Below are 70,903 nucleotides of genomic sequence, written 5' to 3' on the forward strand. Positions count from 1 at the left end.
GTTTATTCTCTGTATCTTTGTCTACTTTCATTTTGTCTTGGTTTTTAGATTCCACATGTAAGTGAGATCATTCAGTATGTCTTTCTCTAACTTATTTCACTTAGCATAATACCCTCTAGATCCATCCATGTTGTCACCAATGGTAAGAATTCATTTTTTTGAATGGCTGAGTAATCTTTCATTATATGTATATACCCCATCTTATTTGATCCATTCATCCATCAGTGGACACTTCACTTACTTCCATATCTTAGCTATTGTAAATAGCATGGCAGTGAACATAGGGGTGTATATATCTTTTCCAATTAGGGCTTTTATTTACATTGGATAAATATCCACCTGTGAAATTCCTGGATCATATGGTAGTTCTGTTTTTAATTTTTGGGGGGATCTTTATACTGGTTTCCATAGTGGCTGTGCCAGTTATAACCTTAACCAGTGGTACGGGAGGATTCCCTTTTCTCTGTATCCTCACCAGCACTTGTTGTTTGTTGTCTTTTTGATGATAGTCATTCTGACAGGTGTGAGGTGATATCTCATTGTGGTTTTGATTACATTTCCCTGATGATTAGTGATGTTGAGCATCTTTTCATATGCCTGTTGGCCATCTGTATGTCTTCTTTGGAAAGATGTCCCTTCAGGTCCTCTGCCCCTTTTTTTTTAATGGGGTTATTTTTGTTTTCAATGTTGAGTTGTATGAGTTCTTTGCATATTTTAGATTGACTCCTTGTTGGTTATATCATATGCAAATCATTTACATATTCCTATTCAGTAATCTGCCTTTCGTTTTGTTGATGGATTCTTTCACTGTGAAAAAGCCTTTTAGTTTGATGTAGTCCCTTTTGTTTATTTTTTCTTTTGTTTCCCTTGCCTGAGGAGACAGATCCAAAAAAGTATTGCTAAGACTGATAGCAGAGTGTACTGCCTATGTTTTCTTCTAGGAGTTTTATGGTTTCAGATCTTAGGTTTGTAAGACCCACTCCAGTATTCTTGCCTGGAGAATCCCATGGATGGAGGAGCCTGGTAGGCTACAGTCCACAGGGTCGCAAAGAGTTGGACACGACTGAGCGACTTCACTTTCACTAATCCATTTTGAGTTTGTTTTTGTATATGGTGTGAGAAAGTGGTCCAGTTTGATTCTTTTGCCTGTAGCTTTCTAGAGTTTTCCCAGCACCATTTATTGAAGAGGCTGTCTTTCCCCTGTTGTATATTCCTCCTTTGTCATAGATTAATGCACCATATAAGCATGGGTTTATTTCTGAGTTCTCTATTCTGTTTTTGTGCCAGTATCATACTCTTTTGATATAGGTACTGGCATCTGTGTGTCTGTTTTTGTACCAGTACCATACTGTTTTGATGACTGTAACTTTGCAATATAAATTGTTTGAAATCAGGGTGTGTGATACCTGGAGCTTTGCTTTCTCTCTTAAAACTGCTTTGACTATTTGGAGTCTTTTGTGTTTTCATATAAATTTTAGAATTTTTTTGTTCTGATTCTTTGATCTCTCTCCTTTTCTTATAAGGCCACTAATTCCATCATGGAGACACCACCCTCATGACCTAGTCTCACCCTTAGTACCTCCCACAGGCCCTCCAAATACCATCATCTTGGGGCTTATGGCTTCAACATATTATTTTGGGGGGAACACAGATATTCAGTCCGTAATAGAAGTGTTTGAAGGAAAGAGAAAAACACAAGCAGTATGTATCAAACCAGTGGGTGACTTGTAAACACCTGGGGTCATGTGGTTAGCCCCTTGGTTAGGGCAGTGATACCAGTGCAAGTAAATCATGGCTTAGCTCTTTCTGTGGACCTTCAGTTTTGTATGTCATGAGCTGCGCTTCCAGATTACAGCTGAGTGATTATAGGGACAAGTTAGCACAGATTCGTTACCACTGGTAAGAAAGTAGCTTTGTGCATTACACAAGCTGGTAGGAAAGTTTGCAACTTCTGTATTGACCAAGATCTGATTTAGGAAGTCTGTGCGGCCCTTGCCCATGCTGCCTTGGGCTCTCACAGATCTAAACACTCTGACATCAACTGTCTTCAGATAAGCTCTTTGTGGGTTGTGTTGCCCAACCCAGGTGCCTTGTAGGCTCTCTCTTACTGGGAAAAAGTAAGCTGACACTGGGTTTTTACTATAGAACTCCTGGTTCCTTGGTTCAGTCACTTACTGTCATATTGAATTCAGAATGCAAGCTGATTAAGACTCTTTGCACCTCTTTAGGCTAAGTGGAATGACTAGATTTTTCTTTAGGGGAGGACCTTAACTACCTCCTAAAAAAATCACTGGTAAGATAAGGCACAGATTGAATTTACACCAAAACCATTTAATTGTTTTTTTCTTTTTTAACTTTGTGTTGTGGACATTATGAGAGAATAATATAATTACTTCCTACCTTTGGTAGCTATTAACATTTTACCAATTTTGTTTCACTTATTTCTCTTTTCCCCCCTTTTCTTTTGTGGGGGACTGGTGTATTTTAAAACAAAATCCTAAATATTATGTCATCTCACTCATTAGTGTTTCAGTTTACATCTCTGATAAGGACTTTGTTCCTTAAAAAAAAAAGTTGTGTGCCTTTCTTGCCTAAAATTTTTAATAATAATTCCTTAACATAATTCCCATATTTAATTTTTCTCAGAGATGTCTTTTCACTTATAATTGGTTGCAACCAGGAATTAAGGTCCACACATTGTGTTTGGTTGTTAGGTTTTCAAATCTATTTTATAACAACCCTCTTCCCCTGCGTTCTTTTTTCATGCCTTTGATGTGATGGAGATAGCTGGTCATTTGTCAGGTAGAAAGTCCACTTCTGGGGCCACTTCTTATTGTGATGTTGTCTGATTTGTTCATTTATTTTCCATGTTTCCTGTAACCTGGCAGTGAGATGTAGTGGCTTGATTAGATTCAGACTTAAGAGCAAGCATTCTTGGTAGGTATTACTGTGTATAATCTGTTGCATCTCATCCCTAGAGACGCAGTCCCTTAATGTGTCCCTCTTTGAGATACCAAGAGTGATGAGTGGATTCAGGTGGGGTCAACTTACCTTTCTACCTTTCACCTAATGATTGTAGCATCCTTGATAGCTGTAACCTAGATCCATTTCATTAGAGGTCTCAAAATGATGATCTAGATCTATCACTCCTCTTGCATGTATCAGTTGGAATTCTGTCCATAAAGAATTTACTCTCAAAAATAAAAAAGTTACCCTCATGAACTACTTGGGTCTTCTGAAGAAAAGATTGTATAGGAAGGACAGGGGAAAGGCTTGATTTTTTTCCCTTTTATCAATTTTCTGAGTTATAATTTAATGCCTTAACAACCAGTGAGTTTTTTTCTTTTTCAAGTATCAGTAAGATCTTGTAGATCTTAATGTATTTGTTTCAATCCATTGAAGGCAGTATTCTTTTGGATGCTCAGTTTATATTTATCTCCTGCGTACTTCTTACAAGGCCCTAGTAGTCTCTGATACCTTTCTTGCTTTCCAGCACAAATTGTTCAAGCGTTATCTTATTCTGTTTCCTGGTCCAGACTCCAAATTAGCCATTTTCCCAAGGAGTACTGATTTTTCTGAAAACCAGCCATGTCCCCAAACTTTTGCCTCTCTTAGTTGTTGAATTTTTTTAACCTTCTTTCATCTTAAGTTTTTGTTTCGTTAAAAATTCTTCTCATCAGGCTGTTTCTAAGACTGTCATTTTCTCCCTCTAATGAAATAACTGGTAGCTACATTCCCTCTTTCTATATATACTGTTGGAGTGCTGGGGCTGCCTTATTTTGGGCTTTGGCTGCTGGGATATTTTCTGCAGTGTTCCACCACTTTCTTCATCTCCTTGAAATCTGTTTCATTTACTGCAGTCAGAATGATTCACTGGTTGTGCCAGTTTGACTGTTCACCCAAGTCTTCCTGTGATCCTCAGCCTTTGGATCAGTCTTCTCTGCCTTGACCTCTTCCCTTCAGCCACCTTCACTCAGGCAGGGTCTCAGTGGCTCTTCAGACTTGAGAAACTGGAAGTTCTTTCTTTTTCATTTACAGCCTGTACCCTCATGCATGCGTGTGTGATCAGTCATGTCCCTGACTCTTTGCGACCCCATGGACTATAGCCCGCCAGGCTTCTCTGTCCATGGGATTTCCCAGGCAGGAATACCAGAGTGGATATTTGCCATTTCCTTCTCCAGGGGATCGTCCCAACCCAGGGATGGAATCCCACCCTGGTGACTTGTCTCATAGAAGAACAAAGCTGCCCATTTCCTGTGTCGAAGCTGGAATGCTTCAGGCCTGGCTTAACACCCTCCTCTGCTGGAAATAAGACTTTGTTGATTGAGAAACACGTTCTGCTCCAAGTTATACCAGTATGGCCAACTTATAGTCATTTTATACACATATCTCATAGGCAAAGCATGTAATTTGTTCCTTGTATTTAAATTAAAATCAGTGATAACACTTCATAGCTTAATTATGTGCCTTGCAGATTCTGGTATAAACTTTAACCCTCACTACAAGCCTCTGTGTTAGATGCTATTATTTGCATTGTACAGATGAGGAAGGGGCTTCCCAGGTGGTGGTGCAGTGTGATGAATCCACATGCAATGCAGGAGATATGGGTTCAATCCCTGGGTTGGGAAGATCCCCTGGAGGAGGACATAGCAACCCACTCCTGTATTCTTGCCTGGAAAATCCCACGGACAGAGGGGCCTGGCAGGCAACAGTCCATGGGGTCGAAAAGAGTCAGACACAACTGAGCACACATGTGTGTGTGTGCCCATGTGTGCACCCACAAACGTGTACACACACACAGATGAGGAAACTGAACCTAGAGGTGACTTGCCCAAGATCACTGGGTGGGTGGGAGGAGGGAGGTTTGAATCCCGCCAGTCTGGTTCCATAGTCCATGTTCTGAATTGACTCTCAAATGCACTGAGGACCAAGGGTCTATTTTTTTCCCCTAAATGTCCATTGTTGTTGTTGTTCAGTCACTCAGTCATGTCCAACTCTTTGTGACCCCATGAACTGCAGCATGCCAGGCTTCCCTGTCCTTTACTATCTCCAGTTTGCTCAAACTCATGTCCATTGAGTTCAGTGATGCCATCCAACCATCTCATCCTCTGTTGTCCCCTTCTCCTGACTTCAATCTTTCCCAGAATCAGGGTCTTTTCCAATGAATGCCCATAGCCTTTATAGTACCTGCTGGTATGACCTTACCCCTCTTGAGAGTGGTCAGTACATGCTGTTGATAATGCCACATTAACTTTTCTTTCATTGGGGCGCACAGGGGCTTGTGATCCTCCTTCTGGGACTGAGGTGGAGAGGTCGGGGTCTAGGTGGGAGGGGAAATGCTGTGGTTATAGGTGTTTATGATAACTAATAGTTACTAAGAGTAAAGGTTGCATTCATTGTGTCCTAAGCAAAAAACACCCAGGTCCATCTTCAATCAATCCAAAAAGTCTGTGAATTTATCCTCCTTATTCTTTTCTTATCTGCTTATGGTAGCCTGTCAGGAGATAAAGGTCATTAAGGGAGGCATGCATCTTCCAGGAAAGGTGAGTCAGATCAGATAAGACAGCCCCTGTTGGTCTTATTTAAGAAACACTGACTTGTCCAGCTCGAAGTTTGAGTTGCAGGGCCACTACACTCTATCCTCGCATGTTATTCTCTGAGCTCTTGAAGCCTCATTTTCTTCCGCTGTTGTGAGATACACTGTGGGTCAGGTTTTTCTGAGAATAGAGACAATGTCTGGGAAGTACCTTGGAGCTTAAATGTTTCCTTCCCCAGCTGGATGCTTATTCTAAGCAAATGGACTTTCATAGACATATTTATGGAAATCTAGGCATAAAAAATTTTGCTGTTGTATGCAATGTCAGTTTCCAAGTTTTTAAAGATTGTGGTGTCCTAACATAGAGTGAATATTTTAGGTAGTGTCTAAATACTGGTACCATAACGAAACAGTCTGAGGTTCACACTTGCACTGTCTAAAATGGACTTGGCAGTAATTGGTAACTTGTGCAGCTAAAAATAGATGGAAAGGTGGGAGAAAAGTCACTAGAGATGACTCTTAGTGCTTGTGACTTTTATTTTTTTCCTCAATGTTGCATAACAACCCTGGTTAGGAATACTGATCATTCTAGTAACAATATGTTATCAAGGAGTAATTTGTGAGAGGTTATAAGATTTTATGGGAAGGCAAAGTAGTTAAAATCAGTGGCTTTTCCCTCCCCCATGGTTAATTATTGGTATGATAAATCACTTATAAGTGGGTATGGAAAAGGGAACAGAGAAGGAAATGGCAACCCACTCTGGCATTCTTGCCTGGGAAATCCCATGGACAGAGGGGCCTGGTGGGCTATGGTCCATGGGGTTCCAAAGAGTTAGACATGACTTAGCGATTAAATAAGAGAAGGAAATGGCAACCCACTCCAGTATTCTTGCCTGGAGAATCCCATGGGCAGAGGAGCTTGGAAAAGGGAAAGTTCAGAGACAACATTGTGGATTCTGGCACGTCTTTATCAGATTGAAATTTCAGTAGTCCTCTAAAAGGAGAAGGTATTTTCAACTGTGAGAAAATTACCATCTAGAGAGGTTTAATAGCCTTCCATGATCACCCAGCTAAGAAATAGTACAGGCAGAGTAGGGCCCAGGACTATCTGATTCCAATCTCTGTGGCCTTTGCACAAAACCATATTGTCTAAGTGTGTGTGTGTGTGTGTGTGTGTGTGTGTGCGCGCGCACTCAGTCACTGGGTCATGTCCAACTTTTTGTGACCTCATGAACTCTAGCATTGGCAGGCTCCTCTGTCCATGGGATTTCCCAGGCAAGGATACTGGAGTTGGTTGCCATTTCCTCCTCCAGGGAATTTCCCAACCCAGGGATCAAACCTGTGTCTCCTACATTGGCAGGCGGATTCTTTACCACTGAGCCACTGTATCCTGTTGTCTAAGACATGGACGTAATTATAACGTGTGGAGCACTGAAACAATGGGTGCCCCAAGGAACTCCAGTGGTACAATCCCTTAGTTTGTGGTATTTATATAAAACAAGGGGTACCCTAAACATTTCAAGTTTAGTGCAAAACACAGTTTATTTTCTTTCCAATGTCATAAGTAAATGGCTTCCAGGATCAGTCTTAATCCACTCCCAAGGTTTGGTGATGGCTTGAGCAGCAGCTGTCCGTCATCACCCTGCAATGCCAGCCATTGTTCAAGAAACAGGAAAGTTTAGGATGACTCATTCCGGAAGCCATTGCTCTGGAGATTTGGAAACTGACTGCTGCGTATTGCAAATGAACTTGGAGATTTATATAAATGAAAGTAGCTACCTTTTCTGGAAGACTGGAAGAAGAGGTAGAATGAGTTTCTGATAACCCAGGATTTACATTTCTGATGGAGACTTGTTTGACATTTAAGAAACTTCTGATTAGGAAGGGGGAACTGTGCATACCTATCAAAGTAAAAGAATCCACTTAAAATTGAATCAAGTCATTGAGAATACTCAAGTGTCTTTTACTAAAATTAAGCTTTGGCATATTTATCTTTTAATGGGTCTGATTACCTGAAACAAATAGCTCTCACCTTTTCTTTCCCCCCTCATCCCAGGCTTTTTCTTGAATCTGGGATGGGACCCTAGAAAAATGCATGTGCAGGCATAATTTTGCACCTCATTTCAGAGGGCTTGTGGATGTTCTGAAGCCTGGATCACCACACACCCCTAGTTAAAAGGCCCTTCTTCTAGAAGCAGCACCATGGTTCTATAATTATTTTACTTTGTATCTTTCCTTCCTCTAAAAATCTGGCATCGTGTCAGGTGCTCAGTGGGTAAATATTTCCCCAAATTAAAGCATTTTATTGGCTTGTTGAATTGGAAATTGTTCACCTCAATGCAGCAAAAGCTTCAGTGAGTCCTGGGAGGTGGTGGCCGTGGTGGTGATAACTGTTATTTAACAAATTCTCATGTAACATTCATCATCTCGGGGTTGTTTGAGGTACTTTCTTGGTGTTGTTTGAGGTACTCTAAGAACATTAATCACTGAATCCTCATAACAGCCTTGTATGACTGATGCTCTCTTTGTCTTCTTGTCTGAAGTGAAGAATGAGGTTCACGGAGGCTGGTTAGATTGCCTGAGATCACCTAGTAAGTGGAGGAGCCAGGATTTGAACCCATGAAATCTGGCTCTGTATTACAAGGTTTACCTATTCTGCTGTATCCTTTCTCCAAATAAAAGAATGTATTTCCTTGATTACAATCTCTTTCTCTGTTTCATTTTATTACTTTTGAAAGAGGGGTGTGTGTTAAATGAATATGATCATTTAATGGGATATAACTTTATTAATTTCAAAACTTGTATTAAATTGGTAGTATATCTTAAAATTTGCTTTCCAGGTGGTGCTAGTGGTAAAGAACTGCCTGTCAATGCAGGAGACATAAGAGACGCAGGTTTGATCCTTGGGTCAGGAAGATCCCCTGGAGGAGGGCATGGCAACCCACTCCAGTATTCTCGCCTGGAGAATCCCATGGACAGAGGAGCCTGGTGGGCTACAGTCCATAGGGTTGCACAGAGTTGGACATGACTGAAGAGACTTAGCATGCACTCCACCTTGAAATCTTGATGTCTTAAATTAAACAGCTACAATAAGGCACGTTTTACTTTTTAAATGTAGCTGCATAGTTTATCTGTCGAAATATCAAAGCAAATCACAGCTTTAAGATGGTGCATGCAGGTCACTCACATCTGGATCTCTCCCATGTATAAAGGAAAAAGAAAGAAAGTGAAGTTGCTCAGTCGTGTCCGACTCTGCGACCCCATGGACTGTAGCCTACCAGGCTCCTCTGTCCATGGGATTTTCCAGACAAGAATACTGGAGTGGGTTGCCATTTCCTTCTCCAGGGGATCTTCCCTACCCAGGGATCGAACCCGGGTCTCCTGCATTGTAGGCAGACGCTTTACCGTCTGAGCTACCAGGGAAGCCCCCCATTTACTAAACTTTTGTTTGATTATCTCCTGTTAAAAAAAATAAAGTAAAATGATGCCTACAAACAATGTGTGAGTTACTCAGTTGTGTCTGACTCTTGGTGACATCACAGACTGTTGCCTTCCAGGCTCCTCTGTCTGTGGATTTTTTCAGGCGAGAATATGGGAATGGGTAGCCATTCCCTCGAACCTGGGTCTCCCATATTACAGTCAGATTCTTTACCATCTGAGCCACCAAGGAATCCCAATACAAACAAAATCCATATCTATTTGTGAAGTGTGAAAAATTTAATGAAGAGTATATTAACAATTTATCTGAGCACTGATAATTGCTTATGTAATGATTTAAATGACAGAGGAGAATGCATATAAATTTTTTCCTGCAAAAAGCATGATTATCTTTAAAATAATGTTGAAGGTGAAATTACATATACATAGAAAGTTTATTATTGGTTCCCTCCAGTTTTTTTTTTTTACATAAAATTTAAAAGGTAAACTTCCATATGAACTTCTTATTTTTTTGAAACTAATAGCCATGAATATACACCAGTAGATGTAGACTTTGCCTTTGAATCACTGTACATTGTGTGGGAAGTTGGCAGATCTTACCTTCTGGGATTCAGTTAGTCTTTTTTATGTTTTATTGGCTTTTTTCATGAGGCTTTGGCCTCTCCCTTGTAGAGTGCTTTTCTTTGCTTTTTGTACCATTTGTGTTATCTGTAGAAAAAACACAATTCAGGATTTCTAATAAAGGCAAAACAAACCTTTCTAAAGTTAGAGTCCAGAAAACCAGGGCTTCTGCAATCTAGCTGGTTGTCTTCTGTATTTTTTTCTTTTTTTTTTTTTCCTAACTGGTCTAGCAACTCACTCCAGCCCCATTGGTGGTTTTGCTGTTCAGTTGCATTTGACCTTGTCAAATCATTTACCTGCAGCTGTTATGAGGTGTACATGCAAATACTTGTGATTGCCTAACACTTTTGCCTTTGGTGAAGACTGTAAATTTGTTTTACTCTCTCCTGCTACTATTGAGGGAACTGAACAGCTTATCACTTCTGCTTGGTCTAACACTCTAAATGTTGACTGTAAAGAACAAACACTACAAATGGTACACTCCATCATCCTGTGTTGTGAATTTAGGTATGAAATCTTTTGTAGGAAAATAAAGAAATTGTGTGATGTTGCTTTTAGAGAGCAGGGGAAGTATGATGCCTGTTTCAATCCATTGAAATAGAGTTTGGCTTTGTTATAGTAGAAAAGAATTTTTTTTTTCTATGTTTTGTCATTTACCGGCTATGTGAATAAGTCAGACAACCTTTCTGAGTCTTTGTTTCTAAAATGGAATACTAGTATTTTATCATGCAGTGGATGGTGGGAGAGGGGACCAGTTTTAATTTCTTGACCCTTGTCTGTCCAGCCAAGGTCTTTCTCCATTGAGATGCCAGCTCAACCCCCAGGACACTTTGGGGGCATATTTTAGACAGAGGGAAAGATGGGTCTTAATATTAACCTCATCTCTGGAGTTAGAGAGGGGAAGATAATGCTTTAATAGAAAGAGCATTTGAAGGAGGAGGAAGATTCTGATTAAATCGAGAATCCGTCATATCAAAAGAGTAAAAATGATGTTACCTATGAATCTGTTTCTAGAAGATTAAATCATTTGTTTGGCCATAAACAGAATTCTGGGAGAGGTGTCAGAAGACAACTTGTGTCAGCAGCCCTTTGCATCTGGGGAGAGCTTACCAGGTGGTTTTATCTTCTTCTAGATAAGAGGTTTGTTGCTATTTCTTGTCATCAAGGAAAGCTATTTTTTCAGATTCAGATTAGCAGCAATATTTGTTTTCCTCTACTGTTTCAGATTTATGAAAAATCTTCAAATAGCACCTGTTGAAACACTGACATTTCTACTCTTCTTGGCACATGACTTATTAAAAAAAAGAAGCCTGCTAGTCATAGGCTAATCTGCCTTGAATATCCCATGAAGTTAGAGCTTAATGAAACTGCACAGGGTCAGTTCATCAGTAGCTGGCTGTTCACACTGCTGTCATTTATATAAGGCTTTATATTTGTGGAATGCTTTCTCATACTGTTCTGTAGCTCTGAAGTAGGTATTCCTTTCTTATACAGACAAAACCAGTTACTGAGTTTTTCCATAGGCCACAACCTCACCATCTGTGAAGCAAAGATAGTGCCCACCTCACAGGGTAGGAGAGGAAGTAGGTTAAAATGCACAGCAATTTTCAGACGAAACTGGCTGTATGGAGAATGCTTAGTATGAGCTGCTGCTGTTGTCATTGCTGCCATCATCATTGTCTCCTGAAATGACAAATCTGAGGAATTTCAAGATCAAGCTCTTTGAAAAGCTGAAATAGATTTTCTTGGCTATAGTGACAGCAACTAAGTAAGAAAACAGAAGCTCAGACATTGGTATCTTGCTAAAGGTCATAGCGAGTATGTTCAGGGTCAAGGGCTCCTTACACTGGAAGGGTCTCTGACAGGATATTCATGGTCTGTCCTCCCTAAAACTTCAAAGATGGGGTCTAAAGGAGGACTTCTCAAGCTGTAGCATATACATACATGAGAATCCCTGAGAGCTTTTTAAAACACAGATTCCTGGGCCCCAGTCTTAGAGACTTTGATTCCATAGGTCATGGATGGGGCCCAAGAATCTGCATTTCTGTGCAGTTATAGGTGATGCTGATGGTACTGGAACATGGACCACACTTACTCACACCAGTCTAAAGGGCCTTAAAAGTTTTATTCCCTTCGATGTCAGAAAATTACTGAGGCCAGGAGTCTACCTGGTGTTCCGTTTGCCACCTCCATGAGGGAAGGACAAACCAAGATGGAAGACCATGACTATAAGAACTTTATTAGAATTAATAATACTGGCAACTCCCCTTGATTGGTTTCCACAAAGTAACTGGCAATTGAAAAAGTCATGAGCACTTGAAACCAAAAGGTCCATGGCAGCTGACCTACTGAGTCTCTGTCCATCCCCTGTCCTCTCTATTTTGTTCCAGTCTACCCCTTGGAGCCTGCCCTCTGGATGCTCATCACTAGGGCTCCCGCCATGTGGCTTTGGTTTGGGTTCAGTCAGTGGAAGGCCCGGGGAGGAGCAAAGTCAAGGGTGGGTGTCTGTCCCTTCTTCTGCTTCTCCTTTCCGTGTAGTGCCGGCAGTGTCTGTGACCGTCTATTACCAGTGTCAACAGGGCAGCCTCTCCTCCATCACTTCAGCTCTCTCCAGTCTCCAGTAGAGCCGTGTCTTCCCTTGTCCCTCGTGCCTGTGGCTGTTAAAGTCTTGTCATTCCTAACTCCTGTGTTCTGCAGCCTCTCCTGCTGGGTCTCAGAACCTCGCCCACACAGCTTTGATAGGCTGTCTTTTGAGAGGACCCTTGATTGATACCGGAGCATAAGAAGAGCTCCCAAAAGATGGGAAGAGTGATGGTAGAAGGTGTAGCCTTGGATGAAAAGAACATCATGAGTGGAGTGGGCAATTGGCGGTGAGGCTTATGTCACGGGGCTCCAAAATCACTGCCTATGGTGACTGCAGCCATGAAATGAAAAGACACTTGCTCCTTGGAAGGAAAGCAATGACAAACCTAGACAGTGTATTAGAACATTAATATTAGTGACATTAGTATTAGTGACATTAATTTGTCAACAAAGGTCCACCTAGTCAAAGCTATGATTTTTCCAGTAGTCATGTACAGATGTGAGAGTTGGACCATAAAGAAGGCTGAGCACTGAAGAATTGATGCTTTTGAATTGTGCTGGAGAAGACTTTTGAGTCCCTTGGACTGCAGGAAGATCAAACCAGTTAATCGTAAAAGAAATCAACCCCAATATTCATTAGAAAGACTGATGCTGAAGCTCCAATACTTTGGCCACCTGATGTGAAGAGCTGACTCACTGGAGAAACCGCTGATGCTGGAAAATATTGGGGGCAAGAGGAGAAGGGGATGTCAGAGGATGAGATCATTGAATGGCATCACTGACTCAATGAACATAAATTTTTGTAAACTTGGGAGATAGTGAAGGACAGGGAACCCTGGCATGCTGCAGTCCATGGGGTTGCAAAGAGTTGGACATGAGTTTGTGACTGAATAAGACCATAAGAGGTGAGGAGTGCAGGAAAGGGGTCTGGCCTTTAAATTGATTCTGGATTAATCACAGAAGGTCCTGAGAGGTCCCTGGGTGAGAAGCTACAACTGCTAGAATGTGACCCAAGTGTCATCCCTAAGCGTAAACTTGCACGACGAGGGTTCAGAGTCAAAGGAGCTTTTTTATGAAGAATTTACATTCCTCTCCGACAATTGCCTAAAAGTTTGTTTTTTTCTTTCCTGCCCCTGCCGTTTCCCCAGACACCCCTTAGTGCTGTCAGTCTCTACACAGGAGTCATAAGGTCTTTTTGCGGCACTTTGATCTTGCTCAATTTTGTCACAGTATATTGAATATATTCTGAAGTGCCTGCCAGAACTACATTCACAAAGTAACAACTAGTTGAACAGAATAATCACGCCTTCAGTTCCTTTGCCCATGAGTTCCAGTGATGGGCATGTCAATAAGAGGAAAAATGCTGTTTATGGTTTTGGTACTCAGCTACATCACCGTGTACAGTACCTTTGCCATGAAGCAGGACCATAGCACAGACTTGTACCGACTCTCTGTGTTTACTGGTTCTTTTCTATTGAAATGGTATGCCCAGGTTGAAACTGTTCAGCAGCTTTTAGAGATTTTTTTGGGTGGGGTGGGGGTGGATAGTAAAGATTGTCTTATTACTTTGTCTTAAATGTTTTAAGGATAAAACAGGTCCTTGATCTCAAATTTTCCGTTATTACAATTCTTTAGGGAGCAGAAAAGTTCTTGAGGAGGATAAATGAATTCTGGAATTTTTTCCTCCCTTTCTGTGTTTTCATATCCCTCTGTGTCAGAAAACATGACTTTGTGAGGGAATTGGGGTGTGACCTTATACAACTGAGGCAAACCATGGTGAATCACGTTATGTTACAGTGGCACAGATTTCAGGCACATGAGCTCTTTGTTTCTGCTGAATTTTCCCTCCTTTCTGGTTATTTATCCTGAGGGCGTGGTGGCTAGACACCCTGAGAAGACAAGCCACAGTGGAGAGGATCCGAGTCTGCCAAGAAGGCCACGGTGTCTTCCTAGATGAAGGCTGCCTTGACGTGGTGATGTGTGAGCGTCAACTCTTAGTGGAAATTGGCCTAAGAGAATAAGGGGGTCCCTAGTGCAGATGATCCTCAGAGAGGCCATATCCTGTCCGGGGAACAAGGAGGAGTCCGGCGTGGAGGACTGGGGCCCCCCATCATAGGCTTCTTTTCCAGTCTTGGATCCTGCGGTGAGGATGGTTCTTGCTGATCTGCTTTGTTTCCACCTCCTAGAGTAGGGGTCCTCCCTATCCCCCTCCCTGGGGAAAGAGCCTTTCTCTTGCTGGTATCTCCATCTCTGGTTTGGCCCCAGGAAGTCTCTGGGAGCCTGCTGGTATTTTGAGGACTCATCTCCTTACTCACTTCCCTTAGGATGAGTTATCCATCTTCATTATTGGTTTGGTTTCCTTTGGCTCCACAGTGCCTGTTTTTTTTCTCTCCTCCTCCCCCAGCTTTGTTCCCTAGGCTATTATGGTGGGCTGTTTTCCCAGCTCATCTTCTGTGAATAAGCTCTCCCTGTTGTCTGCTCTCCTTGTTTCCCTGCACAGCCCTCCTGTTTCTTATCCTTTTACCATTTACCTGGCCCCAGCTGAGGGCTGTTTCATATAAACAGGGATGCTACAAGCCCCTTTTAGAAATCTGGTAACTCAAACCCACTTTTACGTGTTAAAGGTCCCCTCTTTTTTAGGTGATTTAAGCTCTTACAGCAGTTATATTTACCTTTCTTCCTTAACTTCCCAGGAGAAGAACTTTTGCATGGGCTTGGATAACCACTGTCTCACTGGTCTGCACTGGGGGATGCAGAGTTTACAAACATTGATTTCTAATTAGTTTTACATTTTCAAAACTACCTCCTTTAAATAGAGACTTCTATCTTGGTCTGAACACATGGTTGAACACACGGTTGTAATTGGTTCAGAGGCTGTTCTTTAAGCTGAGTTAGGAGCTGGGGAGGCTCTGGTTTGCACAGTCAGACAGGGACCTGTTTGTGTGTACAAGCTGACTTTCACACATATTCTGGTCAATATGCCACAGGCTTTCCATAGACCCCATCTATGGGCACAAATAACTTCACCAAGTGAGACCAAAGCCAGTGGCCTCTGCAGAAACCGAAGCTACAAGTGAAGCCTCGAGAGACATAACTAGGCTATTGCTCTCTGAGCTCTTTCTCTGAGCCAGGCCCTTGGTTAGACACATTGGGCAGTAGGATGAGAGGAAGGAAAATCAAAGAGGCAATGTTATCAGGAGCCAGGAGCACAGGCCTAGGGAACCTCTTTCCCCAGAGCCACTGACATGTGAATGACGTCACTGGCCTCTTACCCGGCCAGAACTGGATCAGCTTTGTGTCTCCTGTCCTTTTCCCACCCACACTAGTACCTGAGGCTCCACACTCATCCAGCCACCAAGCTCCACCAGTTCTAAGTCAGAGATGTCTCGACCCCGCTTTCTCCCATGGCCACGGACTGAATTCAGGGCCTCATTCTTTCTGGTCTTCTAACTGCTCTCTACTCCCAGGACCTCAAATCTGTCCTCCACACTGCTGATGAGGGAGGAACTATCTAGAAGCACTGGCAGGACCACTGAGATAGGTTCTGGGCTTTCTGTAGGTAAGGGGAGGAAGTCTCCAGTTCAAAAGCAACCCACATCAGCAGTGTTGGACAGCCAATCTGGCATTCCACCCTGCAGCCTAAGGGGCAGAACAAGAGGCACGGAGCTGGCTGGCACTCCCAGGGGAAGTGGGCAGTCAAGAAGTAGGAGGGGGAGGTGGGAGGGGGGATTGGGATGGGGAATACGTGTAAATCCATGGCTGATTCATGTCAATGTATGACAAAAACCACTACAATATTGTAAAGTAATTAGCCTCCAACTAATAAAAAAAAAAAAAGAAGTAGGCCACCCAGAAATATGGACCTTGCACCTCCTCTGCCCTCTATGCAAATGCCCAGTGCTTCCCACCTGACTCTTAAAAATAGTCTTTGTACTTCATGTAGCACCTTTCTTCAGAGGATTTCACAAAAGAAGCTCAAAGCAATCTACTCATAGACCTGGTTCGCAGGCGTCCCTTCCCCAGCAGTGTCTGAGGGCAGGGGGAGAGGACAGGGGAGCAGGGCCCTGGCACTTACTTGGGAGAGTTTCTTCTGCTTGGGAATTCCTTTCTGGTCCTCTGAAATCTAAAGTAGATCCCATTTAATTTGAAGAATATAAACAAATACCACTGTGTGTGTTTGAGTGAGAGACAGAGAAGGCGGGGAGCAAAGAAAGGCAGGAAACATAATAACTGCATGGTTAACAGGGTTACCTCCTCTGGGGAGGAGGATGGGGGCAGTCTGTATGGAATGATTGCTCCTTTCACTTGTGGGCTGTATGATTTTGTTTTTTTTGTTTTTTGTTTGTTTTTTTTTTTTGCAAGAAATTATATTTATTGCTCAGGTAATATAAAAAAAAATCTCTTTGTAACTTAAAGTATCATGAATTTTGGTGAAAAAAGTAATGATGCACATTGGTGTGGTAGTAAACCAGTACCATGCACATCTCAAACCACTAAAATACTAAACAAGTAATGAACATTTATATTGAGCATAAATATAAATGAATATTTTCCTTGTTTCTTCAAAACAAGCTTGAGATCCTGGTTTTCTTGAACTTAAAGACATGGAAAGGAAAATATTTTTAGTATTAGGTTATCAATAGAAGGTACTCATATCTTGCTTGTAGTGGCAGCTACAGAGCTTAATGTGTTTGTCAAAACTTAGCAGTGTACACAGAATATAGTGAATTTTACTCCATGTAACTTATACCCCCCAAATAAGTAAAAGAATAGGTTATCATTAGAGAATGGTTGGCTGTCCACAAGTAACTACCACTGATAACTGCAGATTTTCTGCATGTAAGACTGTTATTCAGCTTAAATACAGTACTTCACATAATCCCCTCAATAAGCCTGACACCGTCATTAATTCCCACTTACAGATAAAATAATAGACGCTTGGAGATGTAATGTGCACAGTGGTACAGCTGGTAATCAGATGGTCTGGATTGGGAATCCAGCTGTAACACCATGTAACTGCACTGTCCTACACATGTCTGTCCAGATTGCCCATTGGAGATGCAGTACTCCTTCCTGCTGGACACCCTTGGCCTCTGCAGGGAGAATCTGGGGTGAACTCCCTTCAAGTCGCTGTTCAACCATGTCTTTGGGTCCGCCTTCATGTCTGAGTGATGCCAAGGCCACCAAAGGCAGCAGCCTTGCACTCCCTGCCCACATTCCCACCTACTTCTCCCAGAGCATCCTCAGTGGATGATGCCCCAGTGTCCACGTGGTCAAGTTCCGGCTAACCACCTGCTTACAGATGGACCCACCCCATCGGAAGAGCAAAACTAGAAGTGGTTGATCCAAGTATCATGGACCAGCCTCTATTACTCCATGTCCACCAAAGAATTCATCCCTGGTGCACCCTTTAATCTCTAGGGTCGAGCTCAGCCCCAGTGTCAGGAACCTCTTTGTGGGACTGAACCTCATGTGAGGCAACTCAGGACACAGGAGTGATGTGTCAAATCACGATTTGCTTGCTGGTGTATAGGCTCAAGCAACCCCGGAGTTCTACTTGTGGGAGAGAGGAAAGCACATCCATGCCAGGAACAAGCAAGGGCAGTGTGGAAAGCCTACTGGGTGCAGACAGGAGGCCCCTGGCACCAGAAGTCCCCCCACTGGCCTTCAGTCACCTGCTGCTCAGACACAAAACCCAACAGCAGAGTGGGAGGGGGCAGTGAAGTGAGCCCGTGCACCTGGCAGGAGCTGGAAAAGGGGATCAGGTACTGGGGGTGGGCACAGGGGTCAGTGGGGGCAGAATCTGGAGAAGGGCAAAGGACCCCGAGAAGGGAACAAGCTTGGGAGAAGGCCCAGGCGTCCTGGGGAGGTCATGAGAGAGGGGGACTCTGGGCCTAGGGTGGGATGAGGGGTGCTGGCCGGTGGGCTATGGGTTTCTGAAGAAAGACACTGGGTTTCTCCAGGGTCTGGAGAAAGCTGCAGAGTGTGGGGTCAGAAGAGGATGCAGGGCTGTGGTGGGGAGTAGGGGCAATAAGCAGATTTCAGAGATGGGGAGAGGGCCTCGAGGCTTGGGGGAGGGGAGAGTGCTCCAAGGAAGAGGGGGGTCAGGGGAGAGGGCTCAGGATCACAGATCAGGATGGAGCCACAGGGTCTTGGGAAGAACATGGAGTCCTTGGGATTTCCCAGAGGACCCTGGTTGGGGGTGGGGGTGGGAAGGGCAACAGGGTAAGAGAGGGCACTAGGGTCCTGGGGAGGAGCGCATGGGGTGAGAGGTGGGGCTTGGGATTGGGTCGCAGGCACGGAATCTAGGGAGGGGCGCCCAGTCCAGGGAAGGAATTCAGAGTCCAAGGGAAGGGCAGGTGGTCTCTGGAAGAAGTGCAGGGTCAAGATGGGAGCACCCAGAGTATGGGGAGGGATGCGGGACTGGGAGAGGGCTTTGGGTCCCGGGGAGCAACACAGAATCCATAGGAAGAGCACGGGGTCCTGGGAAGAGACGTGGATTCTGGGACGAACTCGGGGTCGCGGGGCTGGGGCCTCAGAGGGCTGAGGCAGTGCTTTAACTGCTTCAGATGGAGTCATTGTCCAGGTCCCAGGAAATGTACCACAGGATCACGCACAGGATAAGCAAGATAGCAAAGAGGAATAGAGCCACGAAGATGGCCTTGGTCACCGGAGCAACCAGGGCCTGCATGGTCTCACCGAGGGGGCGCCGCTGGCTCCTGAAGGAGGGACATTGACGAGAGCGGTGCAGGCTGCTACCTGCACCCGTGGAGAGACACCCTGAAGGGAGGACACTTCTGTGGGCCAGCATCCCTGGGGCAACTGCTGCGCTTGGGGCCAAGGGCTTGCCTGGTCTGGTGGAGACACCAGGTCCCCTGGACCCCCAGCCCATGACTCCTTCACCATTGTGCAGCTGGGAGGCTCTGCCCTTGGACGGTGGGAATAAAAGAATCTTAAGGCTGAGGGAGAACTGTCAGGCACTGCGGGGCACCTCCAGAGTGGACCCAGGGTCTCCTTGAGGAGAGAGACTGGGGAGACGTGTGAGGGTCTCCCCTATGTTCCCCAGGGCATCCCTAAAAGACCACCCCACTCATCTCTGGCACTTCAGGGAAGGTCATGTGCTAGTCCCATCCCATCCCATGCCCAACATTACACACTGACATTTTCCTGCACACAGTGACTGGCTCCAGGGCCGTCACCATCCTTTGGTGGATCTTTAGATCCGCATATTAACGAGATCCCCAGGAGGGGGAGGGGCTTCCCTGGTGGCTCAGATGGTAAAGAATCTGCCTGCAGTGCGAGAGACCCTGGTTCGATCCCTGGGTCGTGGAAGATGCCCTGGGGAAGGGAATGGCAACCCCAGAATTTCATGGACAGAGGAGACTGGTGGCTTCCATGAGGTCGCAAAGAATCTGACACGACTGAGAGACTCACACTTTCACTTTCAGGAGGGGGAGGGGGCAAGTCACCACGTGTTCACTGCCCCTTGTGCTGTGGTCCTCTGCCTTGTATATCTGTGAATGCAGGGTCATTGTGTCTTCCATAGTCAGGAGTGGCTTCCCCAGTGGCTCCTGCGTGTGCCTGCTAAGTCGCTTCAGTCCTGTCCTGCGTTGGCAAGCGGTTCTTTAACCCCTACCGCCACCCAGTGGTAAATAATTCGCCTGCAATGCAGGAGCTGCAGGAGACGCGGGGGATCCCTGGGTTGGGAAAATTCCTTGGGGGAGGAAATGGCAACCCACTCCAGCATTCCTGCCTGGGAAATTCCATGGACAGAGGAGCCTGGTGGGCTACAGTCCATGAACGACTTAGCACGCACGCATAGTCAGAAGTAATTGAGCCTGATTTCTTCAGTGGAGACTCTGGAAGCTCCAGTTAGTTACTCACCTAGCAAGAGTTGTTCTCAGTTCCTTAGGAGCGTGATTTCATTCATTCTGGAGAAGAAATTTTTTCATGACTGAAGAGCAAGGACCACAGAGAAAAAAATTGATCTTAATGGTTTAAAGGAAAACAGAAGTTAGGACTTCTCTTCCCAGCCCCCACCCCACCTCCAAACCTCTGTTCTTGGCTTTCTCCTACTCTCCAGGTGGTTTCTCAGGTGGAGACAGGCAATAAATAGTGATTTCTGTGCTCTGCACATCAACCCTGCAGTCTAGCCTGTTCTAGTGGGAGGGAGAAGTAGCACTTTGCCCATGGGGTTGTCAGAAAAGGTGACTGTCAGACTTGCAAGCACTGGCTGCACAGGCCAGACCACCCATCACGACCCCAGCTGCCAACATGCCACTTACCAGCCACTGTCAGGAGAGCATTGCTGTTGGAAGGAAGGAGGACACTTGCAGTTTGAGTGAGATCTTGCATGCTCAGTCGCTCAGTTGTGTCCTACTCTTTGTGACCCCATGGACTGCAGCCTGCCAGGCTGTTCTGTCCATGGGATTTCCCAGGCAAGAATACTAGAATGGGTTGTCATTTCCTCCTCCAGGGGCTCTTCCTGACCCAGGGATCGAACCCTCATCTCCTGCATTGCAGGCAGATTCTTTACTGTGGAGCCACGTTGTGAAATATCTCTGAACTGGAATATCTCTTAACAGACTTAGGTCAGTTCAAGCTAGGAGTGTTTCCACATAGTCTTTGCTGCTAAATTCCTTCACTTGTCACTGCTACTCTGAGTTAGTGTACCGTGATTTTCTGTGCTGAATCTTTTCCTATGGTGATAGCAACTTTCCTTCCTCAGCATCAGGCCAGGCCAGTGGGACCATCCAGTCTGTAAAATATCAGGCACCTACTGTGTACAGAGTATCTAGGGGGGTACAGCAGTCAAGGTGGCAATCAGTAAGACAGAAACAAGGATGAGAGTCTAGTGGAGGCCCTAGAACAGCATGCAAATACCTAGGGCAGAGGCAGGTGTCGGGTTTGCCTACTCAGATCTGAGCAAGGTTCAGAAGAGAGACCGAAGAGTGAAGTCAGATATGAATGGCAGAACAGGAGAAGGCTTCGTGGAAGAGCTAACAATAGGAGAGAGAGGGGAAGGTCACTGCATGCATCGCTAACCCAGAAGTGTGAAGTGCAGTCCTATGTGAGAAGTCCCAATAGGGTCATTCTGTGGCCAGAACAGAAGGTTGTGGTGCAGGGCAAGACAAAAGGAACACACAAATGCAGATGCTGGTGGGGGCTCAATGGCTGATAAAAATGAATGAAGCTGCCCAGCTGCAGGAGAAACACTGGCCCAGCACAGGGGCCAAGTATTGTCAGTGCTCCCCCCGAACCTTTTTTTTTTCTAATTGAGCTGTAAATCCAGATTTTGATGTGGCCTCTCCCAATTTTAAATGGTTGGCAACCATTGTGGAAATGCTAAAAGCATCCTTTCTCTCATACTGACATGTCTCCCAGTCCTGTTCCCCCACATATGACTCCCTTTGCTTTTCTCTTCTCTCCTTTCCCAGGGTCACACAGCGCCCAGCCAAGATGGTACCTGTGGGTAACAGGTGGTGGGTGGGAAAGGGTGAAGGGAAGAGAAAGTGCCATGGTGATGGAAACTACCAAGTTCAGTTACTCTCCAGAGAGGCAAGCCATAAGTTCCTGGTAGTTGCTCTTTCTCTCTACCAATCAGAAGTAGCACCCACGAGACCAAGACAAACAACTGATCTACCAATCGTATTGACATATATATTTACATACCAGAAAATTTACTCTTCATTCATTTTCAGTGTATCATCGAATGCATCTTAGCATTCAGTATGATGCTGGCTATAAGCTTTTCTTTATATATACCCTAATCCATTTGAGAAATTATGCTTCTATTCTTAACTCATTGAATAGTTTTTATTTTAAAAAAGGCTGTTGGATTTCACCAAATGCTTTTCCTGTATATATTTAGGTAATCCTGTGGTTTTTGTCCTTTCTTCTATTAATATAATACATGACATTAATTGATTTTCACATGTTAAAACAACTGCATATCTGGGATAAACCCAACTTGGCTATGGTGTATCATCCCTCTTATGTGGTGCTGGATCCAGTTGATAAGCATATTGTTGAGCATTTTGTACATTTGTCATGGTCTATCATTGTCTTTCCTTGTGCTGACTTTATTCAGTTTGGCATATGATACTGGCTGTGTAAAATGAGTTGGGAGTTGTTCCTCCTCTCTTTAACATCTTGGTACAGTGTATGAGGATCAGTGTTCATTATTTTACTGTTTGATAGAATTCAAAATTAAAGCCATATGAACTTGGGCTTTTCTTTTTTTTTTCATTTATTTTTATTAGTTGGAGGCTAGTTACTTTACAATATTGTAGTGGTTTTTTGCCATACATTGACATGAATCAGCCATGGATTTACATGTGTTCCCCATCCCGATCCCCCCCTCCCACCTCCCTCTCCACCCGATCCCTCTGGGTCTTCCCAGTGCACCAGGCCTGAGCACTTGTCTCATGCATCCAACCTGGGCTGGTGATCTGTTTCACCCTTGATAGTATACTTGTTTCAATGCTATTCTCTCAGAACATCCCACCCTCGCCTTCTCCCACAGAGTCCAAAAGTCTGTTCTGTACATCTGTGTCTCTTTTTCTGTTTTGCATATAGGGTTATCATTACCATCTTTTTAAATTCCACATATATGTGTTAGTATACTGTATTGGTCTTTATCTTTCTGGCTTACTTCACTCTGTATAATGGGCTCCAGTTTCATCCATCTCATTAGAACTGATTCAAATGAATTATTTTTAATGGCTGAGTAATATTCCATGGTGTATATGTACCACAGCTTCCTTATCCATTCGTCTGCTGATGGGCATCTAGGTTGCTTCCATGTCCTGGCTATTATAAACAGTGTTGGGATGAGCATTGGGGTGCACGTGTCTCTTTCAGATCTTGTTTCCTCGGTGTGTATGCCCAGGAGTGGGGTTGCTGAAACTTGGGCTTTTCTTTGTGGAAATAATTTTTACATAATAATTCAAAATTCTTACTTAAAAATTTTTTTTATTTCTTTTATTTTTGGCCATGCTTGTCTTATTTTTTTTTTTTTTTTTCCATTTATTTTTATTAGTTGGAGGCTAATTACTTTACATCATTACAGTAGTTTTTGTCATACATTGAAATGAATTAGCCATGGATTTACATGTATTCCCCATCCCAGTCCCCCCTCCCACCTCCCTCTCCACCCGATCCCTCTGGGTCTTCCCAATCCACCAGGCCCGAGCACTTGTCTCATGTATCCAGCCTGGGCTGGTGATCTGTTTCACCCTAGATAATATACATGTTTCAATGCTGTTCTCTAGAAATATCCCACCCTCACCTTCTCCCACGGAGTCCAAAAGTCTGTTCTATACATCTGTGTCTCTTTTTCTGTTTTGCATATAGGGTTATCTTTATCATCTTTCTAAATTCCATATATATGCGTTAGTATACTGTATTGGTCTTTATCCTTCTGATTTACTTCACTCTGTATAATGGGCTCCAGTTTCATTCATCTCATTAGAACTGATTCAAATGAATTCTTTTTAATGGCTGAGTAATATTCCATGGTGTATATGTACCACAGCTTCCTTATCCATCCATCTGCTGATGGGCATCTAGGTTGCTTCCATGTCCTGGCTATTATAAACAGTGCTGCGATGAACATTGGGGTGCACGTGTCTCTTTCAGATCTTGTTTCCTCAGTGTGTATGCCCAGAAGTGGGATTGCTGGGTCATATGGCAGTTCTATTTCCAGTTTTTTAAGAAATCTCCACACTGTTCTCCATAGCAGCTGTATTAGTTTGCATTCCCACCAACAGTGTAAGAGGGTTCCCTTTTCTCCACACCCTCTCCAGCATTTACTGCTTGTAGACTTTTGGATAGCAGCCATCCTGACTGGCGTGTAATGGTACCTCATTGTCGTTTTGATTTGCATTTCTCTGATAATGAGTGATGTTGAGTGGTCTCATCTTAAAAGGAAACACCTTAGTGGCAGAATTTAATTTCTAGTCTAATTCAACCAGTAGCAGGATGAATGTTTGCATGTGATCATTAGCAATCTCAACCCTGTATCTACAGGAGATAAGTGTCTCCTTATGGGTACACATAGAATCTTTTAGGTCTTTAACTATAAACTGAGCTACTCCTTTTCTTTCACCACTCTTTCCAACTACATTGGGAGCAACCAGAAAGCTCATCATATCTATCGGTGTTCCAAAAATGTTCAAAAGTATCATATACACAGTCACAGAACACCTTGCACCCAGCACTTCTTTTAAGTGGTTCATCAGGCATATCCAAAGGAGATATTTTCCATATATCTATTGCCATAGACTATCAATGCTGTCTTTACTACAGAGTCATTAGCACCTTTAAACCTAATCAGATTACAGAGCTAATTCTAGAAACCCCAGAACCAATTGAGAAAACTCATTTTTTTAATTGAAGTATAGTGGCTATACAGAACTATATGTTACAGATGTACAATATAGTGATTTACAATTTTAAAGGTTATACTCCATTTATAGCTATTACAAAATATTGGCTATATTCCCCATGTTTTGCAATATATCCTTGTAGCTTATTTTATACATAATAGTTTGTACCTCTTACTCCCCTATTCCTATCTTGCCCCTTCCTCCTTCCCTCTCCCAACTGGTAACCACTAGTTTGTTCTCTGTGTCCGTGAGTCAGCTACTTCTATTTTAATATTCAGTTGTTGTTCAGTTGCTCAGTCCTGTCCAACTCTTTGTGACTGACCCCATGGACTACAGCACGGCAGGCTTTCCAGTCCTTCACCATCTCCCTGAACTTGCTCAAACTCATGTCCATTCAGTTGATGATGCCATCCAACCATCTCACCTTTTGTCCTCCCCTTCTTTTTCTGCCTTTAATCTTTCCCAACATCAGGGTCTTTTCTAATGAGTCAGTTCTTCACATCAGGTGGCCAAAGTATTGGAGTTTCAGCTTTAGCATCAGTCCTTCCAATGAGTATTCAGGACTGATTTCCTTTAGGGTGGACTGGTTGGATTTCCTTGCAGTCCAAGGGACTCTCAAGAGTCTTCTCTAACACCACAGTTCAAAAGCATCAGTTCTTCAGTGCTCAGCCTTCTTTATGGTCCAACTCTCACATCCATACATGACTACTGGAAAAACCATAGCTTTGACTAGATGGACCTTTGTCAGCAAAGCAATGTCTCTGCTTTTTAATATGCTGTCTAGGTTGGTCATAGCTTTTCTTCCAAGGAGCAAGCGTCTTTAATTTCATGGCTGCAGTCACCATCTGCAGTGATTTTGGAGCCCAAGAAAATAAAGTCTCTCACTGTTTCCATTGTTTCCCCATCTATTTGCCATGAAGTGATGGGACCAGATGCCATGATCTTAGTTTTTTGAATGTTGAATTTTAAGCCAGCTTTTTCACTCTCCTCTTTCACCTTCATCAAGAGGCTCTTTAGTTCTCTTCACTTTCTGCCATAAGGGTGGTGTCATCTGCATATCTGAGGTTATTAGTCTGTTTTATTTTTTAAATTCAACATCTAAGTGAGATCATGCAGTATTTGTCTTTCTCTGTCTGACTCATTTCAACTTAGCATATTGCCCTCCAAGTCCATCCATGTTGCTGCAAATGGCAAAATTTCATTCTTTTTTATGGCTGAGTAGTATTCCATTATGTATACATGTGTGTGTGTGTGTGTGTGTGCCACACCTTATTTATCCATTCATCCATTGATGGACACTTAGATTGCTTCCATATCTTGACAGTTGTAAATAATTCTACTGTGAACATTGGGGTGCATGTATCTTTTCAAATTAGTGTTTTTGTTTTTTTCAGATATATACCCAGGAATGGAATTGCTGGGTCACATAGCTCAATTTTAGTTTTCTGAGAAACGTCCCTACTATTTTCCAGAGGCTGCACCAATATACGTTCCCACCAACAGTGCACAAAGATTCCCTTTTTGCCACATCCTTGCTACCATTTGTTATTTGTGTTCTTTTTGATAATAGCCATTCTCACAGGTATGAGGTGACATCTCATTGTGATTTTGATTTGCATTTCCCTGATGGCTTAGTGATGTTGAGCATCTTTTCATGTTCCTGTTAGCCATCTGTATATCTACTTTGGGAAAGTTTCTATTCAGTTTTTCTGCCCATTTTTAAAGTCTTTTTTTTTTTCTGACACTATGTTTTTGAGCTATTTATATATGTTGGATATTAACCCCAAATCAGTCATTTGCAATATTTTCTCTCATTCAGTAGGTTCTTTTCATTTTTCAATGGTTTCTTTTGCTGTGCAAGAGCTCTTAGGTTTAATTAGGTCCCTGTGCTATGCTAAGTCGCTTCAGTCATGTCTGACTCTTTGCAACCCTATGAACTGTAGCCCGCCAGGCTCCATGGAATTCTCTAGGCAAGAATACTGGAGTGGGTTGCTATGCCCTTTTCCAGGGATCTTCCTGACCCAGGGATTGAACCTTCATCTCTTATGTCTTCTGCATTGGCAGGCAATTTCTTTACCAGTAGTGCCACCTGGGAAGCCCATTTGTTTATTTTTGCTTTTATTTCCTTTACTTTAGGAGATGGATCCAAAAACAATGCTGTTGTGTTTTATGTCAAAGAGTGTTCTGCCCATGATTTTCATCCAGAAGTTTTACATATTCAATCTTACATGTAGGTCTTAAATCCATTTTGAGTTTGTTTTTGTATATAGTGTTAAATAATGTTCTAATTTCATTCTTTTACATGCAGCTATCCAGTTTTCCCAGCACCACTTACTGGAGAGACTCTTTTTTCTCCGTTGCATACTGTATTCTTGCCTCCTTTGTTTTAGATTAATTTACCATAGATTCATAAGCACATTTCTACGATTTCTATCCTATTTCATTGATCTGTATGTCTGTTTTTGTGCCAGTACCATACTGTTTTGATTACTGTAGCTTTGTAGTATAGTCTAAGGTCAAGAAGCTTGATTCCTCCAGCTCCATTCTTTTTTCTTTTTACTTTATTTGACAGTGTCTGGTCTTTGTTGCAGCACATGGGATCTTTGATATTCATTGAGGCATGTGGGATCCTCAGGTGCAGCATTCAGAATCCTCAGTTTCAACACTTGGGATCTCCTTAGAGGCAGCATGCAGGGTCTTTAGCTGTAGCACATGAACTCTAAGTTGTGGCATGTGAAACTCAGTTGCAGCTTGCTAACTCTTAGTTGCTGCATGTGGGATCTAGTTCTCTGATCAGGGATCAAACCTGGGCCCCCTACATTGAGAGCATGGAGTCTTAGCCACTGGATGACCAGGGAAGTCCCTCCAGGGCTGTTTCTTTTTTTTCCCAAGATGGTTTTGGCTATTTGGGGTCTTTTGTGTCCATACAAATTTCTAGTTATGTGAAAAAATGCCATTGGTAATTTGATAGGGATTACATTGAATCTGTAGATTGCCTTGGGTAGTATAGTCATCTTACAAAATTGATTCCTGTAGTCCAAGAATGTGGTATAGTTTTCCATCTTGTTGTGCTGTCTTCAATTACTCTCATCAATATCTTACAGTTTTCCAAGTACAGATCTTTTGCCTCCTTAGGTAGGTTTATTTCTAGGTAGTTTATTCTTTTTGATGCAATTAAATGGGATTATTTAATGGTAAATGGGATAATATCCTGAAGTTCTCTTCCTGCTAGTTGCTGTTAGAGTACAGAAATGCAAATAGATTTTTATATATTAACTTTGTATACTGAAACTTCACTGAATTCATCAATGAGCTCTAGTAGTTTTCTGGACCAGGATGCTGGGCAGGTCTCTTGGCCAGAACAAAAGGGAACCTCAAGTTGCCATGGGTAGCCAAGGGGAGCAGGGGTGGGTGAGCATCTCTCAGGAGTATGCAGGGGCAACCAGAACATACAGAGAGGAAAGGGGGTCCCGGGGATTCAGCCATTGGCAGGGAGTGCCCTGCCACAATCCTGACAGCTGAGGAGGCAGCCGAGAGTGTTTGCAGGGTCCCAGACAGTCTAAAATGGAACTCGGCTTTTCAGGGGTCTGAAGCATCCCTGGGTCACATAGGAGGCACTGAGTAGGGCTTCTGTCTATGGGAAACACTGGGCAATTCTATCTAGCTCACCTGAGCTGTCTCTAGAGACATTTAATTCAGATGGTGTTTCAGCCCCCAGTTTGCAAGAATCGACAAGGAAGCCCACCCCTCACTGGTGACAGGAGGCTTCCAGCACGGAGCCAAGGTCCAGCGGGAGATCAGTGCTTATGCACCTTAGATGCAGACTTGCTGTGAGACACAGCACACTTCCCCGTAACCACGTGGCAGACTTAAGTGTCAGGAACCTCACCACCTCCTGTACCTCCCTGAGTCCTCAGGACCCTGTGAGGCAGGTGCCCCTAGGATTACCTGTGTGGGAAAGCAGAGGCTCAGAGTGGGTGAGCCAAGCAGCTGGGCATCAGCTGGGGATCAGCAGGGCAGCCGTGCCCACCTTGGCATCTCCTCACACAAGCCCTCTCTCTTACCCACTGGGCTGGGCTCCTGGGCCCCAGCTGGCTGATGCCTCAAGGTCAGAGGCATTTCTGATTCTGGAAATCTCAGGAAAATCCTCAACCCTAGGACCAGAGTTTAGGTTAGGGGCATTAGTGGGGTTGGCCACCAATGTGGGCCACCCTGCATGGCCGCCTCTTTGATGCTAGAGCACCAGGCCTCAGAGCAGAATGGCAGCTCTCATGGCCTGGACACAGAGCTGGACAGAGGTCCCATGGATGGTGGTCACAGTAAAGGGAGCCACACTGTGCGTGAAGGCCCACGGAGACCGCCCCCTCCTGCATGCCCGGGACTGTGATGTGCAGAGCAAGGCCTACCTGGTGTGGACATGGCAGGTTGTGGAGCCCAGAGGATGGCAGTCTGTCCTCCTTCTGTGCCCCCATGACTCCCTTGTGGCTCAGACTGGAAGAATCCACCTGCAATGTGGGAGACCTGGGGTCAATTCTTATGTTGGGAAGATCCCTGGAGGGGGGCATGGCAACCCACTCCAGTATTCTTGCCAGGAGAATCCCCATGGACAGAGGAGCCTGGTGAGCTATTGTCCATGGGGTCGCAAAGAGTCACACATGACTTAGTGACTAAGCACATGACTCCCATAGCTGTGGAGCAGAAGTTTAGTGCAGGGAAGCACAGGTCCTTTCCTGGGAAGTGTCCTGGTCAGCCGAGGAAGTGCAGGCCAGGGGTCAACACCTGCATAGAAAGCAGAGAAGCTTCTGCAATGTGCCCACTGCAAATGCCAAGTCCCCTTTCTGGGACTTATATGGATACTCTTGGGCCACTTTGAGTTATTTTTCAAGGGTGAGAGACCATGGTAAGTTAGTGAGTCCGGAGGATAGGCAAGCTGGGGCACTGCCTCCTGTGGGACAGGGTCCAGCTTTCTCCAAAGAGGCCTGGAGATGACTGGGTGAGGGCACCCAGGGGCCTAGCCAGGAGGGTGCTGGTTTCGGTAAGCCTTTTGAGACTCGGACTTTGCTATTCTCTCTCTCTCTCAGTGAAGCCAAGTTACAGTTCTGCTGCAGTCCCCTGTTTAAGAAAGACAGCCCACACCTCCTGGGGAAGATGAGGAGTAGAGGGTGCATTAAGTCTGCATCTTGACAGGTGAAGGGCAGGCTGGCAGCCCTGGGCGTCCCTCCTGTGCTCAGAACCACACAGCCACAGGATGGACTCTCACCCTGCCCTGAGGGTGCCCAGGGGACTATGAGCCACTTGGAACTCGCCCCTGTCACGGCCCTGGCCAGGACCTATGCTCCCTTGCTGCTGGTCCAAGGAGGGCGGCCCCACCCCCCTTGATGGGTCCTGATGCCTGGCAGCCCGAGGGCACAGAGGCTCCAGTCTCTCTAATCCCTGTCCTGACGTGGTGGCCCTGCCCATCGAGGGCCTGTGGCTCTGCTTCACCTGGCCTCCTGCCCAGATGGCTCCTTCTGTGATGGTGGTGGGCCCCACCACTGTGCCCACCCAGATCTTCAGCCTGCCCCCTGGGCAGCTCCCAGTGGCCACGCTGGTGCCTCTGTGCACCACCTGGATGCCAGTCATGGCTGCCGGGCCAGACCCCAACCTGACCTTGACCGCTCAGGCCCAGAACCCCTTCTACTACTGCTCAGGCAGCCCCTCTTTCCCATAATCTCCAGCCATTCTTTCCCATAATCCCCACACCCTTCAGGTACGCCCCCAGAGGACCCCAAACATGCACCCTATTCAGACAGATAGATGTGGCCCTGTGGTCAGAACACTGCAGGGCAATAAGGAGGCTGAAAACACGAGGGATTTCCCGCCCAGCACACGTCTTCAGCACCTCCATCCTGGGCCTGGCTGAGCATTTGAGTCCCCTCAGGCAGCTGCTTGCTTGTGAAGGCAAGACAGACGGCCGCCCAGCCCGGCACAACGCAGGCACCTTGTATACACCTGGGGAAGCCCCACAGACGCCCTGCACCCTATCATTGAAAAGACCTGTCAAAGGCTGCAGAAGAGCCTGGTGGAGTGGCTTCATGGGCACAGGGACACTGTCCAGCAGGCTCCTCACTTGACAGAGGAGAAGTTAGGCCTCCCCTTGTTGGGGGCCCCAAAAGAGCCCTTACTGTCCTGAGACACACAGGGCTGGAGCCTGTGGTCCCTGTCTGAGGCCTGCGGGTGTTCAGTTTGGGGGCTCACTGGTGTCTGGACAGCAGGCCTGAGGTTTGGCTTCATTGCAGGGCCTGCATCTGGTGACATTTTCTTGTTTCTCTTTTCTTTTCCCTTTTCAGCTGAGCACTCCAAGGGTGTCACACCTCAGCACCCTCTGCTTGCTGGGGTGTCCAGTTTATAACATGCTTTCTCTTAAAAGACTGTTTGTCCTAAGGAGCATAGCAAATAGCCCTCCAGGGTCATGCTGCAGAGACAAGGGCTCCAAGGTCAGGAAAGGGGAGAGCGCACACACCAGTCCACCAGAAACGAAAGGCTGGGTCTCCCATGTTGGCAGTCTGGTGCAGGCAGAGGAGGCCCTGAGAAAGGACATGGGATGGTGCAGGCCAGGCCTCTGTCAGCCCCAGCACTGAGCTTCCATGATGCCTGACCAAGTTGCTCACTTCCAAGCCAAAACGCTGCCCCTTATGAAGGTTCGCTGCCTGGGGAACACCTTACCTTTTGAGAAGTTTTCATTTGATTTTTTGCCTTCACTTCCATATGCCTCTTGACCTGGAATCACATGCAGATGCTGCTATTTAAAAATCACATTCCCAGAAACTTCAGCATGTGTTGCACCTGCTTAACCTGTAAATCTATAGAGAAAGCAGAGATAGGCAGATTGCAATCTCAAGTCATCTGCTTGTCACAAAAGGCACCTTTTATTTAAAGTCAAGGCTGCCTGACATCAAAAGACCCATGTGGTACATTGCTCAGTCCTTGGTAGATTTTGACTGATATCTGGAGTGAAGTGGCTAAGCATGTGTTCTCCTGGGCCGGGCAGAGGCGGCAGCCTAAGGTCACATGGGAGTGAAGGGAGGGAGCATGGACTTGATGGGCTTTCCCTGGACAGTCAAACTGTCTTGAGCCCCACACGTGCCCTGGTCACCAGAGGAGAGGCCAGGCGGCTCCAGAGGCACAGGATTGGTTCTGTCCCCAGGGCCGCACAGGCAACAGTGTCTAGGAGAGTAGAAATGCAATGCAACCAGACAGGGTGTCTCAGAGAGGGGCCCTGCCTCACAAGTGCTCCAACTAGGTAAGGGTGACCCTGGAGGCTCAACCGGGCAGATCCTGAGGAGCCGGTGATCCATGGCCAACTCATTTCCCACCAGCTCTGCCCAAGCCTCCCTCAGCTGAGTGCTCATTTTGGGTCCTCAGTGGCCCCTGGGCTCCCAAGCTCTGTCCCTTCACAAAGGGAGGTGCCATGGCTAAACAGGGATGAGGTGAGGAGGCTGAAAGAAGCTGATTTCTGGAAGATGGAAACAAGGTGAGCAAACCTGGCAGTGCTCTGGAGTGCCAGCTCTCTGCAGGAGGAACCGCCTGGGACTCCATGGGAACTGTTATGAGGAAAGGCCCTAGGATGGATCAAGCTACAAACCAGCAGGGGAGGCTGATGAGACACCACGGCCTGGGACTTGTCCACGCCCGACCCCACAAGCAGAACCCGTGACCAGGCAGCAAGGTGCTCAGCCATCTGCTGAACCTCTGGAAAGGAAGGGAAGGTCCCCATCTCCAGGGTCTGAGGTCACGGCCAGGGGGCCTCCCAAGGCCCAATGCAAACCCCTCAGATGATGAGCTCTGCATGCCCCCACCCTCAGCAAACCTGGGGATGCTCAAGCCTCACTCAGGCAGCACCTCCAGCCTCCGAGCAGTGCTCTGGGGGTTGTAGGGGGGCTGGGGGTGGCCAGGCCATCATGGGGGCTGGGCTGGACAGCAATGAGGCTGAGTCCTTGGCCCTCAGGGGCCCCAGGGGCAGGGCAGCTCAGCCACCCACCCTCCTCCAGAATGTCTCTCCTTCCTGGGGGAAGAGTCTAAATTCGCCCGACCAGTGGGGACTTAGAACCCACGACTCATGAGTTCTTGGCCCCCGAGAGCCCCTCTGGCCACTCTGCACAAGAAGGGCCCATGGGAGGGGGCATCCATGCAGACCAGTGGAAGAGAGCCACCAGGAGATGACCCTGGGGATACCCCAGAGAGGAGGAGTGTGAAGTAACTATGAGTAACCAAGGCCATCTACAGGCTGCTGAGTTCTTGCTAACTCACCTGCCTGCTGCTCACCCTCTTCAGCTAAAACATCATTTATACAAAAGCTTCCGAAGTCTGGTGATGCTGAGAGGCCCCCATGGGAAGGCAAGTGGCTCCCTGTTCTCCCCCAAGATCATGGGCATAGCAGCCCCCATCCAGCATCTGAGCTAGGACACCGGCCTTCTCTCAAGGCTTAAGGAGCTCCCCCCCCCCCCCGCCAAGGGAGGACGAGGGGGTCCAGTCACCCTGGAACAGAGGATCCGATAGAATACAACTCCACCCTGACTGGGGCTCCTGGGGGCCCCAGTTCAGGCTGTCAGGCTGAGACTCCACACCCCCTCACTTCCTCAGTGAACTCGGGGAGTCAGAGGCTTGGTCTTTGGGGCACAGTCTCAGGTGAGCAGAGGGAGGGGCCCAAGTCCTGCAGAGACTCGAGGTGAAGACCAGAGGAGACTGAGGGTCCCCAGGGCATGCATGTGCAGCCCTCCCGACAGCCCTGGGGGACCATGTGTCGTGGCATCCAGATGTGATGTCACTGATCCCGCTGGGAGGGGAGAAGTGAGGGCCTGGGTCAGGTGCCTGGGTTCAGGTCAGCAGAGTGAAGGAACCCAGCTGTGCTAGGAGTCAAGGTAGAACCCTGAGGGGGGCTCTGGGACCCCAGGACATCCAGGTCGTCAATGCTCTCAGCCCTGGGAGACCCCGGCAGGGTTGTGGGAATGAGCCCCCTACTCCCGCTTGCCTCTCGGGGCCCTGGCTGCAGAGGACCTGGTTCTAAGGGGAGCAAGGTCAGGGACAGAGGATGGTGCTCAGACCTGCTGAGAGTCAAAGTGAAGAGCAGAAGGAGGGTGGAGGAACCCAGGGCATCATCTCAGCTCTGGGAAGCCCTGATGTCATGTCCACAGACTCCCCTGGGGGTCTCAGGGCAGTGATGGCCTGGTGTGAGAGCCCTGTCTCTGGTCAACACAAGGGGCATCCCCAGACCTGCCAGGGCTCAAGATGAGGCCTTGAGGGAGGACACAGGCAACCCCACAGGTCCTGGAACCTGCTTTCAGCCCGAGGCGACTCTGCTGGCTGCATGAGCACAGGGTCTAGGGACACTGGAGATGTGATATAAGGGGCGGGGCCTCAGAGATTGGACAGGAGATTCTGAGGTTCTGAAGGAGTTTAAGTGAGGACCCTGAGGGAGGAATGAGGGGAACCTGGTGGACCCCAATCAGAGGAGACTTAAGAGAAGTCGGTCCCTGCTGTTGGTCCTTGGCATCCCTGGGGTACGATGAATGCAACAGATGTGGTCAGACTTCCTGACATAAGGGTCTCAGGCTAGGGATGTGGGAGGACTTCCTGATACCTGGGTCTCAGACCAAGACCTCACATATGGGGTGGGGACTCAGGAGGGCAGATTCCCAGGTCCTGTGAAGAGTCTGGTTGAGGACCCTGAGGAGGGACTAGGGGACCGTGAGCCACAGTCAGAAGAGACCTCAGAGAACCCCGTCTCTGTTGTCAGTCCAGGGTGACTTTGGAGTAGAATGAGTGAAACAGGCATGTTCTGACTTCCTGACATCTGCGTCTTCAAGAGATTGTGGCCCTGGTATAAGGGGCGAGGCTTCAGTTGGGGAGAGGTGAGAATCCAGGTCCTGCCTGGGAGCAAGGTGAGGTGCCTGAGGAGGACTGAGTGGACCCCGAGGGAGGATTGACAGACCCTACAGATCCCTGCCCCTGAAGTTGACTGTGGGAGCCCTTGGGGCGAGAAGAGCACACTCGGCCTGTCTGCCTTCCTCACATGCGGGTCTCAGAGAGACTGGGGACCTCATGAACATGGCGGGGTCTCAAAATGGTGGTCAGGACAATCCCGGTCCTGTCTGGAGTCCAGGCTCCATGCGAAGAAGAACTGAGGCAGTTAGACCCCAACAAGGAGGGATCTTGGCCCTTGTGGGGACTCTTGGAGTGCCCAGAGCAGGGTGAACAGGGTGAGCAGTTTCTTGACCTCTGGCTTAGGGACCTCGAGACCTGAGGTGATCAGGCGGAAGGCTGAGGCTTCAGGTCCACAGAGGGTGGACTTCCCGGACCCCGAGGGAGGACTGAGCAGACCCCCGCCCCTGTGGTCAGTGCTGGGAGGCCAGGCAGGACGTGAGGAGGAGCTGAGGACTGAGCATCTCCCTAGGCTAGGACCTGTGGGAGGTCCTTGGTAGGTGCAGCCACATGTGGGGCCACTTAGCACTTTCTGTTCAGGCTTGCGTCTTGTTCTGAGTTTCCATGCAGGCCCCCAGAGGGGAGGGACCAGATCGTGACAGGGGAAAAGTGAACACTACAAGGGAACTCCAAGGGGACCTCCCACCACACAACTGTGGTGACCTCACAGAGTCCACCCCTTGTACCATCCCAGAAGGCTCAGGGCTATGCCACAGGATACCCTTAAACTGCTCCCTCCATTTCTCTCACAGGAGCTGCAGGAACTGGGAGGCAAAGGCAGAGGTCTGAGGCCCATGTCCTGAGGTCAGAGAGCAGAGGAGCTCCAGGCAGTGCCAGGAGACAAGGTGAGGTGGGTGCCCTGAGTGTGCACCAGGGGCTCCCCATCCCAGAACAGAGGGGAACCCACAAGGGCCTAATTCCCATACCTTGTCACACTGGACACCTCGAGCTGTGCTGACTGCACCCTGGTGAGCCACCTCACTTCCTCCTTCAGGTAGCCAGGGGACTGGCCACTCTGGAGGCATGCCCCTGTGAGGTCTGAGAGCACCCCTCAAGGGGAGACCTGTAAGTGGCCTGTGTCAGACTGCCCAGGGTGCGTTTCTCAGCCGAGGCTGCTCACCCCCCCCTCTCTCGCCCAGGCGGGTGGTCCCCGTCTATTCCCCTGCCTCACTTCTGTCTGTGATTTGATCCCAGGCATCATGCTCATGGTCGAGATGAGTGAGCTGAGCAAGCCAAGCAAGCCCGAGGAAGACCTCCAGGACCCAGGCGAGGCCCAGGGCACGGTAGAGGCGCAGCTGTTGGCGGCTGAGGCAGGAGAGGCTGCATCTGCCTCGGCCTCGTGACCCTGGTCTCCTGCTCCACGCTTGTGGAGGCCTTGCCCCAGGAAACTCTGAAGGAGATGATAACTAACCTGATGAAGTTTCTGCTCCTGAAGTATTGAGCCAAGGAGCTGACCTCCCCCCGTGGAAATGCTGAAGAAGGTCCTCAGGGATAACCAGGTGCACTTCCTGGTAGTCTTCAGCCAAGCCTCGGAGTGCCTGCAGCTGGTCTGTGGTGTGGAGGTGAAGGAGGTGGACCCCAGGGAGCACATCTACATCATGGTCCCCACCCTGGGCCTCACCTGCGATGCGATGCTGAGCAGTGGGCAGAGCATGCCCAAGGCCGGCCTCCTGGTGCTGGTCCTCAGCCTGATCATGTGGAATGGAGACTGCGCCCCTAAGGAGGAGGTCTGGGGAGCACTCAGCAAATGGGGATGTTTGTCAGGAGGGAGCACTGTGTCTTTGGGGAGCCCAGGGAGCTGCTGACCCAAGTGTGGGTGCAGGAGGGGTACCTGGAGTACCAGCAGGTGCCTGACAGCGACCCTGCTGCTATGAGTTCCTGTAGGGCTCCCTGGGCCTATGCAGAGACCAGCAAGTAGGAAGTCATGGAGTACCTGCTCAGAGTCAACCGAAGGTTTTCCAGGTCCTTCCCACTCCCTTCTGCAGAGGCTGTGAGGGAGGAGGAAGAGGGGCCCTGAGCCAGAGCAGCAGCCAGGCTGATCTTTCCCTCTGTGATTGAAGAGGGAGTGGTGAGCCTTCTCAGTAGTGAGGGCCTGGGCCACTTGGGGGAACCCGGGGTGTAGCATCTTTGTGTTCGTTTTGTCTGTGATGACATGGAAATTCATCTCTGTTTTTTAGGAATTTTTCAAATGTGTTTTTTCAGCTTAAGGCTTAATAAACTTCAGTATCTAACTTTGTGAATGACATTGAACACACATGTATTTGTAATTACCCAGTTTATGGACAGGAGTTTTGCTGGTTTTTAAAAGAGTTTGGGAACTCTCCCATTTTAATTTTTGACCCTGAACATGGTGACATGAGATTAGATTTATAACTATTTTGGAAATGTCAACTTGCTTAGCAGTAATGTACTTGGTGAAAGAATTGGAAAATAAAATGTGATTATATTGAAATCTTGCTTCTTATAGGTTTTGACTGTCCTTTTCTACAGCTAATCCACCACATCTGTTTACTTGGATTTTGCCAGGTTATTATTTAAGAAAGTAGGAGAAAATTGATGAGATTAATAAGCCCCCTTCTCACTGGTTCATTTATTCCACAGAACTTCATGGATCCTCTGCTCTGTGGAAGGCCCTGTGTTAGCAGTGGGGACACTAGGAGAAGCAGGACACCCCCACACCTAGAGCTATGGTCTAGGAGCCACAGTCACAGGAGGAAGGTGGAGAGACATCCCCTAGTCCCAAAGAACAAGGCAATATGGGGCAGGGCAGTGGGGCTCCAAGAGGATCACTCAAGTGTTGGTGCCTGAGCCAGGGTCGTTTGGGGCCTTGGGAAGCTGGGTTCCTTCTGTGGGAGATGATGGTAATGAACCTGAGTGGTGGCAACAGCCAGACTGTAGATGGGGTCTTATGAGTGAGAGGAAAGTCTAGAATCGGACATGCACGTTAGAAGTTCATCTTCTCTCCAATTAATCTCCTGGATCTGAGAAAGTGTGCTTTGGTCAGAACAGGTAGACACTTGGTTTTTCTGCTTGAGTCTAAATACACTAAAAAGTTTCCAAATGGGAAATGAGTGAATTTGGTTTGGCACACAGTCTACTCAATCTCAGGGAATATAGTTGAACACATTTTGATTACCACCCTCAGTCTTCTGGTAAGATTTTAATGGGGTTCTTTGAAACTGGCAGTTGGACACTTCAACTGATGGGTCAGCTTTCCTAGGTGGTTAGGCCGCAAAGCCATAAAAACTGCACTGAACTTGAACTCACACACCTCAGAATCCTCCTTGGACGTGAAGGGAGGTGCATATCCTAGCTGGATTTTATAAAGAAAACTCCCACTGTCCTTGTCCTCTTTCTGTCACTTGTCTGATACCTGCCTCTCATGAAGCTCATGGCTGCCGAGGAGCCTACGGGCACCTTGTGCAGGTGCTCAGGCAAATTCCATCTTGTGGAGGCAGCTGCAACTCCCAGAGGGAGACTGTGTCCTGGCATCAGGAGGCATGGGCACATCCTCAGCCTTCTGAGACTGTGGGTGGCATCACTGCAGAGGAAAGGGCAGAAAGAGAATTAGAGGGAGTCGGGGAGACCCCTCCCTGCCATTCACAAAAGCCTTGGAAGCTAAATCAGATCTTGCATTTGAAAGTGCTGATGATATAGAGTGGTGACTAGAAATGGAAATTCAAGGCACATTTGGCTTTCTCAGAAACTCCTCAACACAGGAAGGGAATTGTCTTCATCACAAGCTATACCTACTGGCTGCTGTCTGTTGAGCATCGAGGACACTGCAGAGCAGGGGAGAGGTCCTTGTCCACAACTCTTCTCCCTCTGCTTCCCAGATGCTGCCTGCAGGGAACATGGGATCCTTATGTAAACCTACAACAATTTGGAAATAAATACATGAATAATTCACCAAGATTTTAATACAAAGATAGAAAAAACGGTTCATCTAAATAACCATAGCATGTTGTTTGGGGGAAAAGCATTCCATTTTTGTTGATGCCTGGGGTGGGATGGAAAGGTATTTTGGATGCAGGTGGTGCCACATCCATGGGGCTGAGCTCCCAAGAAGCAGGAAAGGCTCCTGCCTGACTGACTGATGGAAGATCTGTCCAGGTGCCATCCATTCAGGGCCAAGGGTGAGGACCTGGGCTCTTCCCAGTGGCACAGTCAGAAGGTAGGTGTTTTTAGGAGAACTACACTCTTCCTAGAGCCCTCCAGGACAGTTGTGATGTAGACAGGGTGGAAGAGGAAGGAACATTTTGGATTCTGGGCACTGCAGATGGTATCCTGGGGGTGGTACAGCCAGAGGGACTGAGGAGGGTGGAGAGCCCTGGGAGCAAGGGGCAGGGATGCAGCCTAGGAGTCTGGAGCTGAGCTTCAAGCCAGAATCACATGAGGACCACACAGTCCTCTCCCTCTGCCCTCCTTCTGGGGTCCATCCTTCTCTCCCTTTCCCTTCATGTGGCAGGTCCGGGTCAGGAGAAGAGGAGACACATGGATGGGAAACTGGTGCCTGAACCTCTGTGGAGAGGAACACAAAGTACCAAGTGGGAACCATGGCTCATAGGTTAGTAGGACTGTTATGATATTTCCTGAGGGAACCATCTCCCTTTGGGAAGAGTATGTCCTGTCACCACCATTAATAGAGTAACCAGTAACCACATGAGGCTGGGTATTGTGAACTCAAATGTACTTAGTGTGTCCCAGGGCCTGGCCTTCTGCCTTAACATAATGTGAAGTCAAATGTAAATAGCTAGAAGTGGCTAACGGCTAGATAGCCCCGCTGAGGAACTGCAGAACCTACATGGGGGACCAGAAGCACAAGTTCCCTTGTGGGTCACTGGGAGTGGTGGTAGGTGGGGTCACTGTTCCCTCTGGTTCCAGGGCCATGTATCTTACTTAGTGGAGGGAACTAATGATGACAGATGTGGAGTTTGTCCAGTCCCCGGAGGCTGAAACCCCAGCACCTCGGGCTCTCATATCCCAGTGTGCACCTCACATGTGCTTCGTAGAAGCCATTCTGCTGCTCCAGGAGACCAGCAGCTCTGGAAGCTGTGTTCTCAGGGCAATGAGGGCTTTGGTGTGAAGGTCCAGGCTTGGGTCAACTCAGAGACATCCTGTACCTTGCAGAGCTCAAGATGAGGACCCTGAGGAGGACACAAGGACCCCATGGATCCCACCCCTGCTGTCATCCCTAGGCATCCCTGGTAACGGCATGAGCACTTGGTAGCATGTCCCTAACTTTGGCATCCCTGTCTCTGACAGGTTGGGGACCTGATATAAGGGGCGGCCTTAGAAGGAGAAGGGGAGGATAGTAGGTTCTGAAGAAGTCTGGGTGAGGACTCTGAGGAAAGACTGAGGGGAACCTGGACCCCAACACAGAGTGGGCTCAGGGAGCACACAGGGTGAGATGAGCACATGCTGCATTTCCTGACATCCGGGTCTCAGAGAGACTGGGGACCTGCTATAGGTGGCGGGGCTTCAGGTGGACAGAGAGAATTCCAGGTCCTGTGGGGTGACAAATTGAGTTCCCTGAGGGAGGACTAGGGGGCCCTTGACCTCAGAGAAAGCTGTCTCTGTTGTCGGTCCTTGGCGGCCGTGAAGTAGGACGAGAACAGGCATGGTCTGACTTCCTGACATCCGGGTCTCAGAGAGGGGCATAAGGGGCGGGGCCTCAGTTGGGGAGAGGAGAGACTCTGAAGCTCTACTCGGAGACAAGGTAAGGCCCTGAGGGAGGACTGAGGGGACCCCCAGGGAGGACTGCTGGAGCCCCACAGATCCCCGCCCCTGTCATCAGCCCTGGGAGACCCTGGGGTGAGAAGAGCACACTGCGCCTGTCCTGACTTTCTGACTTCCGGGTCTCAGCGAGACGGGGGACCTGGTGTGAGGAGCCGGGCCTCAAACTCGGGGAGGACAGAGCCCCGGTCCTACCGGGAGTCAGGTGAGGACCCTGAGGGAGGAGTGAGGGGAGCCGGACCCCAGAACAGACGGGACCCAGGTGCTCCCCAGGCAGGACGACCTCCTGCTGCATTTCCTGACATCAGGTCTCAGAGAGACGGGGGACCTGGTGAGAGCGGCGGGGCCTCAAAATGGAGGACGGGCCAGTTCCGGGTCCTGCCTGGAATCCAGACTCCAGGCAAGGAAGGACTGAGGTGGTTAGACCTCAACACAGGGAGGGATCCTTGCCTTTGATGGGGGTCTTAGAGGTCCCAGAGGGGTTGAACAGGATGAGCAGTTTGTCGACCTCTGGCTTAGGGGCCTCGGGAGATGAGGTGTTCAGGCGGAGGGTGGAGGCTTCAGATCCACAGAGGGTGGACTCCATGGACAGAGCCGAACCCACTCTTGTGGTCAGTGCTGGGAGTCTAGGCTGGACGTGAGGTGAGGATGAAGCATCTCCCCAGCCTAAGTAGGACCCACGGGAGGCCCTGGGCAGCTGTGACCACATGTGGGGCCCCTTAGTGCTTTCTCTTCAGACTCGGGTCTTGTTCTGAGTTACTCTGCAGGCCCCCAAAGGGCAGGGTCCACGCCGTGGCAGCAGAAAGGTGGGCACTACAAGGGAGCGACAAGGGGACCACTTCCCCCACAGCTTGTCGGGGGGAAACTCAGAGTTCAGGTCTGTGGATAATCTACTCCCGAGGGGCCCCCTCCATTTTTCTCACAGGGGCTCCAGGAACCAGGAGGCAAAGGCAGAGGTCTGAGGCCTGTGTCCAGAGGTCAGAGAACAGAGGAGGTCCTGGCAGTACCAGAAGTCAAGGTGAGGAGGGTGCCCTGAATGAGCACGAGGGGTTCCCCATCCCAAAACAGAGGGAACCCCGCAAAGCCCTAATCCCCCCACTGTGTCAACCCCAGAACCTCTGGCTGTGCTGGCTGCATGCAGGGGAGCCACTGCCCTCCTCCTGCGGGTAGCCAGGGGTCAGACCACCCAGGAGGCGGGCCCCTGTGAGGCCGAGAGCACCTCTCAAGAGGAAACCTGTTAGTGGCCTGTGTCGACCACCCAGGGTGTACTTCTTAGCTGAGGCCCATCGTCCACAATGTCCACTGCCTCCTGTCTGTGGTTTGATCCCAGGCATCGTGCTCGTGGTCGAGATGAGTGAGCTGAGCAAGCCCAAGGAAGACCTTCAGGACCCAGGCGAGTCCCAGGGCCCAGAGGAGGCACAGCTCTTGGGGGCTGAGGGGGGGGAGGCTGCGCCCCCCTCGGCCTCCTCCCCCCCAGTCTCCTCGTCTGCCACTGAGGAGGCCTTGCCCCAGGAAGCTCTGAATAAAATGGTGGCTAACATGGTGAAGTTCCTGCTCCGCAAGTATCGAACCAAGGAGCCAACCTCCGATGCCGAATTGCTGAATGCAGTCCTCAGGGATAACCAGGAGCACTACCCGGTGGTTTTCCGCCAAGCGGTTGAGTGCGTTCTGCTGGTCTTTGGGGTGGATGTGAAGGAGGTAGACCCCAGGGAGCACATCTACATCATGGTTCCCACCCTGGGCCTCACCTGTGATGCAATGCAGAGAGGTGGGCAGGGCCTGCCCAAGGCCGGCCTCCTGGTGGTGGTCCTCAGCGTGATCCTCCAGAATAGGGATCGCGGCCCTGAGGAGGAGATCTGGGGAGCACTCAACAGGATGGGGGTGTATGCTGGGAGGGAGCACTCCATCTTTGGGGAGCCCAGGGAGCTGCTGACCCAAGTGTGGGTGCGGGAGGGGTACCTGGAGTACCGGCAGGTGCCTGACAGCGACCCTGCTCGCTACGAGTTCCTGTGGGGTCCCCGGGCCTTTGCTGGAGACCAGCAAGGAGAAATTCACGGAGTATCTGCTCAAGGTCAACCAAAGGGCTTTTAGGTCCTTCCCACTCCCTTCTGCAGAGGATGTGAGGGAGGAGGAAGAGGGGGCCCCGAGCCAAAGCAGCAGCCAGGCTGATCTTTCCCTCTGTGATTGAAGACGGGGTGGTGAGCCTTCTCAGTAGTGAGGGCCTGGGCCACTTGGGGGAACCCAGTGTGGTAAAATTTTTGGGGTGTTCCTTTCTCTTTTAAAGACATGGAGATTTCATCTCTGTTTTTTGGGAATTTTTTTAAAATGTGTATTTCAGCTTAAGGTTTAAATTTTAAACTTCAGTTTTTAAACCTTTTTTAATGTTTTTGGATCCACAAGTTTTTGGGGTGTTTAAACCCAGTTTAAGGACAAGAGCCCCTTCTTTTTTAAAAATTTTTGGGGAACTTTTCCCCTTTTAATTTTGTGACCCTGACCATGGAAAACATGAGAATAAAATTATAACTTTTTTGGGAAAATGGGAAAATTTACTTAGCAGAAATTTGAAACCTTTTTGAAAAAATTTGGGAAAAAATAAAATGTGTTTTATATTGAAATCTTGCTTCTTATATTTTTTGTCTGTCATTTTATACAACAACATCCCCAATTTTTTTGGGTTTTTTCCCGGGTTATTTTTTTTAAGAAAGTAGGAAAAACAAATCCTACAAAATAAGGACCTCCTCCCGGGTTTTTAATTTTCCACAGAATTTCCCACAGAGCCTTGGGGCTCTGTGACACCCCTTTTTTACAGGGGGAAACACTGGGAGACAGGACAAAAACCCCCACACCTGGATGATGACCCAAAAAGCTGAGTCACAAAAGGAAAGGGGTGGAGAGATGGTCCCCTAGTCCCACAAAAAAGGCAACCGGGGGCAAGGGGGTGGAAACCCCGGGAGGATCCCTTCAGTGTTGGTCCCCTTGAGCCAGGGGGGTTTTTGGGGCCCCTTTGGGGGGGAAGGGGGTTTTTCCTTCTGGGGGAGATGAGGGAAAAGAACCTGAGTGGGGGCAAAAACCAAAAAAGACGGGTATAGTTTGGGGGTCTTATGAGTGAGAAGGTTTTTAAAAGGTTCGGGAAAAATCCAACCATGAAAAACTTTAGAAATTTCCTTTTCATTTTCCCTCTCCAATTAATCTCCGGGGAATCGAAAAAGTGTGCTTTGGCGGGAACAGGAAAACCCCATTTGGGTTTTTTTCCTGCTTAGTCAAAATTTCACTAAAATTTTCCCCAAAGGGGAAATGACGAATTTTTTGGCACACATTCTACTCAATCTCGGGGAAATAATTGAACACTTTTTGATTACCACGCTCAGTCTTCTGGTAAGGATTTTAAAATTTGGATTCTTTGAAACTGGAAATTTGGACATTTCAAACGGGTGGGTCAGTTTCCCCTAGGGGGGTTAAGCCAAAAAAGCCTTTAAAAACGGGGCACGGGAACTTAAAATTCATACCCCTTTCAAAACCTCCGGGAGGTAAAGGGCAGGTGCAAAAATCCTAGCTGGATTTTAAAAAAAACTCCCCCGGGGTCCTTTTTTCCTTCTTACTTTTCACTTTCGATACCTGCCTCCCCATGAAGCTCATGGCTCCCGGGGGCCCCAAAACAGGCACCTGGGCAGGGGGCTCAGGAAATTTCCATCGTGGGGGGCACCTGTGACTCCCAGAGGGAGATGTGTCCTGGCATCAGGGGGGCATGGGCACTTCCCCCTTAAAGCCCTGCGAGGACGGGTGGGTAGAAACCCCACTGAAAGGGGAAAAGGGGCAGAAAGAGAATTAGAGGGAGTCGGGGGACCCCTCCCTGCCTTTCCCAAAAAAACCTTGGAAGCAAAAATCAGATCTTGCTTTTAAAAAGGGTGCTGATAAAATGGGGTGGGGGACTAAAAAGGAAATTTCAAGGCACATTTGGTTTTCTCAAAACCCTCAACACGGGAAAGGCAATTCCCCATCACAACTTTTCCCTACGGGCTGCTGCCCTTTTTAAAGAAATCGGGGACCCCTGAAAGGCAGGGAGAGCCCTTGCCCCCCCCCCTTTTCCCTCCCTCTGCTTCCCATGCTGCCTGCGGGGAACAGGGGGATCCTTTGAAAAACCTAAAAAAAATTTTGGGAAATAAAAACATGAATAATTCCCCCAAATTTTTTAATACAAAGACAAAAAAATTTAGGTTCACAAAAATAGAAATAGTGTTTGTTTGGGGGGAAAAGGGGCATCCAAATTTGTGTTATGCCTGGGGGGGGGATGGAAAGGTTTTTTTTGGATGCAGGGGGGTCCCACATCCATGGGGCTGAGCTCCCAAAAAAGGGGAAGGCCCTGCCTGTAACTGCTGAGGGGAAGATCTTCCAAATGCCGCCCCATTCGGGGTGGGGGTAAAAAAACCCGGGGGTTTTCCCCCAGTGGCACGGGCGAAGGTGGGTTTTTTTTAGGAGAACGGGCTCCCCTTCCTAGACCCTCCAACATTTTGTGATGCAGCCGGGGGTTGGAAGAGGAAGGATTTTTTTTGGATTCCGGGGCCCCTGCGGGATAAATTCCGGGGTTTTTGTAAAAAGCTAGATGGAGTTGAGGGGGGTGGAATCCCGGGGAGCAAGGGGAAAGGGAAAGCACCTAGGAGTCGGGAGCTGAGCTTAAAGGGATAGAACGCCCATGAGGACCACACAGTCCTCGCTCCCCTGCCCCCCTTTCGGGGGCCCAAACCTTCTCCCCTTTTCCCCTTCATCATTTTCAAGCGGGGTAAAGGAGAAGGGGAGACATGTGTGGGGAACTGTGCCGGGAACCTCTGCGGGAGAGGAGCCAAAGTACCGGGTGGGAACCATGGGCTCAAAGGCCCAAAAGGACTGTTACAATTCCCCCCTGGGGGGAACCGTCCCCCCTTTTTGGGAAAAAGCAGGGTCCCTTTCACCCCCATTAATAGATTTGGCCCAAATTAGCCACAAAGGCGGGGCCCAAGTTGAACCAAATTTTATTTTAAATTTTGGTCCCAGGGTCCGGGGCCGGTCAAACAAAAAAAAGGGGGTGTCCCGGGTTGGTAAAAATTAAGCTGGGGGAAGGGGTGGGGTTTTTCCGGGGCAAAAATACCCGGGGCCCAAATTTGGGAAAGGGCATAACCAACAAGGGGGGGACCCAAAAACGCCCTTTTCCCCCAGTTGGTGTCCCCCGGGGATTGGGGGGGAAGGGGGGGGCACTTTTCCCCTCGGGTTCCCAAAGGGCTATTATTTTACTTGGGGGGGAAATAATAAAGGACCGAGGGGGAAATTTTTCCGGGGCCCCTTTGGAGGGTGAAACCCAGGCACCACGGGCTCTCATATCCCAGGGTGCACCTCACAGGGTGTTTTGTGAAGCCATTGCCTGCTCCAGGAGACCACAGTTTCTGGAAGCTGGGGTTCCCAGGGCAATAAAGGGCTTTTGGGGGGAGGTCCCCTTTTGGGCCCAAGTCGGGGACTTTCCGTACCCCCCAACTGAAGAGGGGAAACCTGACGAGGACACAAGGAACCCCAAAGGACACAAGGACCCCAAGGAGGACACAAGGCCCCCCAGGGTTTCCCACCCCTGCTGTCACCCTAGCATCCCTGGTAACAGAAAAGGGGCCCCTTGGTAGCGTGTCCCTAATTTTTTGGGCACCCCTTCCTGACGGGTTTTGGGGCACCGGAAAAAAGGGGCAGAACTTAGAAGGAAAAGGGGAGGAAAGTGGGATTCTAAAAAAAGTCTGGGTAAAGGACTCTGGGAAAGATTTAGGGGAAAACCTGGACCCCAAACACAGAGTGGGCTCAGGGACACACGGGGTGAGATGACACATGCCCATTTCCTGACATAAGGGTCTCAGAGAGACTGGGGCCCTTTCATAGGGGGCGGGGCTTCGGGTGGGACAAAGGAGGAAATTCCAGGCCCTTTGGGGTTCAAGTTGGGGCCCCCTGGGGGGGACAAAGGGGGCCCTTAAACCTCAGAGAAAGCTGTCTCGTTTTTCGGTCCTTGGCAGCCGTGAAGTGGGACGAGAACGGGGCGTGGTCTGACTTCCTGCCCACCCGGGGTCCAGAGGGGGGGCATAAGGGGCGGGGCCTCATTTGGGGAGAGGAGAGACTCTGAAGCTCCCCCCCGGGAAGACAAGGTAAGGTCCCTGAGGGGGGAAATGAGGGGACCCCCAGGGAGGACTGCGGGAGCCCCACAGATCCCCCCCCCTGTCATCAGCCCTGGGAGACCCGGGGTGAGAAGAGCACACTGCGCCTGCCCTAAACTTTCAAATTTTCCGTTTCTCAGCGAGGGGGGACCTGGTTGAGGACCCGGGGCCCCAAAAACTCGGTAGGGAACGAGCCCCGCCCCCTCCCGGGGAAAGTCAGGTGAGGACCCTGAGGGGGGTAAAGGGAGCCGGACCCCAGAACAGGGGGGAAAACCCCGGGAAACCCCAGGCGGACGACCTCCTGCTGCTTTTTCCTGACATCGGGTCCCAGAGAGACGGGGACCTGGTGAGAGGGGGGGGGCCTAAAAATGGGGGACGGCCTTTTTCCCGGGCCCCTGCCTGGAATCCAACCCAGGCAAGGAAGGACTAAAGGGGGTTTTAAAGACCCCCAACACAGGGAGGGATTTTTCCCTTTGAGGGGGGTTTCCTAGAGGTTCAGAACGTGTTTTAAACCAAAGGGTGCGCAGTTTTCCCCGACTTCTGGCTTAAGGGCCCGGGGGTGAGGGTTCAGGCAGAGGGCAGAGGCTTCAGGTCCACAGATTTGGGGACTTTCCCCGGCGAGCTGAACCCCCCCCTTGTGGGTCCCTGCGGGGGTCCCCCGCTGGACGTTTAGGGGAGGAAACCCAGCATCCCAGCCTAGGAAACCCCGGGAGCCCTGGCACTTGCGGCCGCAAAAGTTGGGGCCCCTTCCCTGCTTTCCCCCTTTAGACCCCGGGGTCTTTTTTTGAGGGAAACTCCCGGCAGGCCCCCAAAGGGCCGTGGCTGGGGAAAGGTGGGCACTACAAGGGAGCTACAAGGGGACCACTTCCCCCACAACTGGGGGAACCTCAGAGCCCAGGGCTGTGCCAAAAATCACCCCCGAGGGGGCCCCCTTCCCAAATTTTTTTTACACACTCCAGGGAAACCCGGGCAAAGGCAAGATCCTTTGGCCGTGTCCCCGAGGTCCGAGAGCAGAGGGAAATCCAGGCAGTACCAGGGAAACAAGGTGGGGGAGGGGGCCCTGAATTAGCGCCAGGGGAAACCCTCCAGAACAGAGGGGACCCCACAAAGCCCTAATCCCCCCCACTGTGTCAGCCCCAGAACCTTAGGCTGTGCTGGCTGCCCTTCCTCCTTTGGGCAGCCAGGGGTCAGGCCACCCAGGACAAGGGCCCCTGTGAGGCCATAGAGCACCCCTCAAGAGGAGACCTGTAAGTGGCCTGTGTCGACCAGGGTGTATTTCTCATCCGAGGCCCATGGTTCCCAGTGTCCCCTGCCTCACTCCTGTCTGTGGTTCAATCCCAGGCCTCCTGCTCGTGGTCGAGATGAGCGAACGACAAACCCCCCGGGAAAACCTTTAGGAAACCCCGGTGAGGCCCCGGGCCCGGAGGAGGCGCGCTCTTGGGGGCTGAGGGGAAAGGGGGGGCCCGCAAACCCCCCCCAGCCTCCCCCCCCCCCTAGTCTCCTCATCAGTCCCTGTGGAGGCCTTGCCCCAGGAAGCTCTGAATATAATGGTGGCTAAGATGGTGAAGTGCCTGCTCCGCAAGTATCGAGCCAATGAGCCAACCTCCTATGCCGAATTGCTGAATACACTCCTCATGGATAATCCGGACCACTACCCGGTGGTCTTCTGCCAAGCGATTGAGTGCATTCTGCTGGTGTTTGGTGTGGATGTGAAGGAGGTAGACCCCAGAAGGCACATCTACATCATGGTCCCCAACCTGGGCCTCACCTGTGATGCAATGCAGAGAGGTGGGCAGGGCCTGCCCAAGGCTGGCCTCCTGGTGGTGGTCCTCACCCTGATCCTCCAGAATAGAGATCACAGCCCTGAGGAGGAGATCTGGGAAGCGCTCAACAAGATGGGGCTGTATGTTGGGAGGGAGCACTCCATCTTTGGTGAGCCCAGGGAGCTGCTAACCCAAGTGTGGGTGCGAGAGGGGTACCTGAAGTACCGACAGATGCCTAACAGCGACCCTGCTCGCTACGAGTTCCTGTGGGGTCCCTGGGCCTTTCTGGAGACCAGCAAGGAGAAATTCATGGAGTATCTGCTCAGGGTCAACCGAAGGGCTTTTAGGTCCTTCCCACTCCCTTCTGCAGAGGATTTTTGGGAGGAGGAAGAGGGGGCCCCCCAGCCAAACAGCACCAGGGTAATCTTTTCCCCCCTGTGATTGAAAAAACGGGGTGGTGGCCTTCTCAGTAATGAGGGCCTGGGCCACCCTTTGGGGGAAACCCCGTGTGTACATATTTTTTGTTCCTTTTCTCTCTGATGACATGGAGATTTACTCTGTTTTTTAGGAATTTTTCAAAATTTTATTTCAGCTTAAGGGTTTAAAAAACTTCATTTTCTAACTTTTTGAAGACTTTTATCACAAAAATTTTTTGTGCTTAAACCCAGTTTAAAAGGGCAAAAGTTTTGCCCGTTTTTTTGAAGGATTGGAAACCTCCCATTTTTTTTTTTGTGACCCTGAACATGGTAAATGAGATTGGATTTATAACTATTTTGGGAAAAATTTAAATTTTCTTAGCAGTAATGTTTTTTGGGAAAGAATTAAAAATAAAATGTGATTATAGTGGAAAAACTTTTTTTTCTTAACTTTTTGTCTGTCATTTTTTTAAAACAAGTTATCTCAGTTTAAATTTGGGTTTTTCCCCGGTTTATTTTTAAAAACAAAGGGGAAAATTAAACTGACTAAATAAGGGCCCCGCTCCCCTTTGGGTTTGTTTTTTTCCACAGAACTTCACAAGCCTGTGCTCCTTTACAGGGCCCCTGTTAGCAATTGGGACACTAGGAAAACAAGGACACCCCCACACCTAGAGTGATGATCTAAGAGCTGCAGTCACATGAGGGAAAGGGGAGAAATGTCCCCTAGTTCCACAAAAAAGGCAACACGTGGCGGGGCCCGGGGGGTTCCAGGAGGGGTCCCTCAAATGTCCCTTTCCCGACCTTTTTTTTTTTTTTTTCATTTATTTTTATTAGCTGGAGGCTAAATTACTTTACAATATTGTACTGGTTTTTGTCACACATTGACATGAATCAGCCGTTTCTGTTTTGTTTTTCCAACATATGGTCCAGAGCAATTTCATTGTCTAAACATACAACAATGACAACAAAAGACCTTTAAAAATAAGATTGTTGTCACCTGCTGCTGGCAGATTTTGCTTTTTTTGAAGGCTGATGGCATTCCCAACCTGGCAAGCTCAGAAAGCTCACATTCTTAAAAATACAAGGGGCTTTTTCGGAAATCCCCCAAATTCACCTAGTTTTTTTTTCCCTAGGGTTTTTTTATTTTGTTTGTGCCCAAAAATCCCTATAAGGGGGTAGCCATTAACCCCACTAAAAGGGCTGCCAGGTGGGCCCATCTTCAAAGGAGAAAAATTTTCACCAAAGAAGTTCTGGCACTGTTTTAGGGCCCCCCAACAACCCTTCCCCAGCCTGGAATCCCGACAAAGGGATTGAAATCTGCGGGGAACCTTTACTTTTTAAGTTTGTGAGATCTTATTACAGAACTTCCACAGGGCTTTTGGGAAACAGAGACCCCAAGGGGGGAGAAACAAAAACCCTTTTAAAGCCCCCCAGGAAAACCCGGAGAAAGGAGCAGTGGAAACCCCCAAGAGACTGACCAGACTTGTCTTTGAGTGATCGGGGTCTCCCCGGGGGAGGGCCCGGCAAATGAAAGGGGCCTTGGGGGTTTGGGCCACTGACAGCAGGGGACCCTGGGGGGGCGCAGCACGCGGGATTTTTGTCCCCTTGAAGAAGGGGTTTCCATTATCCTAAGCCCTATTTTTTTCCCCGGTTTAAACTGCAGGGAGGGAACATAGCCCCACTCATTACGAAAATTTGGGTTTTAAAAATTTATTGACATGTCCCCTTGCCCACCAGAGCAAGACCCAGTTTTCCCCACAGCCAGTCCCTCCCATCAGGAAGCTTGCACAAGCCTCTTATCCTCATCCATCAGAGGGCAGACAGAATGAAAACCACAATCATGGAAAACTAACCAAACTGATCACCTGGTTCACAGCTTTGTGCAACTTAATGAAACTATGTGCCATGCCGTGTAGGGTCACCCAAGATGAATGGGTCATAGTGGAGAGTTCTGACAAAATACGGTTCACTGGAGAAGGGAATGGAAAATCACTTCAGCATCCATGCCCTGAGAACCCCATGAACAGTATGAAAAGGCAAAAAGATATGACACTGAAAGATGAACTCCCCAGGTTGGTAGGTGCCCAATATGCTACTGGAGAAGAGTGGAGAAATAGCTCCAGAAGGAATGAAGAGGCTGAGCCAAAGCAGAAACACCCCAGTGTGGATGTGTCTGGTGGTGAAAATAAAGTCTGATGCTGTAAAGAACAATATTGCATAGGAACCTGGAATGTTAGGTCCATGAATCAAGGTAAATTGGAAGTGGTCAAACAGGAGATGGCAAGAGTGAACACTGACATTTTAGGAATCATGAACTAAAATGGATGGGAATGGGTGAATTTAATTCAGATGACCATGATATCTATTACTGTGGGCAAGTATCTCTTAGAAGAAATGGAGTAGCCTTTATAGGTGCCGTTAGAATCTGAAATGCAGTACTTGGGTGCAATCTCAAAAGTGACAGAATGACCTTGGTTCATTTCCAAGGCAACCATTCAGCATCACAGTAATCCAAGTCTATGCCCCAACCACTGATGCCAAAGAAGCTGAAGTTGAACAGTTCTATGAAGACCTACAAGACCTTCTAGAACTAACACCAAAAAGAGATGGCCTTTTAATCACAGGGAATCGTGATGCAAAAGTAGGAAGTCAAGAGTTACCTGAAGTAACAGGCAAGTTTGGACTTAGAGTACAAAATGAAGCAGGGCAAAAGCTAACAGGGTTTTGCCAAGAGAATGCACTGGTCACAGCAAACACCCTCTTCCAACAACACAAGAGATGACTCTACACATGGACTTCACCAGATGGTCAATACCGAAATCAGATTGATTATATTCTTTGCAGCTGAAGATGGAGAAACTCTATACAGTCAGCAAAAACAAGACTGGGAGCTGACTGTGGCTCAGATCATGAATTCCTTATTGCAAAATTCAGACTTAAATTGAAGAGGGTAGGAAAACCACTAGATAATTCAGGTATGACCCAAATCAAATCCCTAATGATTATACAGTGGAAGTGACAAATAGATTCAAGGAATTAGATCTGAAAGACAGAGTGCCTGAAGAACCATGGACAGAGATTTATAACACTGTACTGGAGACATTGTCAAAACCATCCCCAAGAAAAATGCATGCCAGAAGGCAAACAGATGTCTGAGGAGTCCTTACAAATAGCTGAGAAAAGAAGAGAAGAGAAAGGCAAAGGAGAAAAGGAAAGATATACCCATCTGAATGCAGAATTCCAAAGAAGAGCAAGGAGAAATAAGAAGACTTTCTTAAGGGAACAGTGCAAAGAAATAGAGGAAAACAATAGAATGGGAAAGACTAGAGATCTCTTCAAGAAAATTAGAGATACCAAGGGAATAATTCATGCAAAGATGGACACAATAAAGGACAGAAACAGTATGGACCTAACAGAAGCAGAAGAAATTAAGAAGAGGTGGCAAGAATACACAAAAGAACTATACAAAAAAAAAAGGTCTTAATGACCCAGATAACCACGATGGTGTGGTCACTCACCTAGAGCCAGACATTCTGGAGTGTGAGGTCAAGTGGGCCTTAGGAAGCTTTACTATGAACAAAGCTAGTGGAGGTGATGGAATTCCAGCAGAGCTATTTCAAATCCTAAAAGATGGTGCTGTGAAAGTGCTGCACTGAATATGCCAGCAAATTTGGAAAACTCAGCAGTGGCCAAAGGACTGGAGAAGGTCAGTTTTCACTACAATCCCATAGAGGGGCAACACTAAAAATTGCTCAAACTGCCACACAATTGCACACATTTCATATGCTAGCAAGGTCATGCTCAAAATCCTCCAACCTCCTTCAACAGTATGTGAACTGAGAACTTCCAGATGTACAAATCGGATATAGAAAAGACAGAGGAACCAGAGATCAAAATGCCAACCTCCATTGAAGCATAGAAAAAGCAAGAGAGTTCCCGAAAAACATCTACTTCTGCTTTCATTGACTACGCTAAAGTCTTTGACAGTGTGGATCACAACAAACTGTGGAAAATTCTGAAAGAGATGAGAATACCAGACCACCAAACTTGCCTCTTGAGAAACCTTTATGCAGATCAAAAAGCAACAGTTAAAACTGGATGTGGAACAATGAACTGGTTCCAAATTGGGAAAGGAGAACATCAAGGATGTATATTGTCCCCCTGCTTGTTTAACACATGCAAAGTACATCACACAAAGTGCTGGGCTGGATAAAACTCGGGCTGGAATCAAGATTGCTGGGAGAAACATCAATAACCTTAGATATGCAAATGGCAGACTTCCATGGTGGCTCAGATGATAAAGATTCTGCCTGCAATGAGGCAAAAGTGGATTCCGTTCCTGGGTTGGGAAGGTCCCCTGGGGGAGGGCATGGCAACCCACTCCGGTATTCTTGCCCGGAGAATCCCCATGGCCAGAGGAGCCTGGCAGGCTGCAGTCCATAGGGTCACAAAGAGTCAGAGATGACTGAGTGACTAAGCACAGCACAGCATGGAAATGACACCACTCCAAGGGCAGAAAGCCAGGAGGAACTAAAGAGCCACTTGATGAAGGTGAAAGAGGAGAGTGAAAAGCTGGCTTAAAACTCAACATTCAAAAAACTAAGATCATGGCATCCAGTCCCATCACTTCATGGCAAATAGATGGGGAAAAAATGGAAACAGTGACAGATTTTATTTTCTTGGACTCCAAAATCACTGTGGACAGTGACTGCAGCCATGAAATTAAAAGACACTTGCTCCTTGAAAGAAAGCTATGACAAACCTAGGCAGCATATTAAAAAGGAGAGATATCAGTTTGCTGACGAATGTCTGTCTAGTCAAAGCCATGGTTTTTCCAGTAGTCGTGTGTGGCTGTGACAGTTGGACCATAAAGAAGCTTCGGCTCAGAAGAATTGATGCTTTTGAACTGTGGCACTGGAGAAGATTCTTGAGAGTCCTTTGGACTGCAAGGAGATCAAACCAGTCAATCCTAAAGGAAATCAACCCTGAATATTCATTGGAAAAACTGATGCTGAAGCTGAAGCTCCAATACTTCGGCCACTTGATGCAAAGAACCAGCTCATTGGAAAAGACCTTGATGCTCCAAAAGATTGAGGGCAGTTGGAAATTGGAGGTGACAGGGTGAGATGGTTGGATGGCATCATCAACTCAATGGACATGAGTTTGAGCAAACTCCAGGAGAGCTGAAGGATAGGGAAGCCTGGCTTGCTGCAGTTCATAGGGTCACAAAGAGTCGGACATGATTGAGCCACTGAACAACAACAGTAACTCTATTTTGACTTTAATTATAATTTTCCCTTAATAGCCTAAGTGACTGTCACCTGTCAATGATGTTAGTATTTCTCTAGGTATGAGAAGATGCAAGAATCAGGGCTCATAAAAATCTCCTGAAAGTGTCTAACTATCTGAAGGGCTCTTCTGCCAGTTTTTCCAGAGCACAGAGTGCCTCATTCCTAATTTCCACACTGAATTCCTTTCAGGGGGTTTTGAAGATCAGCAGCTTCAGTGGACATGATTTAATCTTTTGTGGAGATAGATGGCAAGTTCCAGTTTCCAACTGGCAGAGTCCCTTCAGGGTCATGAATCTGACCATGGTTTGGGGGCATTACATGACCATTTTCCCCCATGGTGCTAGGAATGCTCATTCCCAGGCCTTGTGAAAATTTTGTTAACAGGCCACTCAATGTGTTGTTACTGAATTAGGCACGGTTCAAAACAGTATTCAAAATTCAAAACAGTATTTAAAATTCACTGGACAACCTGTACTTACTAGCCTCTTGGTCCACAATAATATTCCCTTTTGTTTTTTCACCCCATATCTAGAGTTACACCTTTGCAATCATTGATTTCATGTGAAAATGTATACTATCATTTTATCACTGATTCAGTCACACATTTGGTAATGTAAGGGACAACAATTTTTTAAACTGTCAATACAGAAAAACAATGTAGCTAACAGTAATAGTAAGGTCATGGGCTTCCCTGGTGGCTCAGATGGTGAAGAATCTGCCTGCAGTGCAGGAGACCTGGGTTCAATCCCTGGGTTGGGAAGATCCCCTGGAGAAGGGAATGGCTACCCACTCCAGTATTCTTGCCTGGAGAATTCCATGGACAAAGGAGCCTGGTGGGCTATAGTCCATGGGGTCACAAAGAGTCAGACACGACTGAGCAACTAACACTTTCAGTTTTCAATAGTAAGGTCATAAGTATGAACTTAAGTCAAGAACTTCCATTATGTGTAGCCCAGTATATACCTAAGTCATCTGACTTAGTTTGTTCTGTACCAATCCTTATTTCTTAGGGAAACTATATACTGGCATTGTCCATAAGGCACCCAGCCTGTTTTCTAGTATTACTAGACTGATTATCCTTAGTATGATTTGGTTGTTCCCAGCATAGAGGAGACTTGAAATTACCATAGCCTGATGTTAACTACATAAATTCATTCCACTATTGTGAGAGGTGTTATTCCTTGGTTGAAATTTTGTTTGTTGCTCTGATTGAACTTGAGTAATAGAGGAAAATTTATATTTATGGCCAAGGTCAGAGCTGGCATTATTAATTGATAAGGTGAGGGGATCTTATCTCATAATATCAATAGTGGCCTGAACATGACTATATTTGTTTTTCATTTCAGATAGATTTCCCAAGAGTCAACAATTAAATCCTTGGAGAGGAGAAACCCACCAAAGTAACCCAGAAGTGCTAGACACAGATAACTGATACAAACCCAATACTTGGATTGATTTTTAAAACTAGCATATGGTCATGCCTATGATTAAAAAAACATTTGATTCACTTGCAATGGTCCAAGAAGTCAAGAAAACAGTATGAAGACTCATACAAAGCAGGTCGAGGATCTTGGGTAAGTTGTCTACTTCTGATGTCATCTTTTTTTTTCTCATGTGAGTGTAGTTTTTCCTCTGAGCATAGTTTTAAGGTGATTTTGAGATCAGCAGTCCTCTCTACAGGGCAATCCATAGCATGGGAACTTTGTGAGTGGAAATTAATCGAAGAGTTGATTCCCTTTGGTTATACTGTGCATGAGCTTGTTAAGAGCACCTTAAGTTAAGAGGACCTTGATAAGGCTCCATCTGTCCAGGTCAGTGATAGTCTTTTGAATTATGTCTTCTTCAGAATCCTCTGGTTAGAGGTCATGGGGCATCTGATCTTTATCCAAAGATAGATTAATGAGCTAAGCATCTGATCTTTATCCAAGGATAGATTATTAAATTAGGCTTTAGGAACAAATTTAGAGTGTCCCTTAGTAGCTCAATTAAACTTTTTAGCAATGTAACACAACAGCAAGGAACGAACTGGGAAGTGAGCCTTACCAAATATAGACCTTAATTAACAATTCTAGACTTTAATATCTCAGTTGAGTTCAGTTGCTCAGTCTTGTCCGACTCTTTGCCACCCCATGAATCACAGCACGCCAGGCTTCCCTGTCCATCACAAACTCCCGGAGTTTACTCAAACTCATGCCCATCGAGTCAGTGATGCCATCCAGCCATCTCATCCTCTGTTGTCCCCTTCTTCTCCTGCCCCCAATCCCTCCAAGCATCAGGGTCTTTTCCAATGAGTCAACTCTTTGCATGAGGTGGCCAAAGTATTGGAGTTTCAGCTTCAGCATCAGTCCTTCCAATGAACACCCAGGACTTATCTCCTTCAGGATGAACTGGTTGGATCTCCTTGCAGTCCAAGGGACTCTCAAGAGTCTTCTCCAACACCACAGTTCAAAAGCATCAATTTTTCGGCACTCAGCTTTCTTCAGAGTCCAACTCTCACATCCACTAGTGAAACAAAAAAAAAAAATATTTTTCTTCATTGTGAGAGCACTAACCTCAAACTCAGGGAAGGTTTTATGCCATCAAATAAACATGAGTTTTCTCAGGGGGCTAGGAAAAGCCAACTGGCCATCTTGGATTTCCCATAGACATGACTGGCTGATTTAAACAATAATTATTCACTTAGCCAAAATAACAATGGAAGATTTCAAAGGCACTTCAACATCTTAAGAAAACTTGTTACTGCTGTTGTTGTTGTTCAGTTGCCAAGTTGTGTCTGACTCTTTGTGACCCCATGGACTGCAGCACACCAGGCCTCCCTGTCCCTCACCATCTCCCAGAGTTTGCCCAAGTTCATGTCCATTGAATCAGTGATGCCATCCAACCATCTCATCCTCTGTTGCCCTCTTCTCCTTCTGCCTTCAATCTTTCCCAGCATCAGGGTCTTTTCCAATGAGTCAGCTCTTCGCATCAGGTGGCCAAAGTATTGGAGCTTCAGCATCAGTCCTTCCAATGAGTATTCAGAGTTGATTTCTTTTAGGATTGACTGGTTTGATCTCCTTGCAGTCCAAGGGACTCTCAAGAATCTTCTCCATCACCACAGTTTGAAAGCATCAATTCCTTGTTGCTTTGTCTTCTTTATGGTCCAATTCTCACACCTGTACCTGACTATTGGAAAGATCATAGCTTTGATTATATGGACCATTGTCAGTCAATTGATGTTTTTGCTTTTTAATACACTGTCTAGGTTTGTCATAACTTTCCTTCCAAGAAGCAGTCATCTTCTAATTTCATGGCTGCAGTCACCATCCCAGTGATTTTAGAGCCCAAGAAGAGGAAATTTGTCACTGCTTCCACCTTTTCACCTTCCATTTGCTCGAAGTGATGGGACCGGTTGCCATGATATTAATTTGTTTTTAATTTTAAGTTTTAAGCCCGCTTTTTCACTGTCCTCTTTCACCCTCATCAAGAGGCTCTTTAGTTCCTCTTCACTTTCTGTCATTAGAGTGGTATCATCTGCATATCTGAGGTTGTTGGTATTTCTCTCCCAGCAATCTTGATTCCAGCTTGGAATGTCGTATGATGTTCTCTGCATATAAGTTAAATGAACCGGGTGAAAAGACACAGACTTGTGGGGTTCATTTCTCAATTTTGAATCAGTCACTTGTCCATTATAAGGTTCTAATTGTTGCTTCTTGACATGCATACAGGTTTCTCAGGAGACACATAAGATGGTCTGATATTCCTATCTTCTTAAAATTTTCCAGTTAGTTATGATCCACACATTTGGGATTCCCTGATAGCTCAGCTGGTAAAGAATCCACCTGCAATGCAGGAGACCCCAGTTTGATTCCTGGGTTGGGAAGATCCCCTGGAGAAGGGAAAGGCTACCCACTCCAGTATTCTGGCCTGGAGAATTCCATGGACTGTAGGGTTGTAAAGAGTCAGACACTACTGAGCAACTTTCACTTCACACAGTCAAAGGCTTTAGCGTATTCAATGAAACAGAGATAGATGTTCCTCTGGACCACCCTTACTTTCTTTATGCCCGAATGAATGTTAGCAATTTGATCTCTGGTTCCTCTGCACAGACACTCTAGGATGTCTGGCTCCAAGTGAGTGACTCCACCACTGTTGATATCCAAGTCACTAAGATCTTTTTTGTACAGTTCTGTGTATTTTTGCCATCTCTTCTTGAATTGCCAGGGGAAAAGTGAGCACTACAAGTCAGCCCCGAGAGGACCACACACCCCAGAACCAGGGGGACCTCACAGAGTTCACCCCACCTTCCAGCACAGAAGGCCTAGGGCTCTGCTACAGCTGACACTGGATATGAGCCTTTGTTACCTCTCACGAGGACTGCAGGAAACTAGAGATGAAGACCTAGGTCTGAGAATGTGTCCTGAGGTCACAGGGTACAAGGTCCAGGCAGTGTGAGGAGTCAAGGTGAGGCGGGCACCCTTAGTGTGCACCAAGGGCTCCCCATCCCAGAATACACGGGACCCAACATGCCACAGATCACTTCCCCTTTCATCCCATGAAATACTGGCTATGCTGGCTGCACCCTTGGGCACCATCTCACTTCCTCACTTGACAGGAGAAAGTCGACCAAGGAGGAGCGCCCTTGTGAGGCCCAAGAGCAGCCCTCAGGAGGGGATCTGTAAGTGGCCTGAGTCAGAGCAGGCCAGGGTATGTTTCTCAACTGACCATTTACCACCCGCCCCTCCACCAGGCCCGTGGTCCCCATCTGTCCCCCTGCATCACTCCTGTCTACAGTTCAATCCATCATCATGCTCATGGTCGAGACGAGTGAACTCAGCAAGCCCAAGGAAGACCTTCAGGGCCAAAACCAGGCCCAGGGCCCAGTGGAGGCGCAGCTCATGGGGGCTGAGGCAGAGGAGGCCTCAACCCCTCTGGCCTCCTCCTGCCCAGTCTCCTCTTCCTCTGCTGTTGCCCATGCAGAGTTCTTGCTCAAGAAGGCTCTGAATTTGATGACAGCTAACCTAATGGGTTTCCTGCTGCTCAAGTATGACAACAAGGGGCCAATCTCCCAGGCCAGAATGCTGAATATGGTCCTCAGGGATAACCAGGCCCACTTCCTGGTGATCTTACATAAAGCCACACAGTGCCTGCCGCTGGTCTTTGGCATGTATGTGAAGGAGGTAGACCCCAGGGAGCACATCTACTTCCTGGTCCCCACCCCCACCTCAATGAGATGCAGAGGGATGGGCAGAGCATTCCCAAGGCTGTCCTCCTGGTGATGGACCCGAGCCTGATCCTTCTAGCAGGGGACCTGACCCCGAGGAGGAGGTCTGGGGAGCACTTAGCAGGATAGGGAGGGGGTGTCTGGAGTGAGCACTGCATCTTTGGGGAGCCCAGGAAGCTGCTGACCCAATATGGGTGGGGAGGGGTACCTGGAATGCCAGCAGGTGCCTGACAATGACCCAGCTCACTTTGAGTTCCTGTGGGGTCCTCGGGCCTATGTGGAGACCAGCAAGTGGCAAGTCAGGGCATTTCTGCTCAGGGTCAAACAAAGGGCTTTGAGGGCCTTCCGACTCCTCTCTGCAGAGGCTGAGGGGGAGGAGGAAGAGGGGGCCTGAGCCAGAGCAGCAGTCAGGTGATCCTTCCGTCTGTGATTGAAGAGGAAGCAGTCAGCCTTCTCAGAAGTGAGGGCCTGGGCCAGTTGGGGGAACCAGTGTGAAGCATCTTTGTGTTCCTCTTCTCTACGATGACATGCAGATTCATCTCTCTTTTCTTTAGGAATTTTTCAAACTTTGGCTGTTTTAATAGAAGGCTAAAAAAACTTCAGTGTCTTAGCTTCGTAAATGATGCTGATCACAGTGTGTTTGTGCTTACACAGTTCAAGAACAAGAGTTTTGCTCTTTTTTTAAAAGTGATTGGGAACTCTTCCATTTTGTTTTGTGACCCTGAACAAGATGAAATGGAATTGGAATAGAACTATTTTGGAAATGTGAAAATACTTAACAGTAATATCACTGGGGCAGGAATTATGACTTAAAATGTAACTGAGGTGAGTTCTTGCTTCTTATATTTCTCGTCTGTCATTTTATACAGTTAAGCTATCCCCGTTCAGTTGGACTTTTGGGGTTATTATTTAAGAAAGTAAAAAAAAAATCTGATCCAACTTAAGTTCCCTGCTCACTGGCTCATTTATTCCACATTTATTACTTCATGGAGCCTGTGCTCTGTGGAAGGCCCTGTGTTAGCAGTGGGGACACTAGGAGAAGCAGGACACCCCAACACCTAGAGTGATGATCTAAGAGCTGCAGTCACATGAGGAAGGTAGAGAGACATCCCCTAGTCCTACAGAAAAAGGCAAAATGGGGGGGGGGGGTGTTGGGTCTCCAAAGAGCACTCGAATGTCAGTGCCTGAGCCAGGGTGGTTTGGGGCTTTGGGAAGCTGGGTTCCTTCTGTGGAAAGTGATTGTAATGAGGGTGGGTGGTGACAGCAGCCAGAATTATACACAGTGTCTCATGAGTGAGAAGAATATCTGAAATGGGACATACACATTAGAAGATCCTCTTCTGTCCTAGATGAATTTCCTGGGGCAGGAAGGGAAAGGACACTTTGGTCAGAAATAGACACTTGCTTATGCTGCCTGATCTAAGTACACCAAAACTTTCAAAATGGGGAGGGGTGAGTGGACTTTTATTTGCTGCACAATCTACTCAGTCTTGGGGAATATAGTTGAAAAAGTCTTAATAAGCACCCCTAAACTTTTGTCTGATTTTAATGGAATACCATCTTTGAAACTGGAGGCTGGGCACTTCAACTAATGGATCAGCTTTTCTAGGTGGTCAGGCCCTAAAGTCATAGATGAGGAGGGGTTATGGAAACCACGGTGACAAAACCTGCACTGAACTTGAATTCATACACCTCAGAACCCTCCTTGGAGGTGAAGAGTGCTGCATTGTGCATATCCTAGCTGGATTTTATAAAGAAAACTCCCGCTGTCCTTGTCCTTTCACTGTCACTTATCTGATCCCTGCCCCTCATGAAGCTCATGACTGTCGGGGAGCCTAAGGGCACCTGTGCAGTTGCTCAGGCAAGTTCTATCATGTGGAGGCAGCCAGAACTCCTGGGGACTCCCAGGGGGAGACTGTGTCCTGGCATCAGGAGGCAGGGTCACATCCTCAGCCCGCTGAGACTGTGGGCGGGCATCACTGCAGAGGGAAGGGCAGAAAGAGCACTGGAGGGAGCCAGGGGGACCCCTCCCTGACATTCCCAAGAGACTTGGAAACTAAATCAGATCTTGCATTTGAAAGTGCCAGTACAGAGTGGTAACTAGAAACAGTTGAAGTTCAAGGCACGTTGGGCTTTCTCAGAAACTCCTCAACACCTGACATTGGGAATTGTCTTCATCACAAGCTATACCTACCAGCTGCTGTCTGTTGAGCACCGAATACACTGCAGGGCAGGGGAGAGACTCCAGGTCCTTATTCACATCTCTTCTCCCTCTGCTTCCTGGAAGCTGCATGCAGGGAAACATGGGGCCCTTACGAAAACCTACCACAATTTGGAAATAAAGATGTGATTAATTCAACATTTTTTAATTAATTCATTAGAAGGACTGATGCTGAAGCTCCAATATATTCTCCCATCTGATGTGAAGAGCCGACTCATTGGAAAAGACCCTTATGCTGGGAAAGATTAAAGGCAGGAGAAGAATGGTGACAAAGGAAGAAATGGTTGGATGGCGTCATTGACTCAGTGGACATGAATTTGGGCAAATTCTGGGAGATAGTGAAGGACAGGGAAACCTGGCATGCTGCAGTCCATAGGGTGGCAAAGAACGGGATGCAACCGAACAACAACATATTCACAGTATTGAATAAAGACAAAGGTTTTATCTAAATAACAATAGCACGTTGTTTTGGGGAAAAAGCATACCATTTGCACTTTGCCTGGGGTGGGGTGGAAATGTAATTTGGAGATAGGTGGTGCCACATCATGGGCCTGAGCTCCCAAGAAGCAGGAAAGGCTCCTGACTGACTGATGGAAGATCTATCCAGGCGCCATTTGTTCAGGGCCAAGGATGAGGACCTGGGCTCCTCCCAGTGGCACAGTCAGAAGGTGGGTGTTTTTCCAAGGACTACTGTTGTCCTAGAGCCCTCCAGGACAGTAGTGATGTAGACACGGTGGAAGAGAAGGAGAATTTTGGATTCTGGGCACTGCAGATGGTATCTTGGGGGTGGTACAGCCAGAGGGACTGAGGATGGTGAAGAGCCCTGGGAGCAAGGGGCAGGGATTGAGAGAGTCAATTCCTAGGCAGGTTGATAAGAAGTCTGGGTTCCCTGAGGAGGAGAAAGGGGTCTGGGGCTCTCAAGGAGGAGATAGGGGTCTGGAATTCTCAAGGAGGAGGAAAGGACAAAACTTTTTTTTTTCCCCTCTACATTCCTTAGTCTTAGTCACATAAAATGTTTTTTTCTTTAAGCCTCAAACTGATGATTACACAACAAACAACTCAGCTTAAACTCTGTACTAGGGATTATATAACAACAGTGTATCCTGCTTGAGGACAGTTTCTCCTTCCTGAAAACCTTCTGACTAATCCTGATATTTTAGAATGTATATTATGGGAGTGGGTCTGGTAGGATCTTTCTATTGTTAAATTCTAATCCTGTTACCCTAAAATGTAAATTGTGGGAGTGGGTTTGGTAAAATTTTTACAACCTTGAGACATTATTTTGCTTAATTGCAATAACCAATTATAAAAAAGTATATAACTCCCTTGCTAACACCAGCAAGGGCAGACTCTCTGTCCCCCTTCTGATGTCTATGTCAGAAGCTTTCTCTGTCCCTTTTCATACTTTAATAAAACTCTGCTACACAAAAGCTCTTGAGTGATCAAGCCTGGTCCCTGGTCCCGAAGCTAAATCTTCTTCTTCAGAGATCACGAATCCAACATCGTTCACCATAAGCTTTTAGGATTCATCCTAGGAGTCTGGAGCTGAACTTCAAGCCAGAACCGCATGAAGACCACACAGTCCTCGCCCTCTGCCCTCCTCCTGGGGTCCATTCCTCTCTCCCCTTCCCTCCCCCACGTGGCAGGGTCAGGCCAGGAGAAGAGGAGACAGGTAGATGGGGAACTGGCTCAAGAGCCTCTGGGGATGGTGAGAAAGAAGCTGGGGGACACGAGACTATGAAGGCCATTTATACAGAAGAAGCCTCCGGAATCCCGGTTTCTTTCTCACACCAGCACAGTCGTGAAACAAACCACTCTGTTTGCACACCAGGAGGAGCTGGAGTCCTGTGTATTTGTTCCTTTTTCATGAAATGTCACACTCTGCACCTCCCCTGATGTGAGCGGGGGTGGTGGACTTCATACAAGGGGCCACCCTTCAGGAAGCAAAGTCCAGGAATTCCTTCCTGCCACCTGCTCACTTTAGCTTTCAGAGCAGCACACTTTCATTGTCTCAGAGCTCTTCAGTCCTCCTGATGGTGTGTTGGAGGCAGCAGCCCAAGTGGACCGGTAAGGATGGGAATACCCTGTCCCTGGGGTCCAGCCCAGAGCTCGCATCACCCCTACTGTGGACTCCTTGCCCCCACTGTTTCCAACCTGGCCTCACTCTCTGCATCTTGGGGCTCTGCTTTTCCTGCCCCTGTCCAGACAACCTCCAAGCCCAAGATGGACGCAGTGTTGGCATTCCCCTACAAGTCATACATGAAGGTCCCCGGATAATAGTCCTCTGTCACAATTGTTGTGATTCAGATAAATGGACAGTGGAGGTCACTTTTGGTGAGTGTCATGACGGCTAGTAAATAACAACCCTGTGTGATGTGAATATTGACAAAAGGTTATGATTATGAATGACTATTCAAATGATTCCTTAATTCCCAATCTTTGATGAAAATGATCAGCAAGGCTGGATGGTAGAAGGCTGTCCTTTCTGAGGTTTGGCCAGAAGAGGGTTGCAGTGATGGCATGCCAGCCACCCACAGAGCCAGAAAGGATCTCAGTGTCCACAAACAGGCAGTTAGAGCAGATGAAAAGCTGTAGCAGATGACAGGTGCAGTCAACAGCCTGCTCCCCAGATCCCATCATCCCCAGACTCAAATGAGGATGGAAAATAGCTGGCTTCATCACCCACTGTTGTTTGTCCACGTGTGGGTCACAGACATTTCCTCACTGGAGCGGTAAGGGAACCCTGGCACTGAAATACAGAGTGTAGTGCTTGTTCATACTCCTCTGCATTACTGTGTGATGCATACTTTTATCATAGTAGTTGTGGTAAATTCTTACTAGTTCTGTTCCATTTATTCACTGGGACAAGAAGATGATCCGACTTGCCTAAATAACCATCAGGGCACAGAAGCCTTGAGATATACCATTGTGACTGAGTCCAACACAAATACTTGGGGGTCATACTCCTGGAACTTCTGACAGGGCACAGGGATCCCCCCTGCCCATGACTTCAACCTCCAAAGGCTAAGTCTCTGTGTCTAACTTGCATTTCATTCTGTTGTTCACTTCTGGTGCCATTTCAGAGCACGGTGGTCATAGTAATTTTCAGAAGGCAGACATCAAAAGGGAAGACCCTGCAGAGATCAACCTAATCAAGGTGAGGGGGTCAGGCTGCTGTATCCTCCCCACATTGATCCCGTGAGTAGTCTCTCACAACGAGCCACTCACATGGAGGCAGCCCCTTCAGTGGAGGGCAATTCTGCAGAAGACTTGTGCTCTGAGTCTTCATCCACCAACACTGGTGGCCCTGGGCAAATGAGTGGGCTAGTCACAAAGAAGACATCTGGGTGGCACCACAGTATCCACTATAATCCACCCCTCCCAACACTGACATACACTCCCTTCATCTGGAGAGTTCACCTCATCTGAGGACATGTCCTTGACGATTCTGGTTGGTCTCCTCTCCTCCTAAAGAAGCTCAGAGAGAAAGACTGTGGACAAATGCTGGGCTACCCAGTTGCAGCAGCTGCTGCACCACAACTGATGGTCACTCTCTCTTGCCCAAGATCCGTTCTAGATCCCCCGTACTCTCAGCCAGGACCTCGGCCATTTCCAGTGGCTTCCCTGGTGAGGTAATACAGACTTTGTCCCTCAGGGTTCTGAAGCCCTGGGCCCGATGCCCTTCTCAGACCCTTGCTCTTGGACTTGTCAATTCACCAATAAAATGGGGCAGGAACCCAAGACACATCACCTGGCTGTTAGAGATGTTTCCTCGCTGTTCCCACTGTGCCACAGTAACCCTGCACACTCCTTAGGATCAAGGTCAGCTCTGCCTGCCGGGATGGGGACAGTTCTCTGTGTGTGCTGGTCCCTAGCAAGAGCATTCCAAGTGCCCAGATGGGAACCATGACTCATAGATCAGTAGGACTGCTATTGTGTCTCCTGGGGGAAACTTCTGGCTTTGGGAACAGCCTGCCGTGTGTCACCATCGGCAAGAGGGTAACCAGTAGCCACATGAGGCTGGGAATTGTGAACTCAAATGGGCTTAGTGTGTCCCAAGGCCTGGCCTTCTACCATAATATAATGTGAAGTCAAATGTAAATAGCTAGATGTGGCTAATGTGGACATCCTTGTATGGAACTACAGAACTTACTCTTAAGAACTGGAAGCACAACTTCACTTGTGAGTCACTGGGAGTGGTGGCAGGTGGGGTCATGAGTCACTGGGAGTGGTCGTACAGGGAGTCAATCTTTGGGAGTGGTTGTAGGTGGGGTCATGGGTCAGTGGGAGTGGTGATCAGTGGGGTCACTCTACCCTCTGGTTCAAGGACCATGTATCTTACCTCGTGGGGGAACTAAGGATGACAGATGTGGAGTATGTCCGGTCCCTGAAGGGTGACACACCACTACCATGGGCTCTCATATCCCAGTGTGCACCCCACATGTGCTTTGTAGAGGCCATTCCCCTGCTCCAGAAGACCAGCAGCTTCTGGAAGGTGGGGGCTGAGATAGCGACTTTGGAGCTCATGGCCACTTGCCCTCTGAGCTCCTGGTGTGTGTTAGAGGATCTCTTGGCCTTGGATGGTTTTGTGAAATAGCCTGTGTCAGTCAGTTCTGCTTTCTATGAGCCCTCAAATAGTGGTGCCAGACAAGGTGCTGCAAGCAGGAAAGTGAAACCCACATCTAGAATGTGTCAGCCTATCAATTTCAGTAAAGATGAACCTCTCCTCCTTCAAGGATGGAAGTGAGATGTTGTGATCAACTCACCATTAGTGACTCAATGATCTTCTGGAGGGACGGTGCCACAGAGGGGTCAGCATGACTCTCTGTCCATGGTAGGGCAAACACCTGGTAGGTGCCATAGCTCATCTGGCCTGCTGGTGGCATCTGTGTTGCTGAGCCCAGATGCAGCATCATCCTTGGCCCCATGGCTCCTCCATGCATGAGAGCACTGTGCAGCTCTAAGGGACCACTGACAGAGGCTGGGTGCTCTCAATTCTTCAGGCATTGGGTCTTCATCGATGTTTCTTGCCTCTTGTATGCTGCATGCTTTTGTGAGTAGTAAGAGGCAATGCAAATATCTTCCCTTTTGGTGTCCCTTCCTATAGGTTCGTTGATGTACCCCTTCTCCAAATCTATATGTGGCAATCTACCAAAATTTCTCATTCTAAGTACCTGACTGGCTGTCCAATCCATTTTCCATCACCTTTAAGCCTTGGCTCGGGTCACTTCTTTTATCCACATGTAGTGGATCCCTAGAGGCACCATCTGAAGTTGCATCCACTGGGAGCGGATTTCTGCTCACCACTGTCTCTACGGCCATGTGTGGTGGAGGTGGTATTGCAGCAGGAGTCCATTTCCACCTGCAGTTGCAGTTCAGCCAACCCACCCCTCGTCTACGCTCAGCATCCACCCCCAGCAGCTGGTCAAGAGATAACTTTCTGGTCCATTAATCTCCAGGAATAAACTTCAGCAGAGGTGCTTGTGACACATTTGCAGGTCATATTGGGGTTTAGCTCACCTCCTTGTAATCTATGGCCCTGCTTCTGTCTGATCTCCTCAGAGACACCACTTCTGTTTTGTGGTGGATTACTGTTGCAGTTGCCTTCCTCTGTCGGTCTGACAGAACCTAGCTCATGAGGACCACTGACTGCATGCTGTAGGCCGAGGAGGTGGCCACATGTTCCAGCAAAGATAACAAACCTGGCAAAGCAGTTGCTATCAAGTGGGTGGTGGTCCACAGTCCTCCTTGGGAGCCTATAGGTTTGAGTAGGGTCCAGACCGCTGAGGAGGTATGGTGGGGACCACCTCCCTGTATCCTTTTGGTGTTAAGGGTGTCATTCATGTTTCTCATCTCCCAAACCAGAGGGAATCTTGGTTTGTATTTACTCTCACGGTCAAGGTGCAGGGAGTGCACTTGGTCTTCCCCGCTCTGATAGCTTCTCTACTAACGGCCTTGCGTGAATTCCAGGCTTGTGCCCATCATCAAGCCCGTCTGTTCTAATCACACATCTGGAGGTGGCAGGCAGGAGCTCTCTGGGTCAGATCTAGGCCAGAACTCCATATGTTCCTGGTGCACACATCCTCTCACTCCACTGGGGACATTGATGGAATGAAGGCCTGAGTATCAGTCTCCACAGCATCCCGTTTCTAGACGTCCTTACAATGTTTGCATCTTTCCTCTCTCGCCCGTATCAGTCACCAAGGTAAACGATGGGGGTCTCTTTGTGGGACAGACTTGGGGAACGATGGCTGCATACATCTGTCAGGGTGTTGCAGAGTCTTTACTCATAAGGATCCCTCCTTCCCTTTGGTCAATGGATTCTGTGTCTGACAATTGACTCAGGTCTGGGAACTGGGGAAGATATCATGACTCATTTGGAGCACTCTCCTGCATTCTCCTGCTCACTCATCTTTGTTGTCTATCAGACAATAAGGAATCTGCCTGCAATGCAGGAGACCTGGGTTTGATCCCTGGGTGGGGAAGATCCCCTGGAGAAGGGAATGGCAACCCACTCCAGTATTCTTGCCTGGAGAATTCCATGGACAGAGGAGCCTGGTGGGCTACAGTTCATGGGGTCGAAAAGAGTCAGACACAACTGAGCAATGAACATTTTCACTTATGTTAATTAAGGCACACATTGTGGATGGCCCATCTCTCTTGACCCTAAGAACACCATGTCCTGTTAGCAAGCTCTATGCCTCTCTGCAGATCAGAGCCTCTGGCTGCTACATCAGTTTTGCTGCTTTTGCAAAATCACATTCCTTTTTAAGTTTAAGTGACACCTGCTGAATTGAAGGAGATGTGATAAAAAAAAAAAAAAACAACTTCCAGGTATTTTTTTGTGGAATTACAAAAAACAGTGCCTCTGGAGTCAACACATCACGTGAATACTGCCAGAATATTCTATCCACAGAGGCTGCTGTGGGCACTGCCCTCCTATGGCTTTCCAGGGTCTGACAAACCTAATGTCACTCGGGCACTAGTTGTGAACACACATGAGGCAGCTTGGGAATTTCAAACAATCAACCCTGTTGTGACCCCATATCAGAGGATGGTGACCCCATATCAGAGAGGAGTGAGAGCAATTGGTGAAATTTAACTTTTACTCTTTACACCATTCCAAAGGAAACAGGAAACCTGGTATTACTAAGAGACAATATGAACTTGCACAGCAAAAATTCAAGTGAACCCACCAAAATTAAATAAATAAATAAAACATATAAGAACCAGTTAGTGAGTTCAGCCAATATGCAGGGTGTGAGATCAGTGTTTTTAAAAAACCAAGTATATTTCTGTATAGTAGCAATGAATCATCCCAAAGTGAAATTAAGAGAACAATTCCGTTCACCATAGCATCCAAAGGAAGGAAATACTTCAGAAGAAGACTAATAGACAAACAAAAGATGTGTGTGACTTCCACACTGAAAAGTACAAAACTTTGCTGAGTGGAATTTACAAACATCTATAAGAGAGAAGGGTCTCTCTGTTCATGAGTCAGGATGTGCGATGCTGTCAGACTCTGGTTGCCTCCAGTGCGATGTGTGGATTCTCTCCAGTCCCTCCCCAAATGCCCAGAGACTTTTCTGTAAAAATGGACAAGCTGATTCAAAAACGATGATGTAAAAGACCCAGAATAGACACAAAATGTGGTGAGGGGTGGGGGCCGATGGAAGGTTTACTTGCCTTTCATGATTTCAAAACCCAGTGTTATGATAAAGGCATCATGAAAATACAGTTTTTTTTCATTTATATTTATTAGTTGGAGGCTAATTACTTTACAACATTGTAGTGGTTTTTGCCATACATTGACATGAATCAGCCATGGATTTACATGTGTTTCCCATCCCGATCCCCCCTCCCACCTCCCTCCCCATCCCATCCCTCTGGGTCTTCCCAGTGCACCAGCCCTGAGCACTTGTCTCATGCATCCAACCTGGGCTGGTGATCTGTTTCACCCTTGATAGTATACTTGTTTCAATGCTATTCTCTCAGATCATCCCAACCTCGCCTTCTCCCACAGAGTCCAAAAGTCTGCTCTATACATCTGTGTCTTTTTTTCTGTTTTGCATATGGGATTATCATTACCATCTTTTTAAATTCCATATATATGTGTTAGTATACTGTACTGGTGTTTATCTTTCTGGCTTACTTCACTCTGTATAATGGGCTCCAGTTTCATCCATCTCATTAGAACTGATTCAAATGAATTCTTTTTAATGGCTGAGTAATATTCCATGGTGTATATGTACCACAGCTTCCTTATCCATTTGTCTGCTGATGGGCATCTAGGTTGCTTCCATGTTCTGGCAATTATAAACAGTGCTGCGATGAACATTGGGGTGCACGTGTCTCTTTCAGATCTGGTTTTCTCGGTGTGTATGCCCAGGAGTGGGATTGCTGGGTCATATGGCAGTTCTATTTCCAGTTTTTTAAGGAATCTCCACACTGTTCTCCATAGTGGCTGTACTAGTTCGCATTCCCACCAACAGTGTAAGAGGGTTCCCTTTTCTCCACACCCTCTCCAGCATTTACTGCTTGTAGACTTTTGGATAGCAGCCATCCTGACTGGCATGTAATGGTACCTCATTGTGGTTTTGATTTGCATACAATGGAAAAAAGACAACCTCTTTAACAAGTGGTGCTGGGAAAACTGGTCAACCACTTGTAAAAGAATGAAACTAGAACACTTTCTACACCATACACAAAAATAAACTCAAAATGGATTAAAGATCTAAATGTAAGACCAGAAACTATAAAACTCCTAGAGGAGAGCATAGGCAAAACACTCTGTGACATAAAACACAGCAGGATCCTCTACGACCCACCTCCCAGAATATTGGAAATAAAAGCAAAAATAAACAAATGAAACCTAATTAAACTTAAAAGCTTTTGCACAACAAAGGAAACTATAAGCAAGGTGAAAAGACAACTTTCAGAATGGGAGAAAATAATAGCAAATGAAGCAACAGACAAAGGATTAATCTCAAAAATATACAAGCAACTCCTGCAGCTCAATTCCAGAAAAATAAATGACTCAATCAAAAAATGGGCCAAAGAACTAAACAGACATTTCTCCAAAGAAGACATACAGATGAAAATACAGTTTTATTGTAAGGGTAGATGTAGAGCTCAATGGGACAGAATTGAGAGTTCATAAATAAGCTCATGTATTTATGGTTCATGGATTACTTTTCAAGGTGCTAAATCCACATGGAAAGGATAAATCCACTTTTCAACAATTGGTGCTGAGAGAAGGGGGATCCACCTACGAAAAAAATGTGAGGTTACACCATTTCCTCAGAACATCCACAAAAATTAATTCATAGTAGAAAATGTTCATGACTTTGCTTTAGACAATATTTTCCCAAATACAACACCAAAGCCTAATCCATGAAAGGAAAAAAAAAATCAATACAGTATAATTTATCAAAATTTAAAACTGTTTTCACATATCCTTGCAGTGGAATCCTGGTTAGGAATAAAAAGAAAAGAATGACAAACCTGTGGTACAGCGTGGATCAAGGAAATAAGTCATGTGACTCCTTTTCTATGCCATTTCCAGGAAAGGCAAATCAGTAGAGATGG

At 47.4% G+C, this 70,903-nt stretch overlaps 2 protein-coding genes, 1 non-coding gene and 2 pseudogenes across 3 annotated transcripts; 4 read left to right on the top strand and 1 right to left on the bottom strand.

Annotated features, from left to right (window-relative positions):
• Positions 1–8,887: 8,887 nt before the first annotated feature.
• Positions 8,888–8,959, bottom strand: TRNAC-ACA (transfer RNA cysteine (anticodon ACA)). The gene has a single exon. It is a non-coding gene; the product is annotated as a tRNA-Cys (tRNA).
• Positions 8,960–35,741: 26,782 nt separating this feature from the next.
• Positions 35,742–36,544, top strand: LOC110150853 (melanoma-associated antigen 10-like; annotated as a pseudogene).
• A 2,787-nt stretch (positions 36,545–39,331) lies between these two features.
• On the top strand, positions 39,332–42,501 carry LOC110145869 (melanoma-associated antigen 9-like). The gene is given in 5 exon segments (XM_070462648.1): positions 39,332–39,359; positions 40,271–40,468; positions 41,189–41,281; positions 41,594–42,294; positions 42,296–42,501. Coding segments are annotated over 5 exon segments (1,176 nt in total). The 3' UTR covers positions 42,452–42,501.
• Positions 42,502–45,059: 2,558 nt separating this feature from the next.
• On the top strand, positions 45,060–48,625 carry LOC139033456 (melanoma-associated antigen 9-like). Its single transcript, XM_070462649.1, has 6 exons — positions 45,060–45,105; positions 46,562–46,767; positions 47,190–47,253; positions 47,602–47,668; positions 47,763–47,827; positions 47,919–48,625. The coding sequence occupies exons 1-6, from the start codon at positions 45,060–45,062 to the stop codon at positions 48,623–48,625; spliced, it is 1,155 nt and encodes a 384-aa protein (XP_070318750.1).
• Positions 48,626–58,678: 10,053 nt separating this feature from the next.
• On the top strand, positions 58,679–59,488 carry LOC139033455 (melanoma-associated antigen 9-like; annotated as a pseudogene).
• The last annotated feature ends 11,415 nt before the right edge of the window (positions 59,489–70,903 follow it).

This window comes from Odocoileus virginianus, unplaced genomic scaffold, assembly GCF_023699985.2.
Source record: "Odocoileus virginianus isolate 20LAN1187 ecotype Illinois unplaced genomic scaffold, Ovbor_1.2 Unplaced_Scaffold_7, whole genome shotgun sequence".
In the NCBI taxonomy this organism is placed as follows: Eukaryota; Metazoa; Chordata; class Mammalia; order Artiodactyla; family Cervidae; genus Odocoileus; species Odocoileus virginianus.

What these genes read in the sequence shown, in the direction of transcription:
- LOC139033456 (XM_070462649.1), top strand. Translation starts at nt 45,060, where the DNA reads ATGTGTGGGGAACTGTGCCGGGAACCTCTGCGGGAGAGGAGCCAAA. An exon ending in CCCAGAGAGACGGGGACCTG is followed by an intron (nt 46,768 to 47,189) that starts GTGAGAGGGGGG and finishes TTCCCCCTTTAG; the next exon opens with ACCCCGGGGTCTTTTTTTGA. An exon ending in AAAACCTTTAGGAAACCCCG is followed by an intron (nt 47,828 to 47,918) that starts GTGAGGCCCCGG and finishes CCCCCCCCCTAG; the next exon opens with TCTCCTCATCAGTCCCTGTG.